General features: G+C 31.4%; 3 protein-coding genes and 1 long non-coding RNA gene across 5 annotated transcripts; all 4 read left to right on the forward strand.

The window, feature by feature from the left end:
* The first annotated feature begins 314 nt into the window (after nucleotides 1-314).
* On the forward strand, nucleotides 315-3,513 carry LOC123550843 (uncharacterized). The gene is made up of 2 exons (XM_053540016.1): nucleotides 315-1,850; nucleotides 3,445-3,513. Exons 1-2 carry the CDS (start codon nucleotides 594-596, stop codon nucleotides 3,511-3,513), a joined length of 1,326 nt encoding a protein of 441 aa, XP_053395991.1. The 5' UTR covers nucleotides 315-593.
* Nucleotides 3,514-5,596: 2,083 nt separating this feature from the next.
* Nucleotides 5,597-6,888, forward strand: LOC128556720 (uncharacterized). Its single transcript, XM_053542372.1, has 3 exons — nucleotides 5,597-5,845; nucleotides 6,084-6,132; nucleotides 6,672-6,888. The coding sequence occupies exons 1-3, from the start codon at nucleotides 5,666-5,668 to the stop codon at nucleotides 6,773-6,775; spliced, it is 333 nt and encodes a 110-aa protein (XP_053398347.1). The 5' UTR covers nucleotides 5,597-5,665; the 3' UTR covers nucleotides 6,776-6,888.
* Nucleotides 6,889-7,331: 443 nt separating this feature from the next.
* LOC128556157 (uncharacterized) lies at nucleotides 7,332-13,013 on the forward strand. Of its 2 annotated transcripts, XR_008370454.1 has the most exons (3): nucleotides 7,363-7,427; nucleotides 7,717-7,803; nucleotides 9,212-13,013. It is a non-coding gene; the product is annotated as an uncharacterized LOC128556157 (long non-coding RNA). The 2 variants fall into 2 exon arrangements; XR_008370455.1 differs by lacking the exon at nucleotides 7,717-7,803 and having other exon boundaries at nucleotides 7,332-7,427.
* Nucleotides 13,014-19,002: 5,989 nt separating this feature from the next.
* On the forward strand, nucleotides 19,003-48,067 carry LOC123550844 (E3 ubiquitin-protein ligase cblA-like). The gene is made up of 6 exons (XM_053540017.1): nucleotides 19,003-19,294; nucleotides 39,082-39,251; nucleotides 39,761-39,803; nucleotides 40,234-40,287; nucleotides 42,043-42,129; nucleotides 43,211-48,067. The coding sequence occupies exons 1-6, from the start codon at nucleotides 19,003-19,005 to the stop codon at nucleotides 43,408-43,410; spliced, it is 846 nt and encodes a 281-aa protein (XP_053395992.1). The 3' UTR covers nucleotides 43,411-48,067.
* Nucleotides 48,068-65,810: the final 17,743 nt, after the last annotated feature.

Below are 65,810 nucleotides of genomic sequence, written 5' to 3' on the forward strand. Positions count from 1 at the left end.
ACACTACAACATTCCGTGCTAAATGACCAATCTATATTCAACACATTTCTACAGGCCTAATAATAAAATCAAACACTTACTAATTCCTGCAGGTCAATAGTTATAACTGTAATATACTTGAATATTAACCGGAATGCAATGATAAAAGAAAAAATGAAAATGCGAGTCAACGGAAGATTTTAAATTAAAATTTATTTTTACATTTTGTCTCTACCCAATACGTATTAGAAAACAGAACACATATTGTCGCTGAGTGTATTCATTTAGAGTTTTAGTACATAATTAACATATATAATTTCTTTTTCCACAGGTGATATATCAGAGACTCATTAGAGAAAGGAAGTAGAACTTGTTTTTAACAGCGATGCTGACTTTTTATGGAGAAAAGAATATACTAGTTTCAGTTATTTTTTGTAGTATGACAGGACGGGCATTAAGTCTGAAAGTATCTGTCTGTCTTGCTCTTCGAGGTATACACTAACATAATAATGTTACTTTAAAGCTCATAAACGTGTTTTTAAGTATTATATACACTACGTGTGTGTAACTCATATTATCTAATATGTGTTTACCAAACTCTAAAAGAGAAACAAATGGTTCTGAGAAAGAAAATGAGAAGAAGATTCAGTGTCAGATGCATACACTCAGAGAAAAAAGAAAGAAAAGAAATTCAAAGTTTTCGCAGTAAAGGTGCAAATATAAGACTTGAGAAGAAACAGTATAGAGCTGATCAAGAAACAACCCAGACAGAAATGAGTGCTGAAATCAAAGATCTGTCATCAGGGCGTTCAACGAATATTGAAACTGAATACAGAAAATATGACAAGGACAAAATGGACAGTGATTGCGATGAAGCTGTTGATACCAAAAAATGTCCTGCAATGAAAATCAATAAAAAAGCAGAAGACCTTAAACCGAACGCATATATAGATGTTTCAGAGGCGGATATAAATGTGTTTATTGAAATACACTTAAGCGTTATGGTCTTTTATGTGACATTTAAAAAGTGTATAGATTTCGGCACAGATGTAGAGCAATTGCATAAAGAAAGCCCTGCAAAAAGAGTAAGAGAACTTGATCGCACAAACAGGGACAAACTTGAAGGAGGTAAAACTGAAAACACAACTTATGCTGCTGAAGAAAAGTTAATGAATCATGTTAAGAGAAAAGAAACACGTTCTAGTGAGGATAGGGACAACAATGATCAGCTGAGCTCAGCAGGATCAGCCACTCTGTATGACTTATACAAGTTGTTTTGTTCACGTACGTTTTTAGTTGAAGATCTAATTAAGCCAAATGAAAATGTCTTTGGCAAAACTTCATTTATTCACCCTTTAAAGATTGCTTCCTTAAAGCTCCCAGTGAACAGGCCAGCATATCTGCCTGTTTTTGCAATCGCCTTTAAAGGAGGATCAAGGATAATACACGCATTTGAAGACTATAAAAATCAGATTATAAAACGTATTCTCCAAACGCATGATAGGAGAGAAACGTATTTAGGAGATGAGCATTTTAGACTTGCTACATTCAGTCTGTCTGTGTTTAATTACGAACTGGGTGAAATAATCAGGCTAGCTGGTAGTGGATTCTTTTGTGATGCTGATGGAAGCGTCAAGTGCTTTTGCTGCAGAAATATATATAGGTCTGAACTGTTAAGCAGCCACCATCCAGATTGTGCCTCACGTACCTCGGATAGACATGCCGGTAGATCTATTGCAGATCACTACGGTGAGTCTGCTCCTGGCAGGCTTGTGCCTTCTGGACAAAACGTACAAGAGGAGTATAGGACCCAAGCCTTTATTGATATTCATATACGATTGACGACCTACAGACTTGGGGGAACTCAGCAGGTATTAAGTTTTGTTTAGTCATTGCAATTCGTTCAGGGGTGCGTTTTGCAGTTATAATAACTTTTAAATCAATATTTTCATATTAAATGTGTTTGGCTGATAAAGATATCGTTTCAGCGATTTAAAATTAATGTAGAAATAATAGAAGTGCATTCAATTACATTAATAACATACTTGACTGTACTCTTTGAAATAGTAATATATGAAGGAGATTACGACTTTAGTCTGTTTAGAAGTTATTGTGATCAGTAGATTAAAACAATATTTGTTATAGCAAGATGTAACGCCTGAATAAAATTACCATGTAGTTTAACTTCAACAAATACCACTAAAACGGCGCATGAATTTTCTCAATATTTTAAAGAACATTCATCTGCACCATTCGTTTCTGTATATCATGCATTGTCCACTGCAGTGTAGTCTGCTATTAACAAGAAAAATGTTAAATTGTTTCGAATTGTTACGCTATGTGGGGTCCAAAAGAGTGGTGATCAATAAATATTACGACTCTGCTAAACTATTTAGTTCGCCTCGTTACCAGATAGAGTAAGGTCGAGAGTTTTTCAAAAGTTGATAGGAAATGTATAATATACAAATTGTGCAACTATACCCGCCCGTTTAGCTCAACAGGGAGAGCGCAGATCTACGGATCGCGGGATTGCTAGTTCGAATCCCCGGGCGGGGCGTATGTTCTCCGTGACGTTTGTTAAAAGACATTGTGTCTGAAATAATTCTTTTTCCACCTCTAATGCATGCGGAGATGTTGCCAGTTACTTGCGGACAACAGGTTTTATACAGGTGGAGAATCCAGGAACACTAATTAGGTTAAATGCCCGCCGTCACATAACTGAAATACTGTTGAAACACGGCGTAAAACCCAAAACAAACCAACAAATTAATATACTTTTAGACGTTGTATTTTAAAACAGCTATCAGTTGTTGACAAGTTCTACATTATAAGGAACGTTTTATTCATGAGCAATGAAGACTAATTTGCCATTCGTGCAAAACTGCCATATTCGTACATAACGTTTACATGTATATGTAACACTAGGCAACATTTTATAATGTCCTTATTCAATGTTGCGTATCTAAAGCAGGTGGAATTTATTTTTTGTTCTATTTAGATTGCACACTACCATTAATTATGTGAATCTGTTTCGATTAGAAAAGAGTTGTGAAGAAATATGATATCCGAAATACATGCTAACTGCACTGCTGTCTGTGTAAGCAATTCAAGTAACTATATACAGCTGAACACCACTAAACCCGGCTGTTATTTATTTCAAACACAATAAAATGTATTCCATATTAAGCTCTTACATGTGTCATATTGACCGAAGTTGAATGTCATATAGTGCCAGCTTTCAACTTTTGACTTTCCAGCTTTTGATAAAAAGCAAGACCTCGGGTGCTGGTTTGCTCCCTTATCAAATACAAAACAAGCAACTGTACAATGTATTAACATATATATGACAGCCTGCAACATTTTCGTTTTTGTTGTGTTGAGCGACCTGTGGAGTTTCCACTTTTTCTATTTTGTTATCTATGAACGAAACGCGCTGTTACTAATCATGCTTATTATATATTACAGTTCGTTCAAGATGATGCACTGGCGCAAGAGAACGAGCTAAGTACGTTGTTTTGTAAAAAGAAAACATGACAACGCATCTAGTATGAAATAGTTTGGCCATTTCAATGATCATAAAACTCGAAAGTTACATATCCTCACTCTAGATAAACGGCGTTCATATACGTTATTTTTTCATATTTAAATAATCTCTAATTGATTTTTAAGTTTGTTTTCGTCTTATTGATGAGGCTGACTTAGTAACTAGAGATAAATATTTTTTTAAATGACCTTAGTGTTGCATCATTTCCTTTAAACAATGTTTAACTTGTACAAAGGAGATAACGTAAAACAAATGTGACTTGTGAAAGACTTCCTTGTGCATTGGGTTGACAGATATCGATATTCTAAGTGTCATATTTCATTGCCTATATGAAAGAAACATTTAACTTTTTAAAACTATCGTTGGTTTTGAACGAAGGTCATTTCATGCGTTTTACCATTTATAATATATATCGTAAAATGACTTCACACGCCCGCTTATATTTTCTTAAATTTTAATAGAAAAGTCACAAACTAGTTTCGCCGTGAATGGCTCATCAGTGTGTCACATATATATACAGACGTCCAAGGGTGTTCAATAGTCGTGTTTGACACAACCTTGACCTAATTAGACTACCAAATCAAGGCTATTTATTCCGTGCAAGCAAGATGTGTTCAGAGCATGTCCGAAACTCTTAGCTTAAAAGTCAATGTCACACTTAAAGGAAAAACATTCAAGGTCATTATCAACAGCTAATAGTGTATCATGGGATTTCTGAAAAAATCGACATTACCACCATAAGATCTACCTGAACTTTATCGCGCGCAAGATTTATACACTCATAGACATTTTTAATCGTTAACCTAGATTTTCATAAAGTTTATAAGAATAAATTGAAAATAAAACAATTAATTTTCCAATATTTCATTCAATATCTTAATAACAATATGGGCAGTTTCATTTCATTAGAACATTTGAAATTTGGTAACAACAACAGTCTGAACAACAACACCCATACTTTCCAAAGTCACACTTTCTCTTTGTCAAATTTAAAATAATTTAGGAGTTGTTAAAAGGCAGAATTCGACGTTTGCAACAGGAATTGAGTCTACATGATCTTGAAAATGACACCATTAACATGTGACAGAATATCGCACAATGTATCATTTAGAGATGTATCATTTCCATGCGTAGCCGTTTTCAGGCAGTTATTAATGCGAACAGTGAACGTACAAAATATTAGTTCAAATCGTGACTTTGGAAAGTGTGTGTGTTGTTATTCTAGCTATTGTTGTTACCAAATCTCAAATGTTCCAACGAAATGAAACCGCCCATACTGTTATTAAGATATTGAATAAGGTGATTTTATACTTGACTGTTTTATTTTCAGGGTAAACATAAAGAAATTTTTGAAAATTATAGGTAACCGATTATAAATGTCTGTAAGTGATCTCTTAGCTTAAGATTTAAATCACACTGATATGTCAAAGCTATTATATTTGTTATTTTATTTGTGACAAAATTGGAAACTCTATAGGTAGTCCAACACTACAAAAATGAAAATGCTACAGGCTCGGATTGCATTGCATTGTACTTGGAATGCATACTACTTTCCACGTCCCCTAGCCCCGGGCTGAGCTGAATTCAACATTTGCACAGGTGCTTATTTAGAAAACTCTGCAGATGTGTTCAGACCGCAGTGTACATTAACCTTCAATGATACACTAGAGTTCAGGTTCATGAAAAGCGGCGTATGGTCCCCATTTAAAATAATAAGGGACTAAACGACCAATCAATAGGCAGAATTAAACCAACTAGAATTTGAAAGGTGATTTAATGTTATGGCATCTTTTTACATAGACATAAAACTTGTAATAAATATTTAGATAACAGGACTACTTACTCATACATGTAGCTAAAAGGTCACGTAATGTTTAAATGTCTGATATTTTACGTTACTCTTATTCGTACGTTCTTTATTCTGAAATTGATAAAATGATATCAAAATAATTTGACATAAGCCTTCGCTATAACAAGACGACGCCTCCCTTACAAGACTTAGACTTTCTAACTAAGGATTCAAAGATGGTAACAGTGCATAACTGTATGGTAATAACTTGCTAACGTCCGTGTCTTTATTATATATAGTGTAATCTACGGATTATTTATATTTATCTTGTTCCAATACAATGATCAAAAACGATGAAAAACGCAGAAATTAAATTGATGAAAGTTTTGAAAATAATATCCAAAATGTTTTCTAATTCAGACGATAGTGCCAATATATTTTCTGTGAGAGAAGTTCCCATGCATTCCAGACAGGAAACACCGCATGACGCAGATATCGATGTTTCTGTCTCTGGAAACTGTTCGAGAAACATGGTACTTGAAAATATTACACTTGAATGTCTCAAGTAATCTGATTTTGATACAAACATTTCTTTCTTTATACAGTTCTTATAGTTATTTCATAACGAAGAAAATGCATATAATAGTCACTCATTTAAATAATTGTTATTAAATGTGATTGTTTTACAAATGTGCTGCTTTTATTCCTAACAAACATTCATCTATACAATATTGTGTTTCATTAAATAATGTGTCGACTTAATTTTTGCAGGGTATCCAGCATGAAAATCAAAGTTGTGTTTCTTCACATGGACATAAAGGTATAAAATTTGATTCTAGCCATTTTAAATAATGTTCTTCCAACCGATTGTTGGCCACTTGTGTCAGAACCTAATTTAACTCGGCGGGAATGATTATATATTTATTATTATTTACACTATTTTTAACAACAATTAAGCATGTTAGTCACAAAGGCGTTTTACCCTAAATTATATCACCATCATTCAATAACAGTTACTTAATTCAAAATTAATTCAGTATTTCTACGGGTTTTCACCTTTGATTCATATTTTGTATTTATCGTTGACAGAAAATTCAAAGTTACAGAAGTCACAAACATTGCATTTGTATAACACATACTTAAATGCTAAATCCTAAATAATACGCCAAAGTATTTATAACAGTTAGTTGCAAAGACAACATATTAAATGACTTTCTTTTGCTTTACCTGAACTTCCCTTTAACAAGGAAGGGTATGCTTTCTTTCATTGCATAACCTGTTAATTCCTTTATAAAAGAAGAACATTCAGGAATGATGAAAAAATTACTGAAATGAGAATTTAGAGTATTTAAATTTCAGACGTAAGTTCCTTAGAACAGGCAAATGTGGGTGAACCACTGAACAGTGGGAGAAGGGCCAGTAATACAGATGTAAACAGGGGAGGTTCCAAAGGTAAAATATGATTTCAAAACAGCTATTCTTAGAATATATATATAGCTTGAGATTTACAAAATATCTTCATGAAATAAAAACTGGTATATCATCTTGAAATCTTAAAATCTTAAATCAATACTATCGAATGCAGTTCTTCTTAATATGACATTTACCTTTAGACGAGTTTTCTGTATTCTATCAAGTCAGAAGGATTTAACTTTTATTTTATTGCTATACCTGTATTTTCCTTTAACAAGGAAGTAAAGGTTTTCTCTATTTGCTTTACCTGAATTTCTCTTCCGTTCTCAAGGATGTACATGTTTTCTGTAACTGTGTTACCCGAATTCCCTTCAAACTGAAGTACATGTTTTCAATAATCGTGTTACCCGAATTTTTTTAAAACTGAAGTACGTGTGTTCTCTAATTGCTTTAATAACGAGGAAGAGATTGTTTACTTTGGTTAACCTTATTTTTTTAGCAAGAAAACCATGTCAATGCTTTACCTGAATTCCCGTTAACAAGGAAGAACATGTATTCAGGAATAGTGGGAGAAAAACTAAAATAAATTATCTGTATCTAAATTTCAGGTCTTCCTTCCGTAGAACAAGCACATGTGGGAACAAGCGATGAACACTGGAAGAAGGACTATAAAAGAAGATGTAAACAGGGGAAGTTACAATGGTAAACATATGATTTTAAAAGTCATTTATAGACAAACCCGCCAATTTCATTGTCTTTGAAATACTTTCATGATATTTTTTCTGAAAGTTTGCTTTGTTTTAGACCTTAATCTACTTACTTTCAAAATAACCAAAACAAAACATGTAGGTCATTGGGTCACCGAGTTTGTATAAATTTATTGCATTTTCTAAATTAAAAAAAAAATTGCAAAAATGCCAAATGTCCTTACAGCATGTAAATTGTCTAAATTATCTTATAGTGTTTTGAAATTTATCTTTTCTTTATTAAGGTTTTCGATTCTTACAAACACTTGTCTGTAACTGGAAATTACATTGTCCCGTCATTATGGCGAAACTGCCGACCTTTAAATAAACAGGTAAATCAATTGTCTAATAGATTGTTTAATGATTCATTAGATCTAGTATCTAGCTGTCGTTTGAAATATATAAAATATTGACAGATCATCGATTTAAATTTGAATTTAGCTACAATAATGAGTGTCACTTCTGGTCCTTCGGGATCATTGATTTGAACTCATTTAGATTTGAAGATTGAATACTGCTTAAGCCGGTGCTAGGGGGCGTATGCAGTGTTGCATTTTCCATTACTGCTCATGAACAGACTCAATCAAACCGAGTCTGCAATTTTCACTGTTTGGCTTGTTCTCGGTGCTTCCAAGGGATCTACTTTCCAGATTTCATTTAGAATAAACGTTTTCCGTACTTGTATAAAAACTGTTATGCCAAACGGTTACCTACATCTCTTCTCTAAATGACTTTAGGGATCTACTTTTCAGATTATATTTACTTCACAACAGCGGGTGTTAAGTGCTGTGTGGCGGCCGTAAAAAGTCGCCCCGACTTCATCTCAGTGTTGTTATATTTTCTGGTCCTTCGGGATCATTGATTTCAACTCATATAGATTTGAAGATTGAATACTGCTCAAGCCGGTGCTAGGGGGCATGGGCAGTGTTGCATTTTCCATTACTGCTCATGAACAGACTCAATCAAACCGAGTCTGCAATTTTCACTGTTTGCATTGTTCTCGGTGCTTCCGAGGGATCTACTTTTCAGATTATATTTCTATCGTTTCTCCTTCTGGATCACAAGAGGTCATATGTAAATATCGGAACAAAAGCAAACTTTATTGGCTGGCGTTTGTAAAATTCTACAAATTCTGAATATATGAAATATAACATATTTAGGTGATATATTACATAAAATAACTAATTCGTTATAGTGACAAGAAAAACAATTATTGTCTAGGCCTTTAGAAATCCAAAACTTACAACGAGATTTATAAACCATGATTTATTGACAAAGGGCTGTACCTCCTTTACTTATATAACATTGCATCAAATTGTAACGGGTAAATGTTTACGCTTTGCATGGAATTATAAATAGTATTACATGTACGTCAAGTGTATGTATCACATTAAAGCTTCTTAAGGTGTATATTGTAATGTAGGGAAGATTGGCTGCTCAAATTGTGACCACTTTTATTAGTTATTAAAATTATGCTATGTAGGACAATTTACTCGTTTTAATTACATTTGTTAGATGACTCAGAATTACCCGAGAATGGAATTTGCCTCCTTTCAAAACTTACTATGTACAGCTATAACAAAATGCACTACTTTTATTTGACAACGTACTACGCCAAATGCTTACTCCTTAGATATCAAATTGTATCTATTCATATATAGATAAATACACCATTAAAATTGTTGATTATAGCGTAACATGGATGCATTAATGAAAACATTTTATTTTCACTTGTTTCAGATACAGCCAGGTTGGTCACAGAGAACGCACGGAATAGGGCAAGAACTTTGTGTTGTAAATGCAAGATCAATCGAAGCAATATCGTATTCATACCATGTGGTCATTTAGTCGTTTGCAACCAGTGTATTTCCAACACAACAGTGTGTCCAGTGTACGGGAAAAAGGTCGATGTAGCTCACCGTGTTAGCGATTAATCCATTTCAGTGCTAATGCTTAGTGCCAGGTTGGATGATAAAGTGTTAACCGACCAATCCGACAGTTGTTTCCCATTCTATATGCAGAGCATATATCATATTCCGGCACAAAAGTGAAATATTAAGTAAAGTGAAAACTCGATGAGTTGATTTCATTGACAAGCAATATCTGCCAATATCATAGTAGTGAAAATGATCATAATAATGAAAGTGCTCTTACTTTAATACAATACTTACAAAAATGTGTAAAATGATCACTGTTATTGGGCATAAAATCAAATAATTGTGTTTTATCTATACCCTTAGTTGTTTCGAAATGAAAATTGTTTATAGTTCGCCAAGTGTCGGCATATAAAGTTTATATTTTAGAAAAAATTGCATTAAGTCTCGTGTTCAGTCTAAGGGAGGTAATTTCCAAAATGTTTTTTATTTATACCCTTAGTTGTTTTAAAATGAAACTTGTTTATACTGCTCTTAGTGTCGGCATATGAAGTTAATATTGTATAAAAATATGTTTTAAGTCTCGTGTTCAGTCTAAGGGATATAATTTCCAAAATGTTCAATTCATTTAAATTCAGGAACAATGGCAGATTTTGATATTGTTTCCAATTGGAGTAAACTTTTAATTCTTTTTTTTTTGTGGTAAAGAAATGTTTTCTGAAAGGGTCATATATATGACTAATTTATCGTAACATAGTAATTTGTCCTAACATAGTCAATGTTTAGATATTTAGATATATGATGATATTCAATGCATCTTTAATTTTAGGATCTGTTCTGTGATATACTTATATCCTACAAACTGATGCATGTGACCAAGCGATTGCTTTTTCATTTTGTTATACATACACATAGATATAAGGTTTTCTACTTTCTATCTGTTTAACCTGGTACTATTTTTAAATAAAACAATATATCTAATTGGGGTCTTTATCAACGAAAGTAAGACATAGGCATTAAATTGTATTCTCGAAAAGTATTGGTACTTACATATAGTCTTATGCTTAAAATCATTAGTACATTGTATTTAAATTCTCCTGCAACAATAACGCATTAAAATGTTGATTTTAGGGTAAGTGTGAGTTGACTGGTCATGAACCAGTTTAAACGCCCAAGTTACCTCATTTTCCAGGTAACCGACCGTTTCAAGGCGGTGTCTCTAACTTCAACCTATGATTTGTTAAGATCTGACTGCATTGTTTAATTTATTGATTTTAGGTTGTGGATACATAGCATTATATCATGTCAATAAAATAGATGTAGTACTCGGGTATTTTTCGTTCGCTGTCTGAAGATCGGCTTATGTAAGCTTGTCGTGTTTAATCCATTTTATACAATGTCCTATGCATTTATTGCAAAAGCCCTTTAAAACGACATTGCGCAATTTTGCAAGAATAATAGATGTTCATACTTTACATGAGATTCAACTGAACAAGGCAAATAGACATGTGTGCATGTTTTTCTTCTGTACTTTCATATTATATCTATAGGGACTTTAGTATAAGATATGAACGCTTTACAAAGAGAGGTTGTTTTGGGTTGTGTAAAACTATTTTCAAAAAAGAAAATGAATATCTGTAATTTGTAAATTTCATACAATTTTAAAGTTGGTAATAGTTAAAAGAAATTGGTATTTTTTTAGTTAAACTTACTTAATGAATAATTTTCAAACATGTTCAGTTATTTTGGAGTAATTATTAAATGGATGTTCAAAAACTAAAGACAACAGGAGGATGGCGAAATCGTTTCAATGCGTGCAAATATACATAATTAATGAAACGCTTTTGTATATTTACTGTAGTTTTCCCCGAGTTGTACTATTGAACTTGTATCATAATGTTTGTAAATAGATGAAAATGTTGACATTTGAAATTTGTCTTTTTTCGTTGTATTTTTAACTTAGTATGTTTATGTCTCAGTGTCTTGGTAACTTGAGTCAGAATTCAAGCCTGGAAATCACACTAATTTGATATAAGACTGTTGCAAATGTAGTTCTCTTTTACATCTACGATTAAGAATAGGATAAGCAGCATTTAGTATGATTACCGATATGCAATATGTTCAATGTACTGAAGTGTAGATAATGCTTTGAAACCAAGACTCAAGATATGTATACCATTTTGGTCATTGTTGTATGTAAATATATCCTTAGCATGTTTAGTATGAGTGGTATTGCTTATAGTGTATTTTGTTTTATTCTTATTATGAGACTGTTTGAAGGGGACATCTACAGATAAGAAGTAATCAATCAAGACAAACTCTCAGTAATATGTAGATCTTAATCAATTTTGATTTATGATTTTATATTTTAGGCACTGCTATCTATTTGGAAGATTGTTTTTGTTTCGTGATTTGCATCTGAAGTAATGCCACTTTCAGAATAGATTATAAGGACTTTTTTCAGTTTATGTACAATATAGAAGTATTTCTTATATAAAAAGTCAGGTTATTTTGGTTCCATATTACTATAAAGTCTAATTCATTCACCTTTTACTAGCAAATATTAATTAATTTATACAGAAGTAAAACTGCATCTAACTCGTTTTCAAACGAACAACTAGAACAGATAATATTAAATAGCGCCTATCGAACTGAATCAGTTTTTTATAATATTGATTTCTTTTATATTGGGCTTTGTTGAATGTTTATTTTTTTATGACAAGAATATATGAAACTTTAGCAATTAATTGATTTAAGTAAATTGCAAATGCATATAGACATTTAACTTTACATATCTCACAAGAACATTATTATCCATTATTATCCATCAAAATCTATATTTAACTTTTAACCTGCTGGCGGCAAGTGATTTTGCCTTTGCGGCCGAGCAGACCAGGTGCAGGCTGATCATGGTCTGCACTGTTTGCTATTCAGCCAGTTAATTTTCAGGGAACACACCTATGAATCATAAGTGGAACTGCCCAGATTGAATGATGGAATGGACCTGTCCATATTAGAAATTTAGCAGAGTAAATGTTAATATAAACGTTAAATGTTTTTGGAATGACATCTTACTCAAAATAGTTGCTTGAGTTTCATTTATATGTTCGCATTCATTGTATTAAACATCATTTTATAAAATAAAGATAAACTGTACAAATTCTGAAATTTATTTTGATTGCAATGTTAATAGGAACATAAATCAAATAAAGTTTATACCAACGAATGCACTTGAAAGACGGCATTCACTAGCGTACATGAATGAAATACAAAAGGTTGTCTAATTGCCATTTTCAGAGGGATCTATGAGTGATATCCTCTTAATAATTCGATATAGAACTCATTCAGTTAAAGAAGTAAGTAATATGAATTGTACAGCATCTAAAAGTCTAATATTTCGGCCACGTCCATTTATTAGTATTTATATATTAGATTGTTCGGACTGTTTAAAAAAGATGAAAAAATTACCTTTAAAATTAATGGTTGCCTGTTTCAGTCATTCTTCTCGTGTTTGCCATCATTTTTCTTAGTTGATAACAGTAAATTTCAACCATCTCTGTATGGAAAAATATGTTTTACAAATTTAAGAAAAATGTAATTTTGTTATCTTTTACTCTAATGACATGCTGTGGTTCATTTCATTTTGCAAATAAAATTTTGTTCTTAGAGACTGTGTTTTTACTTATGTGATATAAAGACTGCTATTGTGATAATTGATAAAATCTGAATTATAGATCTAAACCAAGCAAAATAATAGCAGACCCGCTGTTACTGAATCTCTTCAAAAGAGGTCACGAAATGAGTGAGTATTGGATATATGAAATCTGAATAATAGATCGTAACCAAGCAAAATAATAGTAGACCGATGTAATTAAATCTGTCTAAAAGAAGTAATGTTATGCGTCGCATCCCACATGACCTACTAGAAATACTATTTCTGAAAGAAGAACATCACCCCAAGAAGGTCATGAAATAATCACTCTGATCCTCTGGCGAATTTTACGGCCGCTTTTTAGCTGTTGCTGTGTGAGGCATAAAATAGACCCCGTGGAAGCAAAGAACATACCCTATTAATAATATCAGTCACATTTGAATTGATTCAGTTTAGGAAGGGAATTGAAATTCGCAACACCCTTCACGCACTCTCTTCCCCCGTCACCCAATCCTCGATTTCACACAACTAGGAATAAACAATGCTGCGTTAAAAACCAGAAAAAACGATACAAATAGAAAAAGTATGTCACCTGGTTTAGCACGTCAGTTTAGTATACTGTAATATCATTTTATTATATGGGCATTAAATTTCGAGTGGTTGGGCTAAAACATCTATACCATTTCCTGGGATTAAACCATTTGGGATGACGTGACAAGGAAATACTAGAATAAAATTCATCCAATAGGAATAATGATTAGTTTTATATTACTGATTTTATGCTTTTAAATGTTCCATGTTGCATTGATTTTCGGCTTTTCCATATGTTAATTTGTATATATTCGCATATTCGCGTAATGGGACAACATTTTTCCTATTGAATGTATTCTTTTGATGGTTTTCTTATGATTCTGTCAGTTTTAGAGGTAAATATACTCATTGACAAATCCCCGGTATAGGTCTTCAAAACCACGAGGATGAAATATTGAAAGATATGCCTTTTGTTCTTTTGAATCATGGAGTAAATAATATAGATGAGTTCCGCTTAAGCCGGTGCTAGGAGTAGTGAAAAGTGTTGCAGATTTCCATTACCTCTCATGAACAGACTCAATCAAACCCAGTCTGCTATTATTCTTCTTGGTTGCATTCTATGCTTCCAAAGGATCTTTTTACAGATTTTATTAACTATCACAACAGCAATCTTTAAGAGCCGTGTGGCGGCTGTAAAAAGTCGCCCCATACTTGGATTCAGTGTTGTCATATTTTCTAGTCCTTTGGGATCATGGGGTAAATTCAATAGGTGTGTAATGGAGTTCCGCTTAAGCCGGTGCTAGGGGATGTGAGAGGTGTTGCACATTCCATTACCTCTCATGAACAGACTCTATCAAACAGAGTTTGCTATTATTCTTCTTGGTTTCATTCCAAAGGATCTCTTTGCAGATTTTATTGTCAATTTACAGAATTATTTTTGGATCAAAGATGAGATATCAACATAAAGGTGCAATACATTGGCCATTTTATTAAACATCGGAACAAGCCCGTCAAGATATTGTTGTAAAAGGAAAACAAAGTATGGCACAAATTAAATTGAATCTACAATCAAACAGTACTATTAAATCTGTCTACATATACCTGATTGTAAACAAGTGACTGCAGTTGAAGGGAAACAACTCAAGCAGCCTTAAATGCACCGATTATTAGACAAAATATTAAGACAATAAGTTGGATCCGTTGTCCTAACAGCAGTAGTGGTTTAAGATGGTGTACTTGTTTTCGCTGTCAGTATTGCAATTACACATCCGTACGAGCCCAGATTTAAACTGAAATTATTGTCGAAGATACACATAATTGCTCAGTTTTTTTAATTTGTCAAATAGCTGTAATGTAATTGCATAACTGGCAGTTTAATTTCAAGGAGTCAGACAAAAGTGCTTCTATCTAGGTAAGAAAATAACCCTCAACAGTATTGTTGGTGGAAACGATAAGTATAATGGCACAAAATTATAGCATGTTCTTTAAATATTGAGATCAAGTAAATTGTTGCTTTTATCTATACCTGACATCATCCCTGGGATTTGTATATTGTTCTTTTCTCGTCACTTATATATGCCTTGTATGTTGCATCTATATGTACATTTGTAATATTTTGAAAAAAGGCTGTCATTATTTGTAAGGGTGCAATTACTTTATTATTCCTACAGCATCAAGTCCATAATACAGTTCAGCCGAAGTAGATGCTAGGTCCGTGAGTGGTGCATCTAAATCCAGACGAGCCTGCTACTGTTACGCACTATGCTTCCAAAGTCTATGAACAATCCTATTCAAAATTCATAATCTAGAAACATTCTTAGTAAAGTAAACAATAATCAAAAGCCTTAAAAATTCTGAAAACATGAAAACAATCCCTTATATGTCAGTTTTAAAGTAGAGAAGCGAACCCAGAATATAGTATGTTTACTCATAAACTTAGCATTAGCGCTGCGAGCTAGGTAGCCCAGGCCGTAGAGATGTATTGAGCAAAGAATTGAAATAAGCACTTGCCAATGTTTACCTTGCCGTTTTTGGTTCTCTAGTTTGTCAGCTCAGTAAGGTTAAAAGACATGAATCTTTCTCCTTGAATCTTGTTTCTATCGTAGAATGCAATGCGTGAGCATAAATCTATCGGAAGGCATATTCCGCTACCTCAACCAGAAGTTCTTAGCAAGGAACAGCTTGCTCATTCCCGTCAAATTGAAACGAATTCATTATGGCTGAAAGCAGTAATGAACTTTCCCCATGTATTTTCTACAGAAGCAGCATTCGTAACGATACATCGCACTGACGATTTCGTTTGTTTGTGGAGAGTGCTTTTAATTAAATAAACACCATTTTTGTCAGCTGAACAAGTTTTTTTAGTTGCCTCTATTTTTCTACGTTCATCTCAATTCCTTTTATGGTAGATCATCTCTCCTCTCTGAGTCGAACAGACGGATTCACTTGCCTATACACGATCTGCTTTCACTAAATTTCTGCAGCTTTTGTATTGCTTGTCAAGTTTATTAATGAAATATTAAAACAATGTACTACACTCAATATCATTTTATAGTACACTTCACTAGCAAACTATCCAGTATTTCGCTGGTCAGATATTTAAATAAATCCACAAAATAACCAGCGTGTTAAAACGTTTTAAGGTCTTATCTCGATGCTGCCACAGATACTTGGGTTTTTTGGATCAGCTACGACCCAACGGAACCTTTTTCAAATTGGAAATCAGGTGATGATGAAATGCGGTCACGTGATATTTATTTCGGGAATAGGTAGAACAGCTAGCATTAGAGTTTTTATTGAATTTTGAAAACAGTCGACCAGACTGGGTGTAAATACTTATAGCATCGTGAAGAGAAAGCTTTTTCCAGTAAGTCTATCTATTATTGAATTTAGCAGAAAATAGGCTCTTAATTAAAATTTGATTTTTTTTCTGTTTCAGATGTTGTAGAAGATAAGACATCAGTGGGTATTTCTATGATTTAAAAAAGTGGATTGATTTTGATTATTTTGGGAGCTGTTATGGTGTTGTTCATTGGTCTTTGTTGCATTTGGCCGAGTTGTAGACCAGGGCGGGGTCGTAGCTTATCCTAACCCCAAGTATCTGTGGACGCTGCCACCAGTATTACTATTTTCGATGAAATAGTTTAGTTTCTCTTAATCCATATACGTTTATAATATACACTGCACAAATCTCAACCCAGTTCTATCTTTTAATAAACACTAAATAGAAAAATGTTGCAGGCTGGGTTTGATTGAGCCTGTTTATTTGCGGTAGTGGAAATGCATGCAAAAGTCATATGATGTTGAACATTTACAGCAATGTTCTAAGCCGATGAGTTTTTCTTTCTTCCACAACATTATTTTAGGCTTCAATAAAATCAATAAAAATCCCTGTTTGAAGTCAATGATCTATAAACCTTCTTAACAATTAGAAAATTCATGAAAATAATGATTTTATACCAGCTTATTAATATTGAAAGATATCAAAAACCCATCAATTTTAGCATTTGCTCTGTGAGCTAAGTTGTTCAGGCCCTAAAGAATTATTGAGCTGCCTGTGTGAATACATACATGTATAGACCCAACTGGCCCAGGAATTGTGCAGAAAGTAGCAGAATACTTTAATGGCATAGTATCAGACAAAATCTGAAATAATTGAAAATTACAACAGTATACCAATGGCAATGCTTTTTTCGTGTTTTGTTTGTAATTACAAACACAGCGACCTCTTAAAAGCTGCCCCTGTATTTCCCGATCAACTTTGTACTGATATTCTGAAGAGCTGAGGTCTATGAAGATTATCTTTTCACTGAATAAATCTGTCCGATGCAATTTTTGCCGATATATGAACCTCAAACATTCCCTCCCGTACACTTAAGGCTAAATGTAGTGTTGTTTTTATTTACAGATTGTTTCAAAAAATTTTACATCGTTATTAAATATTAAAGCATATGATTCCTTTAAATAAAATTAAAAGTAAAAAGTGAGGAACCAAAAAAAAACAAGGATGAATATCCAACACGAAAGCCACGTTCCAAAAACACAGCCTCCCCAAACGTTAACGAAGACTAATGAGAAACTATACACAGAGATGTTATTTTATGTAAAAACCAAAGCTGTGATTTAAAAAGAAACAATTTACATTATTAACATTTAAGGAATACGCTTTTAGTTTGTGTTGCCTCTGTATATTGTTTTTTCTATCTAATGAACCCAAGATACCTCATAAATTCGAGGGCCCTAGATAAAGTTGGAATAACTTTTGGCCCAAACCATTTGTATGCATTTGATTGAATGCTTGTATAAATGTGATGTGTACATGTGTGAATATATAGATACAATAAAATATGATTAAACTTAAATAAATTCTTTAGAGTGGTTACTTTTATTAAGAAGGTGTCATTTTTGCGTGACCCCATGAAATTGTACGATAACAAAATTTGGATTTAACTGAACAAATATGGGCATTTGCCAATACGTGAGAAACTTACTGCCGATTGAGCCGAATGCGCATAAAAATGAGTTTGTGGAATAACGGGTACTTGTCAAAGGTTTCCACTTTTAAAATTTCGTTAACGTAATCTTTTCACTAACAAGATCCAGTAGACTTGATATTTCTGTATGTATATTGCTTCATACCTACAAACGCATTTAAAAACTCGTTTTGTCATACCGCGTATCAATAAATAAAGTAGGTGTTTCACTTATACAGAGATTTTTACAGTACACCATTGGGAGTGTATAATAAAGGTGACAAATTTGCTGTTTCTTATAGTTCTTAGGTTCTTAGTTTCGACTATATGAAAAATATGTTAGCGGATTTGCTACATTTGTAATGTCAAACTTTTGAAATACATGTATTTGATCTTTTAAACTTCCGCATTAAACAGACCGATAGGGTCGAACGAAGACAGAATGGTTTTATTTAAGAATTAAAATAATTGGGTGGAGGGGGGGGGGGGGGACTTCTGAGGTCTTCCATCAATATCAAAATGTAGCAACAACTTAAAGCATTTTAAATGCCGCCGAATAAACCCACAAACAAGTAAAAAAATCAACTTGTAGTACTCAATCTTCGTTGGAAATCAACCTAGTTTCGGTTTCGTATAGTTCATATTGTTTTCAAAGTACATGTAATTGTATAGATCCATTCCTGTGGTTGTTCAAAGTTATAGTTTTATTCAATTAATTACCTTATTTCAAGAAATGTTTGATTACGTACATTTTTGTTCCACAGGTGGTATATCGACATTTACTAAAATCCGTGCCGTATTATCCACCAGGATGCCTAATGAGGACAATTCTTTTCTACTGTATGCTATTCTAATGTATAATACTACTGGACGGGCACTTAGTCTGAAAGTGTCAATCTGTTTAGCTCTGCGAGGCGTCAGATTAGGTTCTTTAAAAAAGACTTGGTTTCCTTAATCGTGATTTTTTAAACGTGTGCATAAACCAATCAGTGTTATTCTGACATGGGCCAAGGAATCTCTAAAGTAGGTAGAGAAGAAAATTCACTGAAGATAGAAGACGAAAAGAAGTTTCAAGATGAGATACAAAAGCATAAAGAGAAAAAAGAACGAAAGAGGAAACAAAGTAATCTAAGTACACGGGGACATAGAACACATGAAATGAAGCTTTGTCATGCAGATCAAGAAACATCAAATACTAATACGATTCATGAAAATACGTATCCAACTTCAACCTGTTCAATGGAACTTGAACATGAATTTTGGTCAAATGACAAGGATAAAGCGGACAATGATAGTAATGAACCTGTACATAAATTTCAAGCGTTTTGAAGGAAATGATAAGGGTGTTGTGTTAACGTGATAATCACCGTTAAACCCAAACTCTACACTTGTCAGCTATTGTAACCCGTTTTTAAATCAATTAGGACAAGAAAAGCGAAACCTTCCCAATGGAAAAAAAAATCACATTCAAAAAAACGAGAAGTGAATTCTGTTTTGGATAAAAAAGACATGAAAATAAAACAAAAACCCAAACCCAAAATCAGGAAAATTTTTACGAAGACAGTCAATCCCAGCTCTGCACAATTGTTAGAAAGATAGATCAAGCCCGTCTTGAATTAGAATGAAAAAAGGATGGGTTACAACGAAAAAATGAAACATCTTAGAACAACTAGCTTACTGCGAAAAAAATGAAAAAAAAGGCGAAGGATGAGGAAATGCATCCCGGTGGAAAGCTGACAGTAGCTCGAAAAATAAATGATAGACTGGGGCCAAAAAAGAAGACACTTATCAATTATATAAAAAATCTTCTGTAAAGTACCTTATTTTTGGATGATTTGAATTCCTATGAAAAAAGTTTTATGCAATTTTTCAGTTGTTTATGTTGCCCTTTTAAGATTTCGTGCTTTGGTACCCAATGAACAACCCCTCTATGAACAGGGTTTTAGAAGTGACCCAATATTATACAATCTTTTGGGATCAATCGATAAAATATTTTTTCAAAGCCACTTTTTAAGAGATTTGTAAAAGGATAAAAAATTTTGACTTGCGACTTTCATTTGTCAGCATTAATTACAAAAGGGTGATATGTTAAATGTCGGTTTGCGGTACTTTTTGTTTGACAGAAAGTAAAATGCTTCTCTTGAAAAGAAACTATAGATCCGGAAACTATGAAGATCACGATCAGAACTGTATTCGACGATACTCTGATCGGAATGTCGGTAGATCTATTGCAGTTTCACGGGGGTTTGCAGCTGAAAGGTGTCCGCCGGCAAAATGTAAAGGGAACATAGATTCGGGGGAGTGTTGAATACACATACGGCAAACGACTACTTCTTTCCGACTTGGAGGAACTCAGCAGGTATTCCTTTTAATTTTGTTGCATTACGTTTGAAAGATATTCTTATCCTACAATATTTTTGACACAATGTTTCAGTTATTACTTTTTTTATTAAATATAGGTGTTGAGAAAACAACACTATTGTTTTTATGCCTTACACGTGTCTTGCACCTGCAATTTATTGAATAAAAACTACGGCAACAATCACAGCAAAAAACAAACAAATGCACACTCACATTGATTAGTACTCAGATTTGATTTACACATGTGTGTTTTATTCAGTAAACATGGTCTTTTATTATTGTGCATAATAAAAAGATTGATCAATACAGGATTGCTGATATGATAAAACCTTAAAAAAACAACGAACCTTCTGGGTCAGAATATAAAACCACACAAACAAAAAATTAGATACTTTTTTTAAATAATTTAAAACACCGTTAAACTAAATTTTCATGAAAAAAATTAAGGTCATGTAGAAGTAGAATTTTGTCTTGTTTATCTCTAGTGTATTAGAATACGCGGGGCCCCTTTTTTCCCCCCCTGCCCCTTGACCCTACTAAAAAATCCAATGCCGGACAATTTAAAAAAAAAAATAAAAAAATTTTTCATTTACTTTATAAAAAACCCTAAAAAAATTTGTTTTAAAGATAATTTAAAATTTTCCACCAAATTTTTCCAAAAAATCCTGCCAAGTGGCAGCATGTGGCAGTCGTCCAACTTGAAATTTTGCAAACTTTGGGCAAACACAAATTAACCCAAATCAAAAGCCTGCCTTTTTTTGAAAGTGGCAGCAATGTGACAATGCTGAAAACTTGGCAAACTTTTGGAAAATTTTTGGAGATTATTTTTATTGTAAATAAAAATTTTTTGATCTTTTTTTGAATTGTAAGAAATTTTATTAGGGTAACTAAAATTAAATGATTTTAAATATTTTTTAATTAACTTTTTTTAAACCTTTTACGTTTGCTTTTCGGCACGCCCTTTTCCGGTATAGATTCACCCGTATGTAAAATTAATGTAACTATCCTTCATAAGTAAAAATTTTATTTCTGTAGATGTTGAATCGTCAAAAGGTGAATGAAAACTTTGCCCCTTTGTTAAAAAATTTTTAATTTTTTTCTTATAATGTTTTAAAAATGATCAGTTAAAAGCCCTCAGCTGCCTCAGTGTATTTTATTATATTCTGCTAAATTTCCAAAAATAGATTAAATACCATCCGAAACCTATATTCCACCCCCTAAATAAAAAAGGGATTTTGGGGCTTTTATGGTTTATCCGGTTCACCTTGGGCCGGGCCCCGTTAATAAAAAAAAATATCTATTATTAATTTGGGTTTTTCTGGCAAAAAACACCCCTTAAAAGTAACATTATACATTTTTTAATTCTTGGTTTGGTTATAAATCTTTATAATCTAAAAAATTCCCGGTCTTAATTAAATATTTTTAAAATAGCCCAGACCGCCCAGATTTTATATGTTGGGGAAATACCCAGGCCCCATGAGGGTTAAAATACTTTTTCTTTTTACATAATCAAAAAAATTTTTATTATGTTTCAAAGAGAAACACTTATGTTTTCTTTTTCTTTTCTTTTTCCAATTCTTCTTTTATTTTTTTTTTTTCTTTTTTTTTAAAGAATTTTTTCAGCTAAATCTCAAGTCGTTTTGTTGCGGCAATTTCAGAAGCAGATAAAATTGTCAACAGTGCCTTTGTTCTAGCAAATTGTTTTCTTTTTTTAAAGAAAACATTTTTACTTTGTAATTTTTGGGGTATTAGGGTAATTTTTTCGACATCGGTTATTGCTTTAGTATTGGCAGAAATTTATTGGGTATTACAGTGATTGTTTCCCCGTTAGGAATTCAACTACAGAGTCCAAATATTTGTTATTTTTTTAATTTATCTTTAATTTGTCATTAATTATTTTAATTGCTTCTTTTTTGTTTAGTAAATTTTAACTAAAGAGTCCAAATCATTTGTTATTTTTTTAATTTGATCATTAAATTCATTAATACTTCTTGTAATTTTTTTGAAAATTTTACTTAATTCTGCATATTTTAAATTGTGAGGGTTGTCAAAAATACTAACCCAAATTTGAATTTTTTTTTTTAAAGTCATCTATTTTAGAATTAATTCTTTTTTAAGGTTATCAATGTGTATCAGATCATCCCTCTTTGTGAACTCCCTTTTTTCCAATTCGATTTATATTCTGCCAAATTTTATTTGAAAGTATCGAGTAAATCTTGATTCCCTTTGCCATTTCGTTTTTAGTTTATTTTTTTGTTGTTTTCTAACTGATACTATTTTGTAACTTTTTCTCACTTCAATAATTTTTGTCTTTTAGTTCTTCATTTTTAAATCATACTATTTTTTAATTTTTAAATTTTGGGGAATAAATTTTTAAAATTTAACTCGAAATATTCTTTATTTGTTCTTAAAATAAGATTTCTCTTCAAGTTCTTAATAAAAAACCTTGCTTTATTTTTTTTCAATTTTTACCTTGTAATGATTAATTATAATGAATTCTTTTTAAAATCTTTGTTAATTCTCAATATTCTTTATTCTTTCTAGTGTTGTTTTTAAACTTTTGATGTTTAAAGTTTATGTTTATTACCTTGTTTTTTTTTATACACAAACTCTTGGAACTGCATCGTTGGGTTTATCTGGATTTCCGGTTGTTTATTTCATTACCCCCCTATCTAATGCCTTTTCATTGTGTTGAAATTTCCCTATTCTGTGAAGTACGATTCGTTCCTTTTTTAAAGCTTTTGTTTGTTTTTTAGTGCATAATCACTTAAATAAATATCAAATTTTAATTTTACTTTCTGTGGGTTCATTTATTTGTTTTACGTCTTTAAAAAAACCCCCTTTATATAATTATTATATTTACCAGTAAAGTTTTTTTTTAAAAAATTTCCCCTTGGTTTTGTCAATAAAAAAGAAACATTTTTTTTGATTTGTTACTTTAGCAAAAGTTCACGATCTATTTTTTTTCATTACAAACCCTTTTTATTTTCCATTTTTCGGGATATTTAAATAAAAATAATGTGAAATTTAAATTCGAATTCTTTTGGTGTTTTTTTTGTAAGATGACTTAAATAAATAACCAACATTTTTTTGTGACGTTTAAAAAAAAGTTTTTTGTTTTTTCTTTTTGAACTTTTTTATCTTCACATACAAAACATAAAAATATTACTACTTTTGTTTTTTCTGATTCAAGATTTCAAATTCCCCAATTTTTTGGGGGATAGCTAATATTCAAGATTCTTTTGGATCTTTTTAAAATTTTTTTGAAATTTGATTTAAGTTGTTAAAAAATTTTGGTATTTAGATTGTTCTAAGTTTTTAGCATAAATATAATTTACTAAATTAAAGGTTTTAAAGTATATGCATTAATGATTTTTTTTCCAGACCCAGAAGATCCATTTTAACATTCAAAAAACAAAATTTGGGCATAAAAAGGAAAAAAAATTTTTTAAAAGTTATTGGTTTTATTTTTTTTTGTTCAAAAATTTGGGAATTTCCTTTTAAATATTACATTTTTTTACAATTCTTAATTTCTTACATTATTTTACTTATTTTACTTATTTACATTATTATAAAAAATCAATCAAAATTTAAAATAAAAAGATAAAAAAAAAAATTAGTTGGGCAAAAGTAAGCTTTAGAGAAAAATAATGAGAGAAAAAATAAGAAAAGTACAAATCGGGATATGTATACTAAAAATTTATAAACCAATTACTGAAAAAATAAAAAGTCAAAAGAAAATTTTAAGTCAGTTAAAAGCTTACCGGGAAATAAAAAAACAATTAGCGTTACTTCCAGAAAGTTTTGCTAAAGATATATGAAATGAAATCAAAAAAAGGTTGGCAGAGATATTGGAAGAACAACCCCCCTCGGACCTAAAAAACCTTTAAAACCCCTTAAAAAAAGGTGAGATGATACAACTGAAAAATCAGAAAAAAAATTGGGGAAAACAAGCCCCGAAAGAAAAGGGAAATACATCAGAAATTTGGATGCTGATTTGGAAATAATGTTTAGAAGAAATGATATTCCAAACCGTCTGAAATGTTTGACCTTTTAAATGCAAGTTTTTCATCCAGATAAAATAATAAGGCTATATTGAAGACACAAAAATGATGTTACTGGAGATTTTAAAAAAATTAAATGGTTTAATAGCTGCAACAAAATCAAAAAATCCAAATAAACGGGGAAAAGCAAAGAATTAAAACATGATCGAGATGAATTATTAAAGTCAAAGGCCGGGGTAGTAATATTTTTGTATGGGTCCTACATATGAACAAGAGGGAAAGGAAAATAAAACATCAAAACCCCATTAAATTTCACCAAAGGAAATAGGTAATTTAATTAAAACTTTAAATAAATTATGGCAAAAAAAGTTAATTGCTAAATAGAATAACTGGAAAAAAGTTTAACACTAAATAGATATGATTTAATTATTTGATTAAAAAAAGATAAACAATAAGAAAAAGCATTAAAAACATTCAAAAAAAATATTCAAAAAATTTAAACGAAAATCAGGTTACCTATCAAAAAAAGTTTTATGAAATTTAAAAAAGAATTAGGGACAAGGTTATGGGGTTTGTCCTTGTATCCAAAAAATTGGTTAATGATTAAGATTTAAATTTGGGGTTTCAATTAATGGGAAAAAAATAATAAAGAACTAAAAATTGGGGTATTAGAATAATTGAGAACTATTAAAATGAATTCTCTTTTCCAGAAAAACATGAAAATTTTTTAAAAAATTTTTTTTCTTAAATTTTAAATTTTTAAATTAAAGTTTTTAATTATTAAATGGAACAAAAAAATTATTAAGTTTGAAACAGTTAAAGATAAAAAAAAATAAACCCGATGATTTTCAATCAGATTTAGTCGTTTTTTAATTTTAGATAAAAAATAAACTTATTTGTTGGTTTGGATGTATTAAACACTATGACCTACTTTGGGGGCTAATTTTGTGATGAATATGACAATAAAAGAATTCGTTATCATAATGGTAGGTTTGGAAAATATTATTTTTAAAAAGGCTTCATTAAAAGATTTAAAAATTATTTAGGGAAACAAAATAATAATGATGATTTTAAATTTGAAAATCAGAAATTGCCCCAAATAAGTTTGGAATTTGATTTAAGATTTTAAAAGATTTTGATTTCAATTCAGATAATTTTAATTTGGGTTTTTGGAATTCAAATTTTCATACATTGCTTGGATTTGAGAAAAAAAAAAGAAAAAAATAATGGGAACTAAAACACCAAAAATAACTAACTCTTGGTACAATTTACATTCATTGTGTTTTTTGATAATCACTTGTGATGGAATTTCAGTGATATTATTTTTGCTTTAAGTACTGCAGATTTAAAAAGATTTATCCATTTACAAAAAAACCACAAAGAGTTGGTATTCAAAATTTAATAAATATATTAAAAATTAAATTAGAATATTTTAAAAATGTTTTTGGGTAGAAAAATAATTTTAAGGGGTTTGAAACAAGTTTTCACTAATTTTAAAAAAAAATTTTGAATTAAAAATTTTTAGTTTTAATAATGTACAAGAAGTTTTGACAAAAAAAAAGGGAATTTTATTTATGTTGATGTTCACACAGGAGAAGAAATCTACACAAAAAGGTATCTTTGACACTTTAACAAAATTTTTTTAAATCTTAAAATTGGCCAGGGAAAAAAAGCTTTGGAAACAGCGGGAAAGCAGCATTTGAAAGTGGAACAAAAAAGGTTGGAACAGAAGTTGGAAATTTGGCTCAGCTAAAATTGTAAAAAACTTAAAAAAAAAAAACTGCCCCGGCTTTTGGTAATTTAAATTGCAAAGGGAATTTAAAAGAAAGAATAACAGAAAAAAATAAAAAGGGGGAAAATTTAAATAAAGTTAATAGATTATTGCGGGATTGGGACTTTAGCTCAACAAAAACGTATTAACAGTTAAATTTAAAAAAAATAAATAAAAAAAAAAATAAAAAATAAAATAATTTTACAGTTTAGAAAAAAAAATTTATTGTGAAGATATGAATTAATCCATTCAATTAGTACGCTTTAATTTGTTTTGGGAAAAAATGAAAAACAAAAAACGGTATCACTTTACATTAATGATAGAATTTCATTTTTTGTTTGGGTTTAAAAGGGTTTTTTTGAAGTAAGTTTTAAAGTAAATAAGCTTGCTAAGGGGTAAAAATTATGTGATGGAGATAAAAATTGCTCTAATTAAAAATGCGCTTATTAATTGACAGTTATGGTTTAAAAAAAAGGAAAAATTGTTTAGTTTTTAATAATTTTACAAAATAATAAAAAAAAAAATTTAGTTGAATATCTAGGATTATGCAAAATAATGGAACAAATGGTTTTTTATTTAGATACTATGATATGTGTGTTGTGAAAATTCGGGTTTTAAATTTAGAAAGGAAATTTAATCAAAGGTGGTGCGAGATAAAGCTAAAATTCCATTAAATAATTATTCATTTTTTCGGGTTTAAAAACTAATATTTTACCTAAAATCAAATTCAAATAACACTGCAGCGACAGTGATGATGGAATTAATTTTTTGAGCTAATGTGCGATCTGGTAAGTTTTTTGTAAAAAAATTTAAATTTTCTAGGTTCACTTTTGATTTTTAATGAATTTGGGTTTGAATAATTGCTAGAAAGATTTACAAAAGAAAGTGGTCATATTTGGGAAATGAAAACACAATAAAATGTTTACACGACGACGGGCATAATTTTAGAATAACAGCTGGTATAACAAAACCCAACGTATTGTTTATTTAAAACACCAAAAAAAATGCAAAAGACAGAACCCAATTTATTAGTCTTTTAAAAGTTATGCAGCAGTAAAAATTACTTGATTTTGAGCTTTTGCGTCTGAGTTGGAAATTTGGGGTTTTTTACCCAAAAAACAAAAACAAAGTATATCAAAATATATGCAGAAATTAATTATTATTATAAAAAAAAAAAAAATTTGGGAAAATCTTTAAAATAGATTAATTTTCAAAGTTTTTTTGGGATTTTTTCATTTTAACTTGGAAAAAAAAGGAAGAAAAACAGAAATCCTAAACAATTACATTAACAGCTAAATTAAATTTGGGGCCGGGCAGCACATGCCCGTGTTTACCAATTGTATTATAGGGGAAACATTTGAAATAAATACTTTTGGAAATTTAACTTGTTTTGAAAAAATAAAAAAAATAAAATTTTATATAAAAGACATCAAATTATATTGAATATAAAATTAACCTTACAGAGGGAAAAAAAAAAATTTAGCACAAGCTTATAATAAAAAAATTCCAACTTTTAGATTAAAACAGAAAAATTTAACGGGGGAAATTTCCCCTTTTACTTTTAAAAAAAAAAAAAAATTTAAATCAAATTAAAAAAGCTGTTGCAAATAAAAGGGTTTAAAAATTACAAATTTCAAAAACCCCAGTCGGTAAAAAAGGTGGATTTTTAGGAGCTTGGTGTTTTTTTAGGAAAAACAATTTTTCCAATGGCAGCAAAAATAGCCCCAAAAAAATTATAGCCCCTTTAGGCTTTTGGTGCTTGTCTGGGCAGCCTTACTGGTGTTAGAAAAAGGAAATGGTATGTTTTCTAGTTTTTAAGGAAATATAATATCAAATCTTACACCAAATCAAAAAAAAGAATTAGTAGATCTGGAGTGATTAAATTAAAAAAAAAAAAACCGACGGGTTTTTTAGGTATGTTGGTGAGTCTAGGAATACCTTTGATTACATCTTTTTTTAAGGGGGGAAAGGCTACAGATGTTCACGGGGGAGCCTTACAGCAAATTTATAGTAAAAAAAAAAAAAAATTTTATAAAAAAACCCTTTTTTTTTCTAACTTTGAAATTGAACAAGGGGTAAAAATTAAAAATTAAAAATTTGGGGGGTGTATTTAGTAGAAATAATTTACAAAATTTAAAAAAAAGGGGCGGTGTGGAATTAAAATTTGGACGCCCGTTGGCCCGGGAAAACCCTTTGGGGTTTTTTTGTTATTTAAAAAATATTACTTTGACCCATTTGGATTCTCCCCAAAGAAGAAATTTCATATAACCAAATGTAAAAAAAAAACAATTTTCAATATCAGCCCCCAAAAAAGTAGTTTTTGTGGATATTATTGTTTAATTTTTCATTAAAATGTTACAAGATAAAGTCCCTTTTGTTGATTTATTGTAAAAAAACAAAAAAAATTTAAAATCAAAGAGTAAATGAACAAATATTAAAAATTTATTTTAATAAAAAAAGACTTTTATTTAACGAAATTTAACTGGAAATAATTAATATAAGGGGAAATATTCAAAATTTTTAAAAAAAAAAAGAAAATAAATAGAAAAAAAAATAAAGACAATTAATAAGAAAACCCCCCATTTTTTTTTTAACTGTATACTCAAATACTGATAGTGGATTATTTCAAGGGAAAAACTGTAATGCTAGCCCTGGTTTAGTTCAAAAAATTTAAAAGAAAATTAATTTAATTGCTCTTTTTATTCTTGTTGAGAAATTAAATTGATAAAGGAGAGTAAATTACAATAAAAAATAAAAAAAAATGTAATTTTTCAAATTACGATGTAAAAAAATAAAAAGAAAAAATGAATCTTTTTTTATTTTAAATTTGCTAAAAATTTAAAGTAATGTGTTATTTCTATTAATTTTTTAAACGTTAAAAATATTCAGTTAACAATTTTTGGTTCTTAAATTTAAAAAAACTTTAATAAAACTTTAATAAAAACTTTTAAAAAAAATTTTAAATTATTTAAGAATAACTAATGTATCATACCATTATCAAGAAATTTTCTTTTATCGTCATAACATGAAAGATGTTTATTTTTAACATAACTTTAAGTTGGTTTATCAAACGAAAACTTAAAAAAGGGGTGATTACTTTTGGGGTTTAAAATTTAAAAAGTATCTTTATAATTTTTATGAAATATTGTTTCTTAACAACAAGTTTTTTAATTCCTTTCATTTTTTAACGTTAACTTTATTTTCTAAAAAATAAGAATACATTTTATTCTTAAACCCACAAAAAACAACAATGGGAATGCAGCACTTCATCTTTAATTTTCCAAATTTCTTTTTTATTTTTATCGAAAAAAAAATTTTGAGTTTTATGAAACATTATCAAATAAACTTTGTCTTATAAAAAACTTTTATGCTCTTTTGGGTTTTTTTTCATAAAATAATGAATCGTGTCAGAAAACAAAAATTTACAATTTTTCCCCGATTTTTCCCCTTAAATTTAATTTTAATGAAAATATACATTAAATATTTTGAAAATCTAAATGCACATTCCAACATAAAAGGGCTGTTTAATAGCAAACTTTCTTTTATTCTATGAATACCAAAAAGGGAGAGTTAAAATCGTTGAATAACAAATAAGGGTTTTGGGTTTGATTTTTAAAAAAAATATTTTCACATGTTAAAATTTTAATATTAACCCTCTTACGTAAATTCTCCCTCGTTTACCGAATACAGAGTTGTTCATTAACTTAAAAAAGTCCTTTTCAATGAATTTTTTTGCTTTTGATCTTTTTTTTATATTAAAAACAATATACTTTTTTAACCAGGACTTTTGCAAAAGTTAATTTTTAGTATTTTGTTTTCTTTTAAAACCCCCAATTGGTATATAGTTCAAGTTTTTTTATGAACTACAAAATTTTTTTTTTTCATTAAAGTTGGAACCCAACTTCTTTTCATTACTTTTCCCACTTAAATTCTGTTTTAAATTTTTTTTTATTCAAAAGCCATTGTTTGGTATTTTAATTTTTTTCAGGAGCTAAAGGTAAACGTTGGGGTTTTATGTAATTTTTTTGGATATTTAAGATCCCTTTAACTATAAAGTTAGTTTAACCTTTTGATTTAATTTCTTTAATTGTTTTTGGTATAAATTTTAAATTTAGGGGTAAAGGTTTACACATAGCCCAAAAAGAAAAGGGTTTTTGGCGTCAAAGGACTAATGATTGTTTCTTCTTTTGAATTAAATCTTTCATAATTTATGTTTGCTTTACTGTACTGTTTGAAATATAACTTTTTTCCTCCCCAGTCCCCCTTTTCAATAAAAGATCATATCAATATCAGTTATTAAAACTAATTAATTCCCATTTTAACATTCATCCCAAAGCAAACCCAAGGGGTCTAAAATAAGACAAGGATCTAATTGTAGTAATTTTTAAACTTTTAAATTTTTCTAAAATTTCAAATACATCAGCTAAAAGTAAACGCAGTTTTTAAATAAGTTTTGATATTCCCCCAGTGTTTTTATTTAAATTTTTTCCAAATATTTTCTGTTCATATTCGTTGTCAGATTTGTGTTTCATTTAAAATGAATAAAACTCTTCTTTTTGAAGGGAATTCTGTTTCTTTGAAATTTTTTTAAAAGAATCCCCTGTAATCTATGGATAAACACCTTTTGTCTTTAAAAAATCTGTGTAAACAAATTCTTAGATAAATATTTTAAAATTTGGGTTTTTTTACTAAAGTTAACAATATTTTAGACATAAACTGGGTGAATCAATAAAGTCAAATCAGAAATCATAAATGCCAATTTTCTTTCCATATGTTGGAATAAAATTAATTTCTTTTTTTTAAATTTCCCCATTTTTTGCTAATAAAATGACCGTCATAACCTCTTAAAAAATAAAAATAACAGGAAAATTTTATGTGTTAGTTTAAAATTAAATTTCATTTGATGGCACTTCCTCTGAAATTTTTCCCGTTTTAGACAATGGTCACGGACAGGATTTTCATTTTCCTTATTTTCTTTTTCACAAAAAAGACAAACTTTGTTTTTTAAAATTCGGGTTTTATCTTTTTTTGACATTCTTGTTTTTTGTTAAAATTTTCTCTAAATATTTCTTCAATATTCCCCTTTTTTCAAACTTTTTTTTTAAAAATTTCAAAGCATTAGGACCCTATAAATTGGGTTGGTTTTGTAATTTTTTGTCCCTAACAACAAAAAAACTTTATAGCCGAACCACAATCTTTATGATTTTGATAGGGTTTAGTAAAAAGAAGATTCAGTTGATGGTTTTGCAGTTAAAAATTTTTTAGTTATTGATTCAAAAACAGATAAATTACAAAAAAGGTAGCTAAACCTTATGAAAATTTTTAAATTGTACTTTATTCCCTCTTTTGGCATTTTTTTTCACCTTGGATACCATAATAGAAAAAAATTTTAATATGTTCATTTAAAATTCTTCTTGGAAAAATTCTGTAAACATGATTTACAAAAAGTTTTTTAGTTTATCTTTGGTTTTATTAAACTTAATCTATTAAAGCTTTTATCCAAACAAATGTTTGGGCTGGGGTCCGGTGATTTTCAGTCGCCCCTTTTTTTATCATTGAAAAAAGCAACATGTACGTGTTTTCGATTGAATTTTGATATTTCAATGGATAAAAACATTTTCTTTATATCCAAATAATTAAAAAGATATTTTATTTTAAAAATTCTTTTTTTGGTATTTGATTTAATGTAACAGGAAAAATTTTAATTCCATATAATCAAGATCGTTATATGTTTTTTATATTTTTTAAATATTTTTGAGGATTTTTTTTAAAAGGAAATTTGTAACTAAATGACACCATCTAAAACTTTTGTTTATCATTCTTTTATTTTTTAAAACCCTTTTTTGAATTTTTAATGGTTTTGGTAAATTTTAAATAACTTGAAGCAGCTAATGGGGTATACTTATATCTATTTTATATGAATCAACTGATTCTATTCTCCCCCATTCCTTCGAAACCCAAATTTCCAATTTATTTATTTTTTCCCCCAAAGCTTGATGTAAAGTTTTTTTTTTTTCATTTGTGTTTTAAAAATTTTAAAGCTTTTATTTAAAAAAGTGATTTATATATTGTTCAGTTTTATCCTTTTTGCAAAAGTTATTTTTAAAACAAAATTTATTTTTATGCCCTTTTAAAGTTTTAAGTTCAGATTTAGATTTTTATAAAGTCGTTTTTTGTTAAAAATAATTGATTTTTTGGATCTTGTCTATATGTAATTTTTTAATTTTAAATTTCTTTAAAATTTTTTGAAGATCCCGATTTTCCTCTAATATTATATTTTGAAAAAAAAACCTAGGAAAAAAAGGATTAAAAAAAAATTAAAAAATAATAAATAAAAAAGTTTTAAATTTTCTTTTGATGAATTAAAATATTTAAATTTTTATCTTTTTCCGCTGGGTTTTTTTTATTCCACTTTTAACTTGGTTTTTTTTTTTTTTAGCACATTTTTTATTAACCCCGAATTAAATTAAGGTCTTTGGGTGCGCTAAGTCTTTTTTTATGTTTTTTTTTTCTTAGGTCAAAAATCGGTTGCAATAATTTTTTTGGATTGTTTCGAATTTATTTGGTCTGGGACAAACACATAACTTTTTAAAACTAGAGGGTTTTTGTACTCGAGGGTAAGCATTTTTTCTTCAGTTTAAAGGACAACCACAGCCATTCAAATAAATTTTTTTTTAAAGATAAGGTCTATAACTTTTTTTAATTTATCAATGAAAAATTTTTTATATTCAGCTAACTATTGATCAAGTTTTGATTAATAAAAATTTCTTCTTTTTTTTAAAACTTTCTTATATGAATTTTCATCTGGTTCATTATTTTTCCTAAGGCTAGATAATTTGGATAATCTTTACTACCTTTTATTTAACCCTCTATATATAATTACTTATGAAAAAAAAACTTTAAAAAAGACCTAATGGAAATTATATTGATTTTAGAAATTTTTTTTAAATTATCTATATCTTTTGAATAAGATTTTAAAGTCATTTTTTTAAAAATTTTTTTCAACTGTTAAAAATTTTAATACCTTCTTGAAACATTCGTTTAAACCTTCTTCGGAATTTGTGTAGTTTTTCTAAATAATCAAACCAAATTTTTTTCTTCCCTTTGTTTCTTTTTTGAAGTCTTTTAAAATATTTCGGGTCGGTTTTAAAAATAAACAAAACCTTTAATTGGGTTTTTTCCTATGGTTTTATAAAAATGATCTTAAGAAAAGTTTTTATACTGCCACCGGGGGTTTTTATAAACCGTTGTCCCTGATGTTTTTTTGTAAAACGTTAGTTAGTTAAATAAAAACGTTCAAGGGCAAAAACACCCTCAAACTGTTTAGCAGAAATAACTTTTTTTTTACTGTTTAAAATTTAATGAAAAGGAAATAAATATTTGGAAAGGGTTTTTGGCAGCAAATTCAAAAAGGGGTTTTATGAATATAAATTGCGAAGCTGGAAACTTCGGTTCACGTGGTCCATAACATTTTGCCATTCGTGAATTGGTTCGGGGAAATTTTATTAAAATTAGGGTTAATTCTTTTAAAAATATTTAAAAATACTTTTTCTATGCAATTTCCTTAATGATTAATTTTTTCATTTATATAAAATATTATAAAAAAAATCTTTTTATTAAAGTTAATACAACTTTCTTCTTTTTTTCTTTTTTTCCGTTAAGTTTAAAATTTTTCATGTGCATTTTAAGAAGTGTTGAATAATTTTTTTTTTTCTGCATTTCTAATAAAATTGTAAAAAAAATCCTGAATAATTTATTTTGGGTCTTCTTTTTTTACTTTTTCCCAAACCCCTTTTTGTTTAAGTTGTTTATTTTGTTAGTGATTTTTAAAAAAAATTTTTGTCGAAAGTTTTAGTCTGTTAGTAAATTGGTAATTACGAGGGAACAGCACCCCAACTGCTACAAATATAGGAAAACGGAACAAGTACTAATGAGCGAAAACCCAAAAAAACCTGCTTTAAAAATATAACCAGTACTTACCTCCACAAAATTTTTTAACTTTTTTTAAGCAGCAGTGTTTAGTTAAAATGAATAAATTTAATGATCTATTTTTTCTATTTCCCTTATTTTTAGAAATAATTTTTTTTTATCATTTATATAATTAAACTTTTTATTTTTTAAATTAAATTTGTTCCAATTCACTAAATGGTACCCAAATATTAAATTTTTCATTGTAACCCTTTTCCCTTTTAAAAAGCTTGTTTTTTCTTATAGTTGTCTAATAACTTTTTCTATTCTAAAAATTCTTGGGGTATAGGTAAAAAATTCTTGTCCCTAAAATGAACCCTTGAACATTTTCTTTATTTAATCTTTATAGTATGTTCTGGGATTTTTTATTTTTAATTTTTAAAATTTTAAAATATTTCCTCTGTCCAGTTTGGTGTTATCCTTTTTTAAAATGTCTTTTAGTTTGCTTAAAAGAACCGATCACCAATTTTAAAAATTTTTCTTTTCTCTTTGGTATCTTTAATCACCATATAAAATTTAAAATAACAGTACCTTTTTTTAAGTTTTTACTGCTTCGGTTGGTGCCCCTTTTTATACTAGAAAGTTTTTTTTTGTTTATTTATCAAAACCAAAACCCGCAAATTATTTAAAAAAAGTATAAGTATATTTGCTGTAAAATTTTCCACATTTTCTTTTTAAAATTTTAAAATCTTTCATAATACAGCTTTCCTTCATTAAAAATTGGAAAAAATTAATTTTATTTTATTAAAAAAGATTCAAACTTTTTTTTATAAAAATTTTTTCCTCCGTCTTCCCCAAAATTTTCTGGTAATCGTCCTTTTAAATTATTTTTTCAAATGCTTTAGAAAAGATTTCCGTTTTATTCTTTAATGGAAAAACCCCAACAATTTTTTTTCTAAATATTCAAAAAGGTTTAAAAAGTACTTATCCCTTTTTTATATTTTTAAAAAGCTTGATGTCAATAAACGCTGACAAGTTTCATCAATATCATTAACTATCATCTTCGTTTCCTAAAATTTTTTTTTTAAATTGGGTTTTTGTAATTTTTCGCTAATTCACGTCCCGCGGTAATCAGGTTTCCGGCTTGCAGGGGTTTCGGGGGGATACTCTACCCCCCTTTTTCCCCTTTTTTGATTTTTTTTCCCAAACCCCAAATTTGTATTTTGTTTTGATAGCTGGGGTTTTTCAACTAAATTTTTGCAATCTTTTTTCCAAATGTTTTTTATTTAGTTTTTTTAAAAATTTGGGAAAACATTTTTTTTTCCATTCACTTTTATTAGTCTTGATCTAGCAAAAAACAGGTCCCTACATACTGCACCCGTTCATTTAAGGGGGTCCTTTTTCTAGGGGGTTTTTCCCGGCCCCCAAAAATTTTTCCCGGAAGGTTTTAACCTTTTTTTAGGTAAAAAAGGGAACATTGCTTTGTGAAAATCTAAATTACCCCTGTACTTTAAAAAACTTTGTTTCATTTTTTCCCCAAAATAACAAGTCCTTATCATTTTTCTCCCGTTTTTTGTTGTAACATAAAGGGTTTATATTATCGTAAATTTCTTTTTTTCAAAAAATATATTTTATTTTTTAAACTCCTATATCAAAAGTTTTAAAATTATTTAAAACTAATAATGTAGTTATTAATTTAAAAAAAGAAAAAAACATTAAATTTTATCATAAAAATAAACGCCAAAAATTTGCCCAAATTTTTCCAGTTTGGCAACATTGTCACATTGCTGCCCCTTGGCAGAAAAATGGGAGGCTTTTGATTGGTTTAATTGGGTTTGCCAACTTCGCCAAAAATTTGTCAAGTTTTGGCAGCGCTGCCACATTGCGCCACTTGGCAGGATTTTTGGGAAATATTTTGGGGGAAATGTTTAAAATTATCTTTAACATATTTTTCTATGGGTTTTATAAAGTACTATGAAAAGTTGTTTTTTTTGGTTTTTAATTGTCCGGCATTGGATTTTTTTGAAGGGGCAAGGGGTCAGGGGGGGTCAAAAAACGGGCTCGCTGCGGTATTTTAAAATACTTACTCTAGCTCAGTACGTTCTGTTAACAGTTCAAACAGTTTAAATTTGACACATTATTGGGTTAAAAAATCAACAAGAAGTAAATTACATTACAGTGTGTATTGAAATTCCATTCTTAATCAGCTGACACTGATCAATAAAGACGACGAGCCTGTATTTCTTTCACTACTTTTTGTTTTATATTTTGTTCATGTAAACATCTAACCGTATTTTTAACAGTTAGCATAATGTCGTAACATGTATGTACTGTACTGCATAGTGGTCGCAAACATAATACGATTGATTCATCAAAAAAAAATAAAAAAGATTTTCCCAAAAAATATGTAATCTGTAAAATCTGAAATTGCTTTACAAAAAACTTCTACGTAAAAGGGCTCGTTTATCTGTTTTACCTAAACAAAACAGATCAATTAGCCAAATTTACAATTGATTCGACTTATTTGAGGCAATTAAAGTCATAGTATAAACTGAAATATATGTCCAAAACATTCAATATTTTTCCCTGTAGTTCATATTTTTTTTTAAATTAAAAAAAATCAAAAATATGAAAAAAAATTTATACTATTTCAAAAAGAAACCGCAGTTATTTTGTGTACGAGCTAATGAAAAGAATATGTTTTTTAAAAAAACCGAGATTTGTAAAAAAATTTAACGTAATTATGTCGCAAGTAGCCAAGTATTCAGTATTATTTCAATTCGGCAAAAAACTTTGGAAAACAAAAGGAGGCAACATTGTATTTTGATCTTTTCGTTTTCATTGAATTACTTCAAAACCCAGTGCGTATAAAAGTTTAAATTTTTAAAGTTAATGTTCTTCCCAATTCAATTTTTTTGATATCTGTCATATAATTGTGTATAAACACGTTTGGATAATCAACTGTTTTGTATGTTATGATATGCACATTGTTTTGTTTTAAGTGGTATATATTTTATACCAAATTACCTATTCAAGATATTCGTATGCAATGCTATCAAATTTGTGATATGTGTTTGTTTACTTGTATGTGTACATAATACGACTAAAATAGAGCTTATCTGTGTCGTATTAAGGAGAGGAGATTAATTAATTTATTATTTATGTGGTTGTAAGTCCCCTATCGGTGGAACACCGGAGGGCACTATAGGAATGCCCTCCGTTCGTCCGTTCGTCGTCCGTCCGTCCGGGCGCTCAATTCATACGTAGTCGCTAGGGAACAATAGGTTTTAAAACTGTACTTCGTTGAGCATTTATTCAGTGGGTTTTAAAGTGGTATTTTTTCGTGGTTTTAAAAAACAATGAGGGAACAAAAAAGCAGCCACATGAATACCCTTTGTGGAACTTTCGTTTGTGCCCCTCCCAAAATTTGGGGATTAAAAAAACTTGGTATTGAATAGAGAGCAATATTTCGATTTGACTTACAAAACTTATGCTTGTAGGTAAAGGCCAATGTCACTGGAAGGTCAAGTAAACTTTTTTTGCTCTATAACTTTTTCTTTCATTGTTTTGATTATCTTTTGTACCCAAAAACGTTCCCCATGAGAACAATGTGTCAACGAATGATCTATCAAGTAAAATGTTTTCTGTTCCTTACTTTTAAAGTTTTTGTTAGCTACAAAAAAAATGTTTTCCCCCGGTTGACTATGTGCGCGCAAAGACCCCTGGTTTCGGTTAAAGGGGCAAGGTCACTTTTTGGGGGTCAAGTAAAATTTTTTTTGTTTTTTCCGGGAGGAGACTTTGTATTTTTCCCGCAAAACTTGTCCTTGTTAAAACTAGTTTTTACGGAAAGTTTTCCGAAGCCTACTTAAAAATAATTTTATGTAAACCAACATATTATGTACCTTTCATGGAAGAAACAGATTCTGAATTAATTCTGTAAATTGTTTAAATGTCTACAGTGACTAACACTGGTCGATAGGGTCTTAAGCTTTCCGTAAAGGTGTAGAAAAAGGAAATTTGTGCTAAAAAAGGCAAAATGTCATCTTAAACCATCGGAAAAAGTTAATAACAAAAAGAATTAGCATAGTTTTTTTTCATTAATTTGATGCCCGTCAATGTAAAACCCCGCTCTCTAAAGCTAATTAAAAATTTTATTTTTTTGTTTAAAAACCTTTTTAAAAAATTTTTACAGACCATCAATTATTATTATTTTACAGTTTTGCTCAGTACGATACAGAAACCAAGACCTGAAGAAAAAGGGATAATTTAAAAAATAATTTATATTACATGAGTGTCTTTTTTAAAATAAATTTATTTTAGCAGAAACCCGTTAATGTAGAAAAGTAAAAGCATTCGGGAAACATTTCAAAGATATCCCCGAAATGATTAAGTTACATTGGGTATAATCGATTTTGGAATGTATAAACATATCAAAAAATAGCTCTGCTTTATTTTGATTCTGATATTTTTCATTTAAAAGTGGAAAATTTAGGAGCACTAATTTTTTTGAGCTGTACGGCGCCAAATAGTAGATGGACTGACACGGGATTACAGTTCCGCGAGTGATTTAGGGAGGTTTTGATGTTTAGGAATTACTTCCGGGCCCAATACTTGAACAGAGTGTGAAATTAAGGGAAAAAAAACAAAGGGGCACATTTTAAATAAAACAGGGGTACTTGGATGGGGATAGTTGTTTTTGTGTAACTTATGGAAAACTTTCAAAACCTCTTTTGAAAGCGTCCATTTTTTTCAGTAATTTCAGATATGTTCTTGTATGCAAAACTGTGAACTGCCACTAGGCTATAATCCTTGTGTTTATATTGTTATGACTTCAGAAGTCATAAATGGTTTGGGCCCAAATTTTATTTTAGCCGTAATGGAGTACCATGGTATAATGGTATCAATAACACTGAGTGCTACAGGTGCAAACAAGCAACACTCTTCTCTCTTTTTTCAAAAAAAATAGATGTAAAATTATGCAAAAGAAGAGAAGTCATATGGTCAAAGTAATTGATACAGACATACGTCTTTTTTCAGATGATAATGAAGAAGAAATTTCTGTGAGAGATGGCCTGACCAGTGCAAGGACAGATTCACCTCAAGGGGAGAATTTAGATGTATTTTCGTCAGAAAATCGTCGGAGGGATACAGAATGGGAACATACAGCACTTCCTTCCAGTAATCCGATATTGACGCAGAGGCAAGAGGTATACCTATCAGATTGTCATCTTTTAAATAATAGTGTAAGGATAGCACATGCACTGTTTCGTGTTAAAACATCTGCATAATCCAAGGGAGTCGGTTGATGTTATAAATCAAAAAGACTTGAGTTAATGACATTCTAGCAAAATAAAACGGGTATATATAAAGCTATAAAATGAATATAGTACACATCAACGCCATTAACTGTTCATGAAATGCAAGGGAATGTCGGCATTGTTTGATCACGTTGTCGTCATCTTTTCATATATATATGCGTAGGGACGTAATACGTTAACGCTTTGCAACGGAACGTGCATATTATGTAAAAATTAGTCTCCTGATACAAAAACATATGTGGCAGATTTCTGCTGGAGAATTTATACCTACATGTATTTCATGGCGCTAGAAGTATGTAGGAGTATCCTGTTTTATATGTCGCGATAAATATGAAATAAGTGTTATAAATAACGTTTCGCTTGAATTTTTGTTTTAATATTATTTGCACATTTTTCAGGATGGAATTCAAAGGAGAAGCTACTATCCTCATGAACGTGAAGGTAATAAATAGTAAAGTATGTAAAAATCCTCCCGGAGCAAAGAATGTAACATAGCAGAATAATAGCAGACTCGGTTTGATTGAGTCTGTACATGAGAAGTAGTGAAATGTGCAGCACTTTTCACGCCCCGTCCACCACCTGCCCCCGCCTCTAGCACCGGCTTAAGCGGAATTCTTGTACGTATCTATTGAATGGACTCCATGATTCCAAAGTTTTTATTTTGGCATATTTTTATCATTACAATTTATCTTGACTTCAAAATGCAAAAAAAAAAACAAACAAAAAAAACCCACACACATAACACTTAAAACTTTTACGCTACGCTCAACACAACACCCAGGATGTTTGTCAAAATTGAGATATTGTTACTTTTATTTTTTTACTAAGAAGTTCACACGAAATTGTACCTGTGAGTTAATTTAACTTGCAGCGTCTTCCAGAAGTGCAAGTTGTCCTGATTCTTGTACCACAGTTCTATGCCAAGGTAAATCATCGACTGAGGTTGTAGTTTCTAACTGCTTTTGTCTATAAAGTCTATAAAGAAATATATGAGTAAATAAAAAACAAGAGAGCCATGATGGCCCTATATCGCTCACCTGTTATCATTGCACTTGAGGACAAGAAGGTCTTCAGAAAAAATACTAGTATCTAAGTCCAAAGGACAGGAACAACAAAGGAAAGAAATTTAACCAAAAAGAAAAACAAAATTCTTACAAGGTACAGATATGTCAAAATACACCTAAAAATTGGAGGTACCATCCATGTTGTACTACAGAAAAGTGGTCTCAGTTTTTCCCTATGGCCAATAATAAAAACGTTACTAAAAATAAGCTATTTATAGTAATGTTAAAGGAAACTAATTAAAAAGAAAATTATTGTAAGTGAACAAAAGAAGGATCTGCCAAATAAATCTGTTGACATAAATGAAATTTCAGATCATATCTTCATTAGTTACGGAGATATACCCATTTTAATTTGAAATAAAGGGAGGTAATTGACATAAAATCAGTCCATAATTATCTACCCTGATTGGCTCAGTCCAACAAATGACAATAATGAAATTTCAAATAAGTCCTATAAGTACTTACTGATATAAATCCATTTTGACTACAATCAGGGGAGGTAATCAGATATAAAATAACTCTGGAAACTACGAATGGATCTGATTTGTCATGGAATCCAAGATTTATTTTCTTGAAGATATTTTGGAAGTTTGTATCAAATAAAACCATAAATGAAGTCTTTATATGGCTGCAAAAGCCAAAATAGCCAATTTTGGACCTTTAAGGGGCCATAACTCTGGAACCCATGATGAAATGTGGCCAGTTCAAGAAAGGAACCAAGATCTTTTGGTGATACAAGTTGTGTGCAAGTTTGGTTAAAATCAAATCATAAATGAATGTGCTATTGTACAGACAAGGTCAAATTAGTTAATTTTGGCCCTTTCAGGGGCCATAACTCTGAATCCCATTAGGAGATCTGGCCGGTTCAACAAAGGAACTGCGCTCTTATGGCAACACTAGTTTTGTGCAAGTTTGATAAAATTCAAATCATAAATGAAGCTGCTATTGTGCAAACAAGGTCAAAATAGCTAATTCTGGCCCTTTCAGGGGCCATAACTCTGGAACCCATAATGGAATCTAGCCAGTTCAAGAAAGAAACCAAGATCTTATAGTGACACAAGTTGTGTGCAACTTTGGTTAAAATAAAATCATAAATGAAGCTGCTATTGTGCAGACAAGGTCAAAATAGCTAATTCTGGCCCTTTCAGGGGGCATAACTCTGGAACCTATAATGCAATCTGGTCAGTTCAAGAAAGGAACCAAGATCTTATGGTGATACAAATTGTGTGCCAGCTTGGTAAAAATCAAATCATAAATAAAGCTGCTATTGTGCAGACAAGGTCAAAATAGCTAATTTTGGCCCTTTCAGGGGCCATAACTCTGGAACCCATAATGGGATCTAGCCAGTTCAAGAAAGGAACCGAGATCTTATGGTGATACAAGTTGTGTGCAAGTTTGGTTAAAATAAAATCATAAATGAAACCACTATCCTGCAGACAAGAAATTGTTGACGGACGGACGCACTGACGACGGACGACGGACGAAGGGTGATCACAAAAGCTCACCTTGTCACTATGTGACAGGTGAGTTAAAAATATATCTTTTCCGCATTATATTAGCCCACAGATAACCTTATGTAAACGACAAACGTAAAACTATGTACTTGTGAATTTCAGATCAACGATTATCGAATTATGGGGCAGAACAATCAAACGATGGCTGGAGGACCATTAAAGAGGATGTGAACAGAGGAAAGCCAAATGGTAAAATACTTATGTTTACAATTCCTGTACGTGAAAAGTATATAATCTTTAACCTCAAATTGTGTTTAAAATGTCAATTTTGTATGTGAACGTTATCATTCAAATGGCCCATATCATAAGCAAAACTGTATATAGAAAGGGTATGTGTTTGTGTCATTGTAAGATTGGTAATCTTTCACGAGTGAACACAAGATGCGATATTTTCACGAGTGGCAAGCTATGATGTTCATGAAGAAAAGATGTTTTGGTCTTAGATGTAAAATAAACAAATGATCTTTATATTTCATGTAACCATCTATAGTTTCTTTCCAGTGAAAATATATTTGATGCACTTCACTGTGAAAGTACCAGATATATTTCACTCTAATATTCAAATAATTCACTGAAAGGCATGTAATAAATGTATACACGTAAAAGTATAAAAAAAAATCCTTACTTAAATACCTCTCTGTTAATTCAACTGAAAGTTTGGTTCACCTTTGTTATCGTTTTTGCCCTAAGAACGCATTTCTGTGATATGTTAGTTCGTAGACGTCAGCAAGCAGATATGAACTTCATATGTGTGCGGATGTTTTGTATCTAGTGTTACATCGTCTTATACCCGAGTAGCTCTAAAAATATATAAGTTTACAAAGAAAAACAAAGATGAATATCAAAAAGGAAATGCCAAATTCCAAAAACGTAGCCTCCTCAAATCGCAACTTACTGCACGCAGACGTGCCACAACAGATACGCACACATATAGCAAACACGAGGACAAAAAGAACAAGTAAAGAAACACAGAGGGGCACCGCCTTGGAACTGGTCAGTAGCGCAAAAACCACTTGGGAGCTTAAGAAAGTTTATGGTGCGCACCTAACCTCACTCTTATCCCCACCATGTTCCAAAGTCACAATGACATAAATATTTGACAAAAGTTAGTCATTTTTATGAAACGTACTTTAGTGATAAACGTTATTGTTCACCATAGTGTGACGTGTAAAATTCATATTTGTATATAAATGAATAAACATTACGGATTTTTTTTATGATTAATTTGCCAGTAATTAAAATTAAGTTATCCTAATCCTTCTTCTTTCAGGGTCTGCAGAAAGGTATAATTTGTTAATGGAAAACGAACGCTTAAGGTCAAAAACACAGTGCTGTATATGCAACAACCGACGGTGCAATATAGTGTTCAAACCATGCGGACATTTAGTCATTTGTGATAACTGTATTACAAATACAACAGAGTGCCCGGTGTGCAAGAAAAAAGTGGACGAAGCTTATCGCTGTGGTTAATCGTACCTCAGTCAGCTCAACAGTTTAGTTGTCAAGAAATGTACTTATTTATCTGTTGGAATAATTTTAATGTGACCTCATATATAGTATTGTACACATTGTTTTCCTTATTTATATGATTACGATAAAGACAAACTCAAACAAATTTGGCATAGCAAGTATCATATGCAGGCACCTAAGTGGATCATCACTCATTCTTTGATGAGTGTTTAAATTTAGCCCTATGTTAGCATACAGAGGCCTAACTTTAGGTTTTTGTATCAACACACGTAAGTTCATGTTCTGTCAAAGGGAAGTAATTTAAACTTTAAAGTTAGATAGTTTATGTTACAGTATTAGATTGATGAAAAAAAAAGATTTTGATATTGTTTCCAGTTTGAGTGTAATGTTAATTCTTGTTTATCGGTAAAGTTATATGTCTTCTGAAAAAAAAATTGAAATTAATTTCTCTTTACAAAGTCGATGTACAAATATTTAACTGTAGAATATGATAGTATTCAATGCGTCAGTATTCTCAGGTAGAGACATTGTCTGTGATATCTGCACTCAGATATTTGTTTGTTTTGGGTGTAACATACACCTCGCCCAGGGCTCGAACTCACGACCCCGCTATCCGTAGATCTGCGCTCTCCCTATTGAGCTAAGCGGGTGGGCTTGCTCTCGGATATACTTACATGTTACAAGCTTGTCCATATGGACAAACATATCCACTTTAGTTTCTTTGATGTCGCAGCTCAATACACATACGAAAAGCAGGTATACTACTATCTGTTGACCTGGTACTATTTATCAATAGCAAAACACTAAAACAATATATCTAACTGTGTATTTATCGAGGAAAATAAAGTAAACCAAGGCATTGAATTGTATACTCTGGAATACAAGAGAAGTACTGATACAAAATTTATTTTTAAATTAAAAACATTTGTACAGTCTATTAAATTCTTACTGCAGCAATTACACATTACGTTGAATTTAGGGTAAGTGTGAGTTGACTGGTCATGAACCAGTTTAAACCCCCAAGTTACCTCATTTTTCTGGGGACCGACCGTTACAAGGCGGTGCCTCTATCTTCAACCCGTAATTTGTTAAGATCTTGCTGATAAGTGTAAATTATTGATTTTAGATATAGTACGAGTTCTGCTATACAGTCAAACTTGTGCTAGCGACCACCCGTGAATAGCGACCACCTGTCGACAACGACCGGTCTCTGGTCCCCCCGTAGAAAAATGCTCATAAAAAGGCCGTGAATAGCGACCACCTGGCGACCGCGACCAGCGACCGGCCTAATTCATTTCCAAGGGTCATATTTGTCCCCCAATAACGACCAAGCTGGATCGTTCCGGCATGAAAATATTTGAAATCCACCGAATTTTCACGGCTTTCGCATTATAGCAAACATTATAATTACTACTTGATTGAAAAATTGCAAGTTTGCACGGGCCGAATTAATACATAGAACATAAAGAAAGCAAGAAGCTGTAAAAATACTTTTTATCAGCATGATAATGGCTTACTGAGAAGTGACCCTTCCCCCCGATTAAAGACCACCTGTGAACAAAGACCACTTTTGCTTGTTCCGAAGAGTTGTCTTTGTTCACAGGTTTGACTGTATATAGCAATCGTTATTGCATCATCATGTTTTGCAGTTTGAAACCTTTTCCACCTTTTAGATTACCTTTAATGTAATTTTATAAGAAAATTATCAAACTTTGATTCAAAAGTCATGATATTAGTATTCAGTGATGAAGAACACACAGTTTTAATGACAAGGTTTCATACGTGAAAACAAAATTGACCAAATTGACCATACAGCTAATAAATTGTATTAAAAATTGATATTCATAGAAATTCATTTTTTTTCACAAATTAATTTCATCTTCTGTCACTGAAAACTTAAATCATATATGCATATTTCATTGTAAAAACACATGAAACTTTTTCATTGTTTCCTAAACCACACATTCAACTTAATCTATGTTTGGAAACCGTATCGGAAAATACACGAATATATGATGGTATCAAATATATTTTATGTAAAATCATACTGTGTCATTCAAAATCACTCAATACGGGCCCTCTTTACTGGCTGCTTATAAGATGATCAGTTACGGAAACATCATAGAAAGTAGTAGTTACAGCACTACTGTAACAGTCCCGTTTATACCTGTGCTTTAACTGAACAAGGCAGGGGAGCATACATGTATTTGTTTTTTGTCAAATACGTAACAAGTTTAGATGATAATACACCATTTTCAAAAGAAAAGTTCGTTGAGTGTTGTGTTAAATGAATTTGATTATTATCTGTAATTTGTACATTTTATACAATTTCGAAATTAACGATAATTAAAAAAAATGATCGATTATGAATACCATGGTAGACAGAAATTGATTTGTTAATTGTTGTTTTTGTTATTAGACCTTGATTTATTGTTTTCAAACATGTTCACCTATTTTGGAGTAATCGTTATATAGATATTTACAGGAAGGTGAAAAAGTAATGTAATGCATTATACATTTGTACTGTTGAGCTTGTATTATACAGTGGATAGATACAAATGTTGCAAAAGTTGTCATTTGAAATGTGATCAATATTGTTTGTTTATTATCTTTTTGAGTTTTACCTACGAGGGGCGTTCAATAAATACCCGGAAAAGTGCTCTCAATTTTTTATGTATCGTCAAAAATAAATGAAAATGCTACAAAATGTAGACTAGAGAATACTGAGTTGATATGTTAAAATTAGGTTGTCTTTGGATAAATAATAAATAAATGCGAGTCCCCATGGCAACGTCATGTGATGTCAACCGGCCCAATTTTGTCTCTTTTTCTATTTTACATGCGCTAAAACATTACTTGCCACTTACCTATTTTTTCAAGCTAGCTTTTCTTAAATTGGGTGAATATTGATATGAAAAGTAAGCGTTACGCTAATAACGTCAAATTATAAATGTGACATCATTAAAATATTTGGCAGGCATATTGAGTTGGTCGTCGCTTGAAAATCAGTGTTGAACGGAGATGTGAGATAACATTCTGTGTTTTGAATCAAAAATCAAGGAAAGAGACAAATGCTATCCTGAAAAAGTTTAAAGGACAATGCACTGAAGAAAACAAAATTCTATTAGTGGGACGTGACGTTTAAAAGTGGTCAGGAGAATATTGCTGACGACTTTTGTTACAGACATGAAAAATAACGTTCAGTCATATTTAACAAATTAAAGAGCGCCTTGATAGGGCATCAATGCAGTGTCCAATTTCTTCAGTACGACAGGAATATCATATGAACAGTACTTATTTATTCTTAGGAAGGTGTAAAATGCATTTAGTGGTGATAAACATTGCATCAATGGTAATCACGAGTAGTATTGATTAATTGAGTGTGATACGACAGCATCATAATGACGTTGGGCCGCTTTTGAGGTTATGGCGTTGCCTAGGAGACGACAAATAAATATTGTGCATGTTCTGAAATCTGTAATTTAAGTATTTGCATTCAGTATGTTCATATCCGTCATATTTTCAAATTTTAGCAAAATGAGACTATAAATAAAGAAATGAGAGCACTTTTCCGGGTATTTGTTGAACACCCCTCGTATATATGTGTATGTATTGGTGTTGGGTAATTTAAGCCAGAATTAGTAGTAGTATTCTTGCAATTGACATCAATTTGAAATAAGACTGTTTGTTTACGGCATTTTTAAATTTGGTATATTGGTCTTTTAGATTTACGATTAAGAATCTAACATTCAGCATATAGTATTATCTGTGTATGAATATGTACAATGCACTGAAGTTTAAATGCTGCTTTAAAACCAAGAATTAAAGTAAATCATATTGTCAATAACGTATATCTTTGCACAGTATGCCTAGCATGAGTGGTATCGCTTATAGTTTGTAATGGATTTATTAATTTTTTTATAATGTGTTAGGACTGTTTGAAGGGTATGTGTACATGTTAGTGAGTTTAATAAAGATGAACGCCTAGTATAGAAATGCTTTTTAATTTTTTGAACACTGCTATCTAATTTGAAGAATTATTTTTTCGTGATTTACATCTGAAGGCATGCCCCTTTCAGGAAAAGATAACAACGATTTTTTTTGGTTTATGTACATATATAAAACACAAGTGTTTCTAAAGTAAAACGTCATACGATTTTTAATTCAACTTTATATTACTTGTCAGGTTATTTTTGTTCTATATTATTATTAAGTTTAAATCATTCACATTTTACTAACTAGTAAATATCAAACAATTCATATAGAGTGAACTCCTGTAAAAACAAATACTTAGAACAGATGAAAAATGAAAGTGCCTTTCGTTCCAATCTCTTTCCATCGTACGTTTTTTTTAATAAAAAGGAGAGTATCATATTTTATTCGAACAAGAATAAAATAAAGTTGATACCAACGAGTACACTTTAGAGACAGCATATACTAGATAAAGTACAAGTCTTCATAAGGCTCAATGGGTTATTTTATCTTAATAATAAAGTTGAAAGTTTTATGTAATTCATTCAGTTGTAGAAAGATGTATCAGTAGTTGAACTGTATAGAAACTGAGACCTAACAATGCTGCATGTCCATTCATTAATATATGTATATTTGGTAATTTATGCTAGTCTTAAACATCATATAAACTCTTTTATGAAATGTCGTGATTGTTTTCATTTTTACATTTTTTATTCCATATAGCCTGTTTTTTATTTCCATAGTTATATCGAAAAATACTACATTCAAATAAAATTGAGGAATCGACACAAGAGCCGATGGAAAGATGCATGGTCCAGTTTAGGTGCTTGCAAAACTAAATGAATAAAGATAGCCTAATGGTACCAGCTCTGGAAAAATAGTTTCATATTTAATTTCGCCTTATCCATTTAACATATTAACAAATGATAGGCAAGTATCATCAGTACAGGAAAATGCAAATTAACAACGTGTTGCTTAACATTATCCATGCTTTGAAGAATTTGGCAACCAACGAAATTCACAAAATTGAGTGGTGATATAAGATAAAGTTCTGTTTCCTGTAAGTTAGGTTATTTAATGTATCCTTTTGGTTGAATATTTGATCAATTGTTTCTTATGCTTTCCGTCGAGTATCGACATGATTTCATTCTTTTTTCACTGTCAAGTTGGCCCCGGTACTTGATTTACTTTTTCAAATGTTCCAAGTTTTAATCAAGCAAGGTGACCCATCATTATTTTAATTATGATAAATAACCAAATTAGTTCATTGTCTCAACACTGAAAACCAGAGTTTAATTGATCACACTGTTGTGAATTTCATGTAAAGCCAGATAAGATATAAAAGGGACTCTTTTTCTCAATCAAACGCATTAACTTCACATATTTCATATGACAATGTTTTCTGTTTTAAATACAAAATAAAAAGTTCAAGTTACTTGATAGTCGTGCGAAAGTTCGTTTGAACAGGTCAAACATCTTTTACCTAATAAGTATCCCTTCAGTACCACTTTATAAAGGTAATGTTGAAAAAAATGTAAATGACATTATGCTACTCTACAATCCAGATAGAGTTTTTGGTTACATTGAAACTAAACTCTTGTAGCTGTAAAAATCTTGAAATACTGTTCGAGAGTTGGTCGAACGAGGCTGTACAATACGTTCATTTGTACATCCTTTCATGAATCGAAAAGAATAAGTGATAATATTGTGACTGAAACAGTTCAAGTGTTTACATTCCTCTCTCTTTAAACCGTTGTCTTCCGTTATCCATATCATCATAGTGATTATTTGATGGATGAAATCTGAAAAAATAGACCGTGATCAAGCAATAGAATAAAGACTCGCTTAAATGGAACACACATCATGCCTCCATCACTTCTCCAAGTATATGCTTAAGCAGAACATTAGCATACAGCCAGTTAGAATGAACTACAACATTCCAAGCAACTAGGAACAAACAATGCTAGGTTGAAAACAAGAACAATGATATAGAGAGAAAATGTTTTCACCTGATGAAACACAGCAGTTTTGTGTATTGTGAAGTATCGTTGATAATGTCTCCTTTTAATATGTGGTCTTCAAACTCTGTCAGTTTGAGAGGTAAATATATCCATCTGACCAGTCCCCTAACTCACTGATGAATTACAAAGGGCAAAGGTCTTTCAATTCGCAATGATCAATTTTAAAAGATATTTCATATTTAAGTTACTTTCAATATATATATTCATATATATCTCTCTTTCGATCAAAGAAGATGTATCAATCGTAAGCATACAATGAATTTATTCATTTATTTATTTTGGTTTTACGGCACACTAACACAGTATAGGATATATGGCGCCAAACAGGACTACAAATTTTGGTTTCACATCTCATTTGCATCGAAATAAAAACATGAGGTATGGAATCAAAAGCATACAATGAATGGGTCATCTTATAAAACATCGGACACAAGTCTAAGCTTGTCAAGATATTATAGAAAAAGGCATAAGATCATGGTGCAGATTGCTTAATCGTTTCTAATGCTTTAAAATTTTCAATTTAAAACGTTTTCAATGTTGTTGACAATGTATGCAAACAGATCAGCCAGACGGAAGTGACAATGCAAACCTGTAGGTCCGACCCGTAAAGTTTTTATGCTAAGATATTTGATATACTTTATTTCCTGTTAATATTTCATTATTTCTTGATTTCCAGATAAATAAAATGCTAAAAGGTCTGATATTTACATTCATCAGTAAAATGTATTTTTTGCGTTAAAAGACATTGATTTTATTTAATTGAAAATTAATAGTAGGTTTTATTTTTCAGTAAAACACATATTGCAAAACAGTGTCGCCAGGGTGTGTGGTCACTTTTCTCCATTGCCGGAATGCAACACAGAAGGGTCTGCTATATAACATACGAATTGTTTGTTGTCCAGTATTATTTTAATGTTATTTTTATCGGGAAAATCTTTTTTGCACGAATGTTTTGCCACAACCTCACTACTTTTAATGTTTACTGCAATCAGACAGTGTCCTTAGAATGGACTAACATTGACCAAAGATTCGCCAGACGTTACATAAATTTTATTATACAAATATTGCTGTAAGGGCGGTTATATATACGGTTTGATAACACAAATATTTTGATATGTTTCACTGCAAGAGCCTTGTTACGGATCGTTCATTTTACCATTGTTAAATTTGTTTTTTTTTACAAAATGATTCTTATACACAATTTGAATCTAGGACTATTTAACTCCTAGGTCATAGATTTTGTATGATTAATAGAAATCAAAATAATGTCCACAAGCATAATGATAAGAGATCGATCAAGGATAGCAGACTGGTTCTGTACTTTTTAGAGTGAAGATATTAGATATTTCGGATACTAAATACAATTCACTGAAAATTGTACCAGGGTCTACATGCAGATCCACTACAAAGTAAAAATACATTTTACATGAAATTTATTAAAGAGAGAATAAGGCTTTCGTTTACTGCTTTTGCAAATAAACATCAAAAGGATGATCATGGGGAGGGTACCCCCGAATCCCACTGCACACCCTCTGCGTACCTACGAAAAAGACCAGTTTCGCACTGATTATTTTAGAAAATGTGGTTTTAACTGGGCCCCTTTTCTGATTGAAAAAAAAGATTGCATTATTAGTGTGTTTATGCCGTAAATATCGGGGGGTTTTCTCAAATGCATTTTTGTAGCCCACATGTAACCTTTTGAGTTTCTTCGTGTGTCTTTTTTTCTTATTTCTTGTCCTTTAAAGGAATTAAATGAAATTTAAAACCGGTCTGCCCGTATAAAGCTTTAAAAACAAAAGCGGAAGTAAACTGCCTCTGTAAAAAAATGGCGCGGGGGGGTGTAAAGAAACTTGTGAGATTTTTAATTTAAATGTAACCTTTTTTAAAAATTTAAACCCGACAAAGAGAAGCGTGAAAATTGTGTGGAAATGTCAAGGTACTGTTGTCGTCGTGTATTGACAGCCAAGATTTCTGTATAAAAGGGACATAAATTGCTCGATAAATCAATTTTCAGGCTCGATTTTGAAAAAATCTTTCCAAAGTGTTCCTCGGAAATTGTTCCTACACGAAAAAAGATTTGGACATGTTTGTGGTCCCATGACGTTGTTGGCTGTAAGCTGTATTGCGCTAAACCACGGTATGTTTTTTTGTTTACGTAACGAAAACCTTAATTGACCACGAATTGATAAAATACATTTTCTGAGAGTTTTTTCTAAAGTTGAAGTCATTCTAGAGGTGGCCATATCCCCTGATTTTTGTATTAAATTTTAAAAAAAAACCATTTGGGAAAAAGTTCGAAATAATTTGGCGCTCGTTTCAAATTTGTTTGAAAAATGTTTTTTTTAATATTAAATTGACTTAAGAGATAAAAAGATATAATAATAAATACCCCGTTATACTTCTACTTTGTTCTCTTTTTTTTGGTAAAGCGCTCAGTAAGTTTATTCATTGAAAATTCCGTCCATGAACTTTTTAAAATAAAAATGGCCTCAAAATTCTCGTTTTGTCGTGTTGGGACCTGGGTTTTTCCCACTTTTTTTTTTTTGTTTAAATTGTTTACAAAAGTTATGTCAATCACCCACTTTTGAAAAAAAATCAGGTTTTTTGTAGACGGCCCCGTCCCCGAGTGTTAAAAAGTCGCTTATTTCGAATCACTTGCCATCATCAATGCGGTTAAAACCCCCTTTTGTGGTATATAATCCCTGAAATTTTCACTCAAAGTTTTCTCCATCACCAAAGCTAAAAAATTCTTTTATAAATAACCTAAATTGTGTCGAGCTGGGGCCGTAAATACACAAAAACAACATTTTTTTTTTATAAAAAAATGTGTCGAATACTAAAAATTTTAAACTATGAAAAGAATTGTTTTAATCCGTGACTACTACTTGCCCTTGTAGTGTTGTGTCAGGTTCGTGGTCTAAATTACCCAGGGGGTTTTCATTGTTGTTTGTTCAATAGCTGTTCTGTAGTACCTTAGATTCAAGGCAATTAAAATAAGGGACATGCTAAATATTTAAAAGTTCCAAATTTAATTTCACTTTAACAAATCTTCTAAGCAACATTTTGGGTAAAAAGATTCATTTTTTGAGTTTCCCTTTAATAAATTTCATTTTTATTTCAACATTATTCGAGAAAAAAAGTCTTTTAAATGTCGTAAGTATATTCTTGCTTTTGGCAGAAAAACGTTTTTTTTTTATTATGATAGGTGCATTGCTCGAAATTCGACTTTCGAAATCGAAAACGAATCCCTATTTTTGTGATTTTCAAAAAGGGATAGAGTTCGAAATTTTTTTTTTTTAAACATTTCGGCATGAAGTAAAAAACTTTTATTTGTCTACAAAATTTTAAATTTTTAATTTTTTTCATGTTCGAATCTTTTTGCGATTTTTAAGTGTTGCTTTAGAAACTTTTTAAGTTTTTGTGATATTAAAGTATTTACAACACATTTTATTTATCTTTCAGGGTGTTGTTTTCACAATTATCAATTATTCACCTATTGTTTACAAATGAAAACAATTCTGTCGAACAAAATTTGTGACTTAAGTTACAGGAAACTGCACAGTGTCCGTTGTATCGGTTTTGTCGAACTTGTTTAAAAAGAGGGACGGGGTGAAACAAATCTAAAATTTAGGGAGAAGATTTGCAATAGGAAGTTTTAAAACATAAAGAGAGGTTTTCTCGAAGGGTTTAAAAAAATAAAAAACGGTGCAGTAAATAAAATTGAAGCTTTTTGAGCAGACATGGAACCATGCTTCGGAAATGGAAAAGAATCGATAAAAAAAAAGAAAAAGGGAATCCCAAAAAATAAAAGCAAGCTGTGGAGGGAGGGAAGAAATCAGAAAAAATAGATTATAGGCCCGGGCGGCTGCGGACAACATTAAACATTGACGGAATGTGTTTCAGCATTTTTTTTCCCAAAAAACAGCACAAAAGTCTTCCCCCGACTGATGATATTAAAAACCCCTTTGAGCAATAACATGCAAAGGTATCTTTTGCTGTGCCCAAAGTATTTTGGGTTTTCTACAACCCTGGACGTTTGGGTCGGTCAACGGGAAATACACCCTACCAGTAAGGAAATCAGAAAAATGAACTAAAAGTAAAAATTTGACACAAAAACCCTGTACTGTATTGGGTCATGTTAAACACAAGGAGGAAAGCTATACTCCCTGACTCCCATAAAAAGTTGAAACGTGTCGAATAAGAAATTTCGGTTAGGGGATACTGTGACTTCCCTGTGTCCAAATGGTGTATTTTTGTATAGGAAACCCGGGAAAGCAGTTGTTATTGAGTAACATCCCCTGCAGTTTGTTCCCTTGGCAATATATGAAACAAAACACATGACATAAACTGAACCTTCCCTGTTTTGTTTGCTTAAAAGGATGAAAAATTTTTGATAACGACAATGGCACCTCATGTTATACACGCATGGTGGAACGTGCTGCGCGATATCCAAAGGGCGCGGAAATGATATGTTAACTAAAATTCCGCCAGATTGCTTTCAGTGATTCCCGGGGATAATTTATGGGTGAAAATTTCAAAAATATAGTCCACCTAGAAGCAGGGAAAACAATTTCTTTTCTTTGACTTTTACCATTTTACTTGGTTGCACAGATAGAAAAGGGAAGTGTTTTGTTGTGCAATTGAATCAAAAAATTTATGCAAATAAAGCAAAAAGGGCAAAAGTTGGATCGTGTAAAGTTCAGTGGACTGATTAAACCTGGTATTACTTTTAGTCCAGAGAGATTTCTTTATTTGTTAAGAAAAGGTAGCAATGAAACGTTTAAAAACTTTTAACTGCAGTAATGCTAATCTGTAAAAAAAATTTTTCCTTGCAATAACAGTTCTGAAAAAATGCTGAAACAATGTTTTCTCCTTTAGGAGGGGATGTCTGTTTTAAAGAGAAGAGAAAAAAAACCAAACAAAAGTAATATATAGGTTTTGTTAAAAAATTTTATTTTTGTCACAGATAAAGCCGTTAAACAATGTGAGATTTCGATCTTTTTATAAAGTATTTTTTTGTTGTACAGGAGATTGTGTCAATCAGTGGAAAGTAATAAAGGGCCTTAGTTTTTGACCCGCAAAAAATCGGGAGTGTGCGTTCAAGATTAAGTTGTCATAATTAAAGGAGCGTTAAAAAAAGTGTTTGGTATATGAATCAATAAAAAAATTTTTTACACAAATTTTAAATAATGATTTAAATTTGCTTACTAAATTTTTGAATTAAGTTTTATGAAGATATTCTTTTTTTTAAATTTTACCTTAAACTGCCAATAGGGTTTCTTATGCCTATATGTAAACTGTATCTTTGAATAGGGGTTTCAAGGGCGGACCATTTAAAATTCTAGTCCGCCGCGATCATTCTTTTTGGTTATCAAAAAAAACTTTTCAGAGCCCTTTTTTTTTGATTGTGTTCCAATTTCAACCAGTTTCATTTTTCTTTGGAGGGGTTGTTCAGCTGTTACGTTTCCCCCGGGTGTTGTTTTAAACCTTTTGCAGTAGAACCATTAGAACAAATTTGATATAACTAATGTTTCAAGCCGATGAAACATGCCATTGTGTAAAATTTTTATTATATCATTGTACCCCTTTTCAAAAAGCGCTCATTTGATTTTGGGCGAAAAAGGGGCCGCGGGGTCCGCAAAAAGCGTATTGACCCGAAAAGTGATAAAGCCTTTTTCTTATTGTAGGAAATTAAGGTTAGTTAAAAGAGTGCATTTTAGAGGGCATATAATATAACAATTATGACTTATGTTTTGGTCAAAATGTGTTTTTTTCGGACCCGTAAAAATAATAATGACCCCAGGAGCGTCCGTAAAAAACACTATTGACCTCAACTAAGTCAATAACTGATTATCATTGAGCCCCGGCCAGTCCCTAATATGAGGGAAAAAAATAAAATGCGTTCATTCCATGTCTATAGCAAATCAGATGTACCCCTGTAACGCATTTTGTGATACCAAATTTGACAAATTGTTTCTACCCCGTCTTGCTTTATACCCTTAAAACTGAGGGGGACATTTGTCGGAGTTTTTTGTTGATTATTATTTTGAGTAAGTCCCTTTTTTTGCTAACAGTTTTTCAACTTCATCTTTTCATTGTTACTAACTCGTCATACAGATTCCAAATACAAATGAATTTTCTTAACCCTTTCCGCTATTTTTACTTTTCTTTTGAGCTTGTCCATCTTTCAATTGGGACGTTCGATTAAATGTTGAAAAGGGATGCTGACTGAATGGCGAAACCCGTGCAAATATTTATCGACTGCAGGATGTGCAGGCTGTCATTTCTACTGGTCGCAAAAGGCGAATCAATCGTAAAATTGCGGTTCCAATTTTTAGTCGAAACGAAAGTAGCCTTTCTCTGCGGTAAAAGCCCAAAATTTTGTGTAGACCACATGACAGTAAATTTTCCCGGAAAATGATAACCCCCCGTTTTTATGTCCGTTTATAATGGAATTTCCTTTTTAAAATTTTTCCCGGTTTTGTGGTTTTTTTAAAAAACTGTAAAATATCTGAAACCCGGGCGTTTTATCCTGAACTGAATAGCTTCCCATAAATTTGTTAAATCTATTGACTCTTGGTCTTTCAACCTTATGTAATGGTTTTACTATTGACGACAAACGTTCATTTAAATGTTGTTCTTTTATAAGGAAAAAAAATAAAATACATTAGTAAGAGGTCCTTTTAAAATACCGTTTGTTGTAACAACGCAATGGCCGCGCCCTGCATGATGTTTTTTCCCCGGGGTACAAGACCGTAACAATCCCCGGGTTATGATTTATTAAGTATTAATGTTTTTAAACCAAACGAAATATGGTTAACTATAACAGTTTTATTTCGAAATTTGTATTTTCGTATAGTATTAAGTAAATTTTCCCTTTTTTACAAAATGCATTTTTTGGGTTTAAATTTAATTTTAAAACTGGGTTGGCGTACGAAAGTTTTAAAATACAGCAAGAGCAAAAAACTATCCCTTTTAAAATATAATCAGAATGTACCCCTTGAAATGGGTAAACGTCCCGGAAAACCCAACTTACGGCCCAAAATTTACCCCAAAAAAATGGACAGCCCCCTGCAAATTGGCTCAACAATGCTATAAAAAAGAAATCGTGAATGTATGAAATCTAGAAGTTACATATATAACAATAAGGTAGATCAATATTTAAAAGTAATCACGTCATGAGACATGTTGTGAAAAGGTCATTGTAATCACAACGTTGTAAAACAAAATGTCAATTTCCCATAAGATCATTGGTCAGATTTAGCCCAAAGTTTGTTATTCAATAGAACTACAAATGTAACATTATGTAGTTCAAGCATACAGCCCTAAGTTTTAGTGTTTTAATAATGAATTTGAATAGTTTTGTACTGTAACAACAAAGAGCGAGACAGTGACAGACCTCTTTGCCTTTGACACACATATACAAAACAATCCTCCTATGAAATTTAACGTCTTCCTTAGCTTTCCGAAGATTTTTTTGAATCGTTTCTTGCTAAGAACCAATGTAATTTGGGCCTTTTCACTTTGGTTATCGGTATTTGCCATGACCAGGAAAAAACCTATCGGTTTAATTTTAAAACATATATCGTTTTTTCCGGTTTAATTTTAAGCATATTTCGTTTCTCGGTTTAATTTTAAAAATATATCGTTTTCGGTTTTAATTTTAAAACTGTATCGTTTCCGGTTAATTTTAAAAAATATATCCGTTTTTCGGTTAATTTAAAACATATACCCGTTTCTCTGGTTAAATTTTAAAACATCTTCCGTTTCTCGGTTAATTTTAAACATTATCTTTTCTCGGTTATTGATAAATAGTAACCTCTGATTTACTTGCTCCAAGTAACCAATTATCGTTAGTCACGGTGGCTATCCAAGGTGATTTTTTCTAAGATAAGTTTTGGTACTGCTTTTAATCTCATTTCATTAATAATTGCGAAACGCCATTTATCCAGAAACTTAGAATAAAGCCTGTTCTCATACGCGCACGGAAACGAAATTATATGATTATGGTAACTGTGAGTAATTGTATAATTGCGCGTCTTATACGCATAGAGATTTAAAATTTGTCTAAGTAGGACATAGTATTCTACGTAGGATTAGTAACACCTACGTAGGAATAATTCTAACTTGATTTTCATAGACCCCATTGTTAAAATTTGGTAAGATTCAAATATCTAAATTCAGTCTGGAAAAAGGAAGTGAACGACTATTCTTTTTTATTGCCGGTAACTTCCCGGGGTTTAAATATAAAGAGCACATGTCCCGTCGAATATTGAGTCTGCGTCTGGTAGACATATTGAAACAAAAATATCCTTAGAATAATCTTTGGACTAAAACTTTAGAGTGTAGGTTGCAATAACTTTTTGCTAGTAAATACTCGTTGAGATAAATATGAGTGTTGATGTGGGTACATGTAGTTGGTGGAATATTATGGGGATAAAACCACTATTGTAAAGGTAATATTTAAGCAAAATACTGTTTTATGAACTGTCATTTCGCATAAAAAAACAAAACCCAATATTTCACCTGTATTGTGTGAAGATTAAAACAATTTTTATGAGGGTATATCACGTTATACAAGGCATAAAAGTTTCAAGTTTCACTTGTATTCAAAATAAATAAATATGCTTTTCATATAGGCTGGCTTCTTGTTTTGAACAATGTTATTTACCAATCCTACTTATTGATCGCCTTCCGGATGTAATTTGCATGAGGTGTACATAATAAATAAATACAGTAGGGAATCCCAAATGGTAGTTAATGCAATACAAGTTTATGTATGGTTTAATTGGCAAAAGGTATGTGTTCTATTTATTTTGTAATAGATCTATTTTGTTATGAAATACTAATCTTTTCACCACAAAACATTTCTTAACATTTACCCTGCTAGCGGCTAGTGATTCCGCCTTTGCAAACCAGAGCAGACAAGATACCTGCACATCCCAGGTTGATCATGGTCGCATGTTCGCTATTCGTCATTTAAATTTTCAGTGGAACCCCCCTTCGAATGATAAATTGTTATGGCCAGAATTAAATATTGAACAGTCCATTTTAGTATTTGCAGGTTAGAGTTAAATAGCTGATTAGTGTCGTCTATGTGATAACTGCATCGGCCCAGTTTCTATGAGTAGCTTTGCATTGCTAGTAATTCGTCGCGGACGTCAGGGTTTGGGTTTTTGGCCCATATGAAAATACTGTAATTTCGGAAACCATTCACAAGTGACTTTGTCAAACTCCATGGTAATTGATTAGGCAAGCCTTGTCATAAAAGCATGTCATCCTGGATTGGGGCTACATATACATTTCTTTTCTGGCTGAAACCAACTTATTTCATATAAATAAGTCCAATTAGATACCCTTTTACTTTCAGGATACGTCCAGAGGTTCAATTAGATACCCTTTCATTTTCGGGATATGTCCAGTCGTACTCGTTGTGATTTCTTTAATTATTTCAACTGGTTCGTAACCGGTCGGAAATTATAGAGACTTCAGCGAGGTGTCGACTATTGTCCTGTAAATTAGCATACACACTGGACATGGAATCAGATTTCACCTTCTTTAACAATGGATGGTTCTCAATCATACCTACGTTATGACCTGTATACTAGCCTGATCTATAAGGCCCTTCCTTCTCAGGGCGAGACCTTGTGCATTTCCCAATTTGTCTAACGTTGGGAATCACGTTTCTTTCTCCTTCACACGATATTACAATTTCGGATCCTGAATTCTGGCAACAAGTTTCAAATCTTAAAATCTGGCAAGTTTTCGTTTTAGGGACTGAATTCTGACCTCCGAATCCGACCCACTTTCGTATGAAGACTTATCCTTATTCACCAATGAAATGTGCTTGATTGTCGATGTATCATATGGCACTGTTCTAGGTTTTTCTGGTGGTGAAGACCCCCGGTGCCCGGCCCAGCATCATTTCAGCTACGGATAGGTCACTCGTTAGAACCATCGACCAGATGTAAGCCAGCTTTTTCACGGGTTTGGATTACTAGTAAAATGCAAAAGATCCAAAACTAATAGACATCTTAAGGTAGTGAAGAGTATCACTTCATGGTGGAGTTGCAATTAAGTGTAAATCTATGCATATGTAATATACTTCAGAAGATACATAAATGGTAATATATTTCAGGTTAAGCTATGGCAGTAGAAGGCACATTTAAACTAATTGACCCATTAGCATACCATGTTAACAACGTGGAGGACCTTGATCCCGAGGTTGTCAAAGCATTCAAAAGAAAAGACAACAGTACCATAGCGGAGTTGACGCATAATGGGGATACAGATTTTGACGTTTTCATCTGCGTCAACAAAGCATGGCATGCTTTTATTCTTTGCATACCAAATACCATTAATGATCCTCATGGGCTCTTGTCAGATGTTCCACAAGATAGCCCTTTTGTTTTGCCTGGGGATATCTTGTGCTGGAGTTTTGAGCTATGCTTTGAAAACGAACAGCTGAAGCTGTACAAAATCAGAAAGGAGTTCAACATGCTGAAAGACATTAGAAATCGAATCAACAAGACATACCACATTGGCAAGTTTATGAATGTCAAACCAAAAGCATTTCAGTTTGCCGTCTTGAGAGCTGCTCCACATCGCTACAATGCCCTCCTGAATAAATGCGTAGAGTTTGCTAGGAGTTTTGCCTTTGTATGCTGAGTATTGTAGCAATTACAGACAGCTGGGGGGAGGCAAGTTGGATGAGATATAAAAAGAAGCAACCAGCGACTGGCCTTGTGTGGAGAATTTATCCAGGGTGTTCGTAGTCTGCTTTAATCAAAAAAATTACTTTTTTGGAGGTTTAGATGTTTCCACATTCTTCAGTGCAAAAAAATGGTTCAGCTGGACTTATAGTCTTTATCCTCGTTTACCCAATCTTTGTGGCCTGTGTCACAGCAGCAGTTATCATCTACTTTCTCAAATGATAAAGTTGTCTCAATATGAAGAAGGCGGGGGTGAATCAAAATAAGCAATGATCAAATTTACATGTCACCTGTCGTTTCATGCATCATATAAGAGAGAGAAAAAAAAAACAAATCAGAGTGTGTATGTGTATTAGGACCATATTGCAATCGCACTAAGAAATTGCTGTATATAGTTATGTATGGAAGGAACATAATGTGATAATTAAAAGAAGTTCTTTAAATGGTTGAATTCCTTTAATCTTGATGATTCGTCCTCGGTTATGTTTATGGGCTCTGTCTTAGTTCCTGTATTGATTTTATTTTATTGATGTTATTCATAGAAAATGATCGCAGGTGATATTGTTGCCATCTCATTAAACAAATATCCTGTAGCAAGTTTGCCTACCAAGATATCTTCTTGTTCTGGGAATTATCAACACATTCTAAATACCAGTCTTCGTTTTATTAGCTGTTTAAGGTAGTTCGATACATTTTGTGCGCATGCGCGAATGGTCTCGTTTTACGTAAAGTCAAAAAAAATTTAAGTGTGTTGAATTTTACTTTTTTTTTGCTTGTTTTCCCAAGAGAATCTTCAATATTCGGCGTCTTAATGGGAAAAGGTAGAAAGGAAAACTATTCGTTGAGGCTTTAATCTAAGTTAATCGCGGGATTTTAACGACATTCACGGTTTCGTTAAAGCGGTCGTTTGTTTTGGCGCAATGCGGAAGTGTCGTCTTGATGCAGTTTTTTGGCGAAAATTCTTCGTCTCACTACGTCTGTCATTCGTTTTACGTTTGCCATCAGTTTTAGGCAGTAACTGTTAGCTGTCGAGAGTACCGGAACGGACTGTGAAGTATTTCTATAGATCTAAATATGGTTCGTAAAAAAGGACATTTTGTCTGGCATTCGGAATTCCTACACTAGTGATCCATGAGGACTTTATCCAGTTTCCAGAATGGCAGGAAGGAAGGACTTATTGAATTGGACCATTTGACAAAGCAGTTTACAAAGTCAGAAATTTAAAAGCAGCCACTTGGCGACAGTAAATTAAAGCTTGTTAATTTTCCATAAAATTTCCAAACTAAATACTGAAAAAAAAAATTGGAAATTACATACGACATCACACAAAATTGCACAGCACCAGAATTGAATGCGGAGTTGTCGTGGGTGGTGTGGCATTGTTCCTGTTATTTAGGGTTTTTACAGATTCCAAAAGTCTGGTAAAGTCATGTAAAATATATTGTATTGTCATTTGATAGTAGATTCATACTGTACTGTAATTGTTTATTAAATTATTTTAGTTCATTCTAAAGCCCTCAACAGACGGTAGGTTTTTGTTGTACAACACCAATTAAACTTAAGATGTACAGCCAAATGTTATGTGTGTACGATGCTATTCCTTGATTTGTAATCTTTCTTGACCTACAGATTAGGACATGTTCTATTTTGTAAGTTTGAGCCGCGTCATGAGAAAAAACCAACATATTGCCTTTCCGACCAGCATCTGCGCAGTCTGTCCATGCTGTTCGCTATGAAACGGTTTCTCTAATTGCAATAGATTTGAAAGCAACATCTTTGATCCTGATCAGACTGCGTGGATGCAAGGTGGTATTGATCCATGCTGGTCGCAAAGCCACTATGTTGGTTTTCTCATGGCGTGGGGTCATTTGTGTCAGATAATCAAATTCATTGGATATTATTTTTTATTAAGATGGTTATATTCACACATTCTTTTCAGTACCTATTTTAAAAAAGTACATCTTTGAGATAATTAAATTAGTGTTGTACAACTAGAATTAATATCTGTTGAGACCTTAAGGTTCTTTTATCTTTTCTGGAGTAATGGACCCTTGTGATTAAATTTTGTTTTATCATGATGATTTAGGGAAAGAAATTTAAAAAAGACCTAGTATACATAATTTTAAAAAATTTAATTATAAGCAATTCAAAATTAGTATTCTGTAAAAAATTTCGAATTGTATTGATTGTCAGTTTTCAGAACCAGATATGATTATGTCTATTTTCATAACCAGATATGAGTAGAGTACAGTTTGAGAAATGTCTTGGTAGAACAGATACTAAGGAAATAATAAAGAGCAGAACAGACCACATTTCTCCTTCTTATAATGGTTAAAAGTTCCAAGTTTAAAGGGGGAGACAATAATGCAGCCCCAGTGAGAGTTTGTGATGAGGTGTTAACTGTAAATGTGTCGGCGTTAAATGAGTGCAGTCAGATTGACAAGTATTTGAAGTAACATAATTTTTAAATATCAATTCTGAGAGAAAAATTTTTTCTGAGCTTTGTGCAAGATATCTTAAAAAATACGTGAACCAGATTTTATATTATAAATACAATGTCAGATGTACTCCATACTTCACACATATCTTGATGTTTATAATTTTGTGGTGATTAATGTGTCAAGTGAAGAAATTTTATGAATATGTTAGTGGGTGACAGAACAGAAGTACAAAGTCAATTACAGAGGTCGACAACACTGAGTTTAGGATACAGAAAAAAAAAATCCAGTGATTTGATGAAACAACATACATAGAAAGTTATATAGTAAAATGAAAACTTTTAGTGTATGGAAAAGTTTGGAAGCAGGTTTACCATTGACAGAAGAGATGTATTTTTCAGACTGGTCTACACTTATTTTGATTTTGACTTTTACACGGTGATTCCTCAGTAAACAGCTAGTGATCTGAGAGAATTATGTTCATTATATCATACAGGTTTAGAGTGGATGTTTAAAAATAATGTGTATTTAAATCAATCAAAATTTTTCAAAATTGGATGTCGAAACATTACAATGTTTAGTATTTCAGTAAAACGGTTAGGATTTTTTAGTGATTTCAATAAAGTACAAATGAAAAAGAAAGAATCACTATCAGCCAAGATGATGTGCTATTGTAAAGATAGAAAGAAAATTCACAAGTCACATTAACTTGGTAAAAGGGTTTTAACAGAATTAAACTATAATTGTTGAAGGATTCTGCATGTTGTATCAAAAAGCTATAATGTATTTTGTAGTTCTTTGGATGTATCTTCTATCTATCTCTTTTCAAACTAAATTTTATTCGTTTAAAACTACTGATATTGCCATCAAAATAAAAAAAATTTTTTTTAAAAATAATATATTTAACAATTAAAGGTATATTCAACAAGCCAAATAACTTTGTTACTAATCTTAGTCAGTGGAATTTATTTTTAGACTTGTCCTATTTTTTTGATTCAGTTTCTGGATCCCCATTTATTGTTACTGTACACAAATTTTTGGGATTCCAGCAATTTTCCACATCCTCATTACAGGTAGTATTGAGTTTTCATTTTTTTTTGGTCCAGTGGTTAAAATTTTTAGCATCAAGTAAAATGTTCTATTAATAGATTTTCAGAAAATCTGTTTGATTTTATACCCAGTATACAAATTCATGTACTTTTATTTGATTTGAACATTACTGTTTAATATTATCCTGAACAAATTACAGGTTTTCCCTTTGCTTTATATTAGAGAATTTTGGTAATTTTCGTTGATGAAAGGTTCCCAAAGGGACTTTTCTCAAATAGTCAATTATAGAAATTTTCAATTTAATATCTTGTGCAGTAATTAAAAAGAAATTTATTTATTTCAGTACTAGTCAGTTTGAAATTGAAAGATACTTTGATAGGTTTTTAGCTCGACTATTCGAAGAATAGGGGAGCTATCCTACTCGCCCCCGGCGTGAGCGTCACAACAAATGTTAAAAGTTTGCGTACCACCCCAATATTTTCAAAGTGCATTAAGATATTGCTTTCATTTTGCATACTTGTTTACCATCATGACCCAGTCTGTAAAAAAGAGGAGGCAACTCTTTTCAAGCATTTTGACTGAATTATGGCCCCTTTTCGACTTAGAATAAATGTTAATGTTTGGTACCACCCCAAATATTTTCAAAGTTCATTGAGGTATTGCTTTCATATTTTGCATACTTGTTTACCATCATGACCCCCGTCTGTAAAAAAGGGAGGAGGCAACTCTATCAAACATTTTGACTGAATTATGGCCCTTTTCGACTAAGAATAATGTTAAAGTTTGGTACCACCCCAAATATTTTCAAAGTCCATTGAGATATTGCTTTCATATTTTGCATACTTGTTTACCATCATGACCCAAGTCGTAAAAAGGAGGAGGCAAAATCTATCAAGCATTTTGAATGAATATGGCCCCTTTTCGACGTAGAATAAAATGTTAAAGTTGCGTACCACCCCAAAATTTTCAAAGTGCATTAAGATATTGCTTTCATATTTTGCATACTGTTTACCCTCATGACCCCAGTCTGTAAAAAGAGGAGTCAACTCTGTCAAGCATTTTGACTGAATTTAGGCCTCTTTTCGACTTAGAAAAAATGTTAAAGTTTGCGTACCCCCCCAAAAAATTTTCAAAGTCCCTTGAGATATTTTCTTTCATATTTTTGCATACTTGTTTACCATCATGACCCCAGTCTGTAAAAGGAGGAGGCAACTCTATCAAAACATTTTGACTGAATTATGGCCCCTTTTTTTGACTTAGAATATGCTTAATAGTAATGTAAAGTTTTACTCATTGCTTATCAAGCACTGGGAATTTGTTTGAGCGCGCTGTCCACTGACAGCTCTTTTTGGTCTACTACAAACTTTATTATTTCTATGGCCTGATTAGAAGTAAGCTGTTGGTTTAATTCAGTTTAAATTACTATAGGAAGATTATTTAAGGTTCTCAACACAACTTCTGGACATTAAGGTGTTTTTATCATATTTGATATAAGTTTAATTTTCATTGAGTCCTACATACCAGAACTTTTTTGAGTGGGCAATTAGAAATATTTTAGATTACTTGGGGTGGTTCATACCTGTTGAATATTTAAGGTGGTTAACCATCTGTTAGAAAATGATAATAAGTTACAGTACTGGGATTTTTTTGCAGGCAAAATTTTCACAACATGAAATTTTATAGGTGCTGATTGAAAGGGCATTTCCTCCTGGTTATTGTCATGGTGTTTATAACTCCCCCGCCCCCAAGTGGTTGGGGGTTTTTAGGAATGTCTCTGTCCATCCTTCCGTCCTTCCATCTTCCCTCCTTCCGTAAATTTTGTGTCCCCTCTGTATCTCCTAAACCCTTGAACATGTTGAAAGGATTTTCATGAAACTTGGTTCAAATAATCACCTCATCAAGACAATATGCAGAACCATGAGTCTCCATGTCAGTTCAAGGTCAAGATCACAACTCAAAGCCTTCAATTTTGTGTCTGCTCTGTATCTCCTTAAACCCCTTCAAGTGTGCTGTTAACAGACAGCTTTTTGTGATATATTCAGGAGCACATAATTTCCCGGGCAAGCTGGTCTGATCATACCAAAAATCCAGTTATTCCAAGAGCTTTTGCTCGTATACATTGCATTAAATCTGATTTAAAATTGTTATGAAAATGTTCAAAAATAGAGCGTTAAAATTGTCAAATATTGCAACATTTTTATATAAAA

Source organism: Mercenaria mercenaria, chromosome 4 (genome assembly GCF_021730395.1).
Source record: "Mercenaria mercenaria strain notata chromosome 4, MADL_Memer_1, whole genome shotgun sequence".
Taxonomy (NCBI): domain Eukaryota; kingdom Metazoa; phylum Mollusca; class Bivalvia; order Venerida; family Veneridae; genus Mercenaria; species Mercenaria mercenaria.

Bases quoted from the DNA above. Each gene is read 5' to 3' on its own strand.
- LOC123550844 (XM_053540017.1), top strand. From the start codon at position 19,003: ATGGGCCAAGGAATCTCTAAAGTAGGTAGAGAAGAAAATTCACTGAAG. The intron at 40,288-42,042 runs GTAAATCATCGA...TGTGAATTTCAG, and splicing joins TACCACAGTTCTATGCCAAG to ATCAACGATTATCGAATTAT. The intron at 42,130-43,210 runs GTAAAATACTTA...TTCTTCTTTCAG, and splicing joins GAACAGAGGAAAGCCAAATG to GGTCTGCAGAAAGGTATAAT.
- LOC123550843 (XM_053540016.1), top strand. From the start codon at position 594: ATGGTTCTGAGAAAGAAAATGAGAAGAAGATTCAGTGTCAGATGCATA. The intron at 1,851-3,444 runs GTATTAAGTTTT...TATATATTACAG, and splicing joins GACTTGGGGGAACTCAGCAG to TTCGTTCAAGATGATGCACT.
- LOC128556720 (XM_053542372.1), top strand. From the start codon at position 5,666: ATGAAAAACGCAGAAATTAAATTGATGAAAGTTTTGAAAATAATATCC. The intron at 5,846-6,083 runs GTACTTGAAAAT...TAATTTTTGCAG, and splicing joins GAAACTGTTCGAGAAACATG to GGTATCCAGCATGAAAATCA. The intron at 6,133-6,671 runs GTATAAAATTTG...TTTAAATTTCAG, and splicing joins TTCTTCACATGGACATAAAG to ACGTAAGTTCCTTAGAACAG.